Source organism: Amblyomma americanum, chromosome 1, assembly GCF_052857255.1.
Source record: "Amblyomma americanum isolate KBUSLIRL-KWMA chromosome 1, ASM5285725v1, whole genome shotgun sequence".
Lineage (NCBI taxonomy): Eukaryota > Metazoa > Arthropoda > Arachnida > Ixodida > Ixodidae > Amblyomma > Amblyomma americanum.
In genome coordinates, this window is record NC_135497.1 from 381,320,238 (window position 1) to 381,392,122 (window position 71,885).

General features: G+C 46.6%; 2 protein-coding genes and 2 long non-coding RNA genes across 4 annotated transcripts in view; 3 read left to right on the plus strand and 1 right to left on the minus strand.

Annotated features, from left to right (window-relative positions):
• Positions 1–4,568: 4,568 nt before the first annotated feature.
• LOC144101568 (uncharacterized) lies at positions 4,569–13,290 on the plus strand. Its single transcript, XR_013308016.1, has 2 exons — positions 4,569–4,853; positions 12,873–13,290. It is a non-coding gene; the product is annotated as an uncharacterized LOC144101568 (long non-coding RNA).
• Positions 13,291–17,415: 4,125 nt separating this feature from the next.
• Positions 17,416–25,565, minus strand: LOC144101573 (uncharacterized). The gene is made up of 4 exons (XM_077634725.1): positions 25,369–25,565; positions 24,572–24,839; positions 23,292–23,491; positions 17,416–17,884 (listed from the first exon to the last, which is right to left on the minus strand). The coding sequence occupies exons 2-4, from the start codon at positions 24,812–24,814 to the stop codon at positions 17,617–17,619; spliced, it is 711 nt and encodes a 236-aa protein (XP_077490851.1). The 5' UTR covers positions 24,815–24,839; positions 25,369–25,565; the 3' UTR covers positions 17,416–17,616.
• A 16,585-nt stretch (positions 25,566–42,150) lies between these two features.
• Positions 42,151–50,833, plus strand: LOC144101579 (uncharacterized). Its single transcript, XR_013308017.1, has 2 exons — positions 42,151–42,393; positions 50,415–50,833. It is a non-coding gene; the product is annotated as an uncharacterized LOC144101579 (long non-coding RNA).
• Positions 50,834–64,593: 13,760 nt separating this feature from the next.
• LOC144122607 (uncharacterized) overlaps positions 64,594–71,885 on the plus strand; it is a 14,572-nt gene continuing 7,280 nt past the window's right edge. The window contains exon 1 of the mRNA XM_077655808.1: positions 64,594–64,873. Within this exon, the coding sequence (XP_077511934.1) occupies positions 64,594–64,873 (280 nt within the window). The remainder of the gene's footprint in view (positions 64,874–71,885) is intronic.

Sequence of the window (71,885 nt, forward strand, 5' to 3'; positions counted from 1 at the left end):
ATTAGTGTGACACAGTTAATCAAGTCCATTCGCGCGTACCACTCGGTTTGACTACGAACGCCTTTTTGGGCTAGGTGGTAAGTGTTTATCTTTAGGTAATGGCGTAAAATACACAGACACAAGGAGGGCGCTCAGTACCGTGTACCTTCCTTCTTACAATGTGTGTTTAACACCTTTGAGCAAAGATGTAAGTTTAAACCCTAGCATTTAAAAAAAAACTTATTTTCCTGAAATTTATTTTAAAACATCGAGCGAATTCTTGGTGTCGTTTGTGTGATTGAATTTTACAGCAAGGTTGGCATCATTGCGTAAACGCAATATTAGAAAAATATTAATTACCAGGCGATTAATTTTCGAAATTAAGTAACGAATTTTTAAAGTCTGGTTTTAAGGAGCAAGATTATATTATAATAAACGCCGTGAATGGAAGGCCGTCTACATCGAAGGCGATTACCGTTTTAAATTTCCTGAAATGGCATTCTTGGTCGAAAATACTCTTAAAGTGGAATTGAGCTGGCTTTGCCGCTTCCCCCTTTTATTAAGATGGCGATGCTCGCATCTTTAAATCAGCAAATACCTTTGTAATATGTATTTTCTAGGTGTTGAAGAAGTTGACGTGATTTCGGGAACCATACCACGCGCAGCGACGCCACTGTATGTGAGCAACACGAGGAAGGAACTGAGCGAGCTTGAAAAACCGTATTTTTGACGGTTAATACTTGGAACCACAATGCCGATTCGTAGGATTTTAATTAGGGTTCACCTTCAATGCTGGTGGCTTTCTGTTTTGCCATAATGGTTTTTGGCGTAGAGGAAAAAATAAAAAGTGATTAGTTAATTAAGTAATCGTCTCATTATATAGCACAGTCCTGTAGACAATGCGCTTTTTGTTTTATAGTAATCTCATGCTAAAGCCCCGCCGACGTATCGGTCGCATTTTTAAATAAATATCTAAAAAGCACAAAAAATCGCTCGGTGTAGCAAAAGTTTTAGTGAATATAAAACGAAATGTGAGACTTTTTCTCTTACTCGGGACTAGGAAATAAAATCAATAGGTTGTTATAAAAGAAATTCAGGATGTCCCTGGGCTACCTGCATGCTTTGTTTCTTGAATACACTTCGCCACTTACCTTGTGTTGCATTCAATCCCCTTGGTTCAATCCCCTAGGTAGATTATTTACGCCGTTCGACTGTTTTACTTTGCAGCCTACATGAGGCCCTTCCACTTTGGCCCATATATAATCGCACGCGCTTTGACTACCTTGTGGCAAAATGAACGGTGGCGGGAGAGCTCGCACCCATGACTACGAAGAAGTAGCGCGTGCTGAACGCTGGCACGACCAGCTCGCATTACGTCTTCAGCCTGCTGCGTGCACCTGCGCTTTTGCTGGCTCCGTCGCCACAGCACTACCCTCATCATCCAAACGCAGCATTGCCGTTTGCGCTTCACAGTCTCGCCCTATTCCGCAGTGCATACCGTACCCCTGGCTCTTCTTGGACGTGGTGAGCATCATCCTGCTTTCGACTCTTCCTGCGTAGCACCATCGCACCAGCGCTAAGCCTACCGGGGCTGAGAACCACGAGCAGGGTGGCCCTAGCGTTCGCTGCTCTCCCTAATCGCCTGCCGCCGGCGTTCTCCTCGACCTGCCATCGCCAGCAGCCGTATAAGGCAGGGGCCCACACCGAGCCTGGTTTTTGGTCTTCTGGCAATAACACAGGCCTCATGCTGCGTCCTCTTTGCAGGCCGTGATTGCAAGTCATGGTCATGGTGTTTGGGATTCGGATCTTATCCTGCCATCCGCGGCGGGAAGAGGAGTTGCGTCCAGGCGGGCTTGAGCCGCAGGCCCCTGACGTGGCTCGGCGTGATCCTGACGGGATAGTTTCGGCAGTCGGCCCTTTCGTGGACCAGCAGCAGCTGCACGGTGTTCTTGCTGCCGCTGTCAGGCGTGGAACGCAACGTCTCGCGCTAAGAGGTGACCACATGGTTAACAGCCAAATGGAAGACCAAGGAGGGCGCGGCTTGGGTGGAAGGGACACAGGTAAGCAATCTTTGGGCGCATGCTCAGAGACAGTCAACATCACCAGAAAGCACTGCTCCTGTCTTTGAAAGAATATTTTTTGGCACACAAAAGAGACCAAGTGCAGCATTCTTTTACAAAATTTCCAATAGTTGAAGATAGTAAGGTGCTGTTATGGAAATATTGAAGGTAATGGTCCATTCTTTCAATGCGTAGTAATATGTTTCTATTGACGTTTTTTCATCGCGAGTAATGCGCAATTGAGACTGCCATGAAAAAAATAATCGGGAACGTTTTTGGCGGTAGCAAAAACAAAGATGGCAAAAAAATGCACGTCTGGCGCTCGGACTTCTGCGGATATTTTGATTATTTCAGTGATATCTTAAAAAATATGAAAACTGTGTTCATAAACTATTTCCCGTAGAAATATGCCTTTGTCCATTATTGCTGGATGTGGATGCGTTATTTTTCCTTTCTGGGATGAGGCGCAACACAGCAGTGCCTTCCGTAATGGAGCGTAAAAGTGTACGGGATTTTAATCCGGAATGCTCGCAAACAATTATTTACGCTCTTAGATAAAAAAAGGTTATCCATTATTATCTATAAATATGCGAAAACGAATTATGCGCTTTTCCATATAAAAAAAAAAACCTGGATGGCATGACCTCTAACCAATGTTGTATCTTGAGAAAAAAAGTCGCCAATCAAATGAAACGTCACCGCAATGACTGGTTGGGCAAAGGGGAAAAGAAAAATATACATGATTGAGGTTAACTCACGCATCGTAGAGTTTTTCCACCTTAACGGGGCTTTAGAGAAAGCATTAAACCGAGCTGGAGTGCCTCTTTCGCCTGAAGACGGGTGCCAGAATATAATCCCGAAGTAGGGAATATAAACTGACATGTTCTAAGCTAATGTAATGAGGTAGAGGGCACATCTACTTGGTGCGCTGGCTGATGACCATGAATATGACAATCATCTTGGATACAATTGGGAGCCGTATTTTAGGTTTTCATTTTTACTTTTATTCATTAAATTTTTTAGCGAATATTATTTCTCTTAAAAGAAATACCAGATTAATTTTTGGTTACATAGGGCACCCCTGCGCGCTCAAAAGGGACGCATAGCCTTCCTTGCCTTGTTTTTAAGGAAGGGGAGTCTATGTACAAGTCATTAATACAAAAACTGTCGTACTGGAGTAGAGTTGGTAGTATGAAATACAACATTCGTATAAAAAAAGTGACAGCATAAAAGGTAGGGGGCCGGGAAGTATGACAAAAACTTAAAAAGAAGTTTATTCCTAAAAACGGTGTTGCTCAAAAACAGAAACTAGCAAAAAGCAAAAGTTGAGCAGCGCAAAAAGAGACATGCCTGGCATTGCCGTGTGGAGCCACTCTACGGGCTTTCATGTCGAAATAGCTTTTCCAAATTTTTATAAATGCAAGTGCATTTGCTGGTTTCCCAGGCAATTTATTCATCGTAGTAATATCTCCTTCAAGGTTTACGTAGCTGACGATCACTTAGAAACTACAAAGTCTGCAGATAACCAAGTGGTTGTCTTCAGCGACAAACTAATGCGCCATTATGATTCGGTTCCAGAGCATTTCAAGTTTTTAATCGACAACGGCTAATCATGTCCTAGTGACCGTGCTTTTCGTTGCTGAACTTCCATCAATCTGGAGGCGATTTACGATGCTGCCTGGTTTCACGAGGTCCTCTGACGCTTTCGCGGCAACACGTATGCAATTCCGTATAACTGCTTGCTTGGTCTTGTCTCAGCACTTACTGCAAGTCCTCTTCTTTAGCACCTGATGCACCGCAGGCCGGAGAAGCATTCTTTTTACCTTCACACTTAATGGGCTGCACAAAAAGGAACTCTCGAAAACACTACAGAGGATTTGATAAAATTCTTGAACTTAAAAAAAACAGTGATAGCATGACGTAGATAAAACTAATTAGGCAGCCTCGCATAAAGCATCCCTTGATGGGGTGTCAAGCAGATGGACTAATAATCAAAATGCCCTGGCTGCAAATCATTTATTGGGCTGGCTATTTATGCCCTCTAGCGAAAATAAATTGAGCTCTGGGAGGCAATAAGGACGGGCAGTGGGCAGTCGGCGTTTGTGTGTCTATTTCGTCCCCGTTTTTTTCGTGCAGCTACGATTATTTCAAGATGAATCTATACCAACTAGCCCAACTTCAGTTCTTTTGCATTGTATACTGGATGCTTCAGAGTGTTATGCTGCTGATGGGTGAAACCACCGACATATTGTTCGCCGCTCTATGGCTCAACCTAGAGTATTTATTTTAACTTTGCTAAGCATAAATCATGTTCCTTTCAGCAAGTTCTATTTATTCTGGAAACAGACCACCTGCGGGGTCCTTTTGTAGCCATAGCGACATGACGGTAACATTTCGAGCCTTCAGCGTGCCAGCGCCGTGGCGGTGGCGGCGCTAAAGCCCCACAATGAAGCAAAATTAAAGCGAAGCTTTGAACTTTCCGTCTAACCTCCTCTCCTTGCTCCGCCGGATAAGCGAGCCTCCAATTGGCCGAGGTGCCGTTGTCATGTGTTAGCGCGCGCTTTCTTGCTCCACAGGAGACGCCGTCGCCATTGTCAGGGGAGGAATTGTGCTTCGTTTTCTTTTTGTGCAACGTTTTTTGTGGGAAGTGTTTTTCCATCTTTAACTGCGTCTACGCGTTGCGGCGACGTCGAGATTCTTTTGCGCGTATGCATGCAAGAACCGAAGAAAAAGCAATGCTCTCGCCGAAAGGTTTGACTTCGTAAGATCGGCCAGGAACGCATTGACAATGTGCTGGATCCACGACCTTGTGGGGTGAGTGGCCCTTCTTCAGTTGTCAGTCGTTTTTTTTTTTTTTGGTGATTTGGTGCGAAGCGCGAGCGACTGCAGTCTCTCTTCGCAGTAAATGCTGTTTGGCATAGTTGTAGATGGACTTGCTCGCTCGTAGGCTACGAAGGTTGTGCTTCTTGCTGTCTTATGCCCACCGTGCCAGCTCTGCTAGATTCTGCAGGTGCAGCTTTGATGATGTGCGTATATCGTGGCGTGTCGACGTGGTTGCAGTCAGACTCGTTCGGAGGCTCGACTCGATAGTTACGCTTCATATTGTTGTAGCCCCCATGTTTACGTTGCTCGCGTTGGAGGTCTAGCTTCCATTGCTGCAGGGATTTTTCTCGCAGTTAGACTCCTTCGCTTACGAGCCACAAACCAAAGAGGCGCTTGTCACTGTTTGATACCCGCTGAATATGATGCTCGCAATACAGGTCTAGCTTTGATGTTACGCGCATTGCTTGCCGTGCTTGTGTCGTTACAGATGGACTCCGTCGCTTAGGTGTTCAAGAATGAAAGGGCGGTTTTCGCTGTTTGAGGCTATGCTCTTCATGAGACTCGCAGTACAGGTCTATCTTTCATGTTGGGCGCATCACTGGACGTATATGTTTTGTTGCAGTTGGACTCCGTCGCTCATGAACTCGACGCCAAGGGGGTGGTTATCGCGGTTAAAGCCTCCGCTGTTCATGCTGCTCGTGATTCAGGTCTAGCTTTCATGTTGCACGCATTGCTCAGCGTATTTGTCAGGCTGGGTTCATACAAAAACCTTCGTTACTGTGCACAGTAACGCCACTTACGCTTGAACACTCGATATCTGCGAGGATCACAACTGAGAATGCAAACGAGGACCTCCGTTAAACATAGTTGTAGACATTTCCGATTCAAGGCCGTCGTCACTGCCGAGAATTCGCGCAAACGTCACGCTGCGAGGAACTTTGTAACGGGGATAGATGTTGTCAAATGAATCACCAACGCAGGTGTGCGCGCACTGATCCTGACGATTTCCAACGTCCGTCTTTGGCAACGGGCTTTTGTGGGGCCTGCTACTGTGCTAACACTTGTACATGTTTTTCATGTTATCAAAGATCGCGCTGTCTACATATTTTTCGTGCTTTGTATTGTTCCTCGTAAGGTTGTGTGATACAAAATCTTACTTTATTCGTCTTAGGATCACTTCACCGAAGACCAGTTTGAGAGCCATGTCCTTCGGAATTACAGTATAAAGAAATTAAGGCCGGATGCTGAACGCAAGCCTTTTTGTGCATCGAATGTGGCCAACACCCAGGAATGGGAATGCTCGAAACCTAACACCACACGACGTACTACTTTGTAATCACGTGTTTGCTTGTTACCATAACAAACCTTGCAAAAACAATTCTCGTAACTGTCCGAAAGGATAGTTGCTTAAAGCTGGTGAGGTTATAAAGGTTTGATTTCGAGGCATTGACAATATTTCAGCAGAAATACGGGAGACTTACCCCACTTTATTTTCTCCCATTTTCTCCGTGTTTTTTCAATTTTCACTTCAAGCAACTTCCAAAACGAACCAACGTGTTTGCTTTAGGGAAAGCTGAGTAAATTCGAGTTTTGATTTCACTGCATTTTAGTTGTTTTTCTTTTGAACGCTACTTCAACCGAAAGCGATTAATTAACTGCGGCAGTCCAGGCTACTGCGCGTTAGGCGTAGAGGTTACAAGAGGGAAGGCAATGTTCTCTTACAAGCCATTATTGGATATGCTGACCGAAGATGATAATCACGTAAACAAGCAGCATTCGAATGACTCATGCGTTGGTGTAGCTATTCATGATACAGCGTTTAAATGTCTTTTTTGGTTGCTGTTAATCAACCCAAACTATTAACCCTATACAAAAGCTCTGATCCCAACTGTGTTACTGTGCGCAACTATAGGGCATCGTATTCGCCCATTTACAAACAAACATTACGTGGCTACCGTCAGACGGATATATTTAACGGTAGCCTGCGAGGTGTCCGAGGTTTATTAACTCCAAAATAATCTCCAAGCTTTCCTGCACTAATAGAATTAAAATTGAGACGAGTAATCATATCTACACACTGAAAAGCGCAGCCCGTTGCACCAGCGAACACGCCTTTGAGAGAATATGCTATAGGAGCATTAAACCACCGTCGATTCAAATAAAACCTAGGCCGCAAATCTAGTCGCATATCGGTCAAATTCCTCGTTCTTAATAAGATTGGGAAAAACACGCCGGTTGAAAAGTACTACAGCGAGACATTCACTATAGTGCCGCGAGCTCACTCGCTCACTCCGCTTCCACCGTGAGCACCGCGATCAAAGCGATCGCAGTAAGAAATTTCAGATAAAGCAGCGCAACGTGGGTAGGGGCAGTTATTTTGGTAAGGTATTGTTGTATCTCCCATGCCATGCGGCCAAGTCAGGGGAAGAAAATGTAACCAAAATTCGTTTCTGCGCGCGGTCCACTGCGCGCCAAAGCGCGAGCGTTGGGAGCACCAACGCGCTGAGTATATTCGCTATAGTGCCGCGAACTCGCTCGCGCACGCCACTTCCAACGTATGGTCGGCAATGAAAGCGATCGCAGGACAAAAAGCTTCGATAAAGCAACGCAGCGTTGGTCGCGGCAGTTATTTCAGTAATAGATTTTTAGATCTTCCATGTCATCATGTTATTTCGACCGAAGCTAACGCAAAAAACGCTACACAAAATTCATTCGGGCGCGCGGTCTGCTCAAGCCAAAAGGCGACGTTGGGAGCGTCTGCTAGCACCCCTTGCTTAGGTGCCGCCACCGTCGGCGCCCGGGAGGAGCCGAGAGAAGGAGCTCCGGCCTATGAAGAGTAGGGAGCAAACGTAGTTACTTTTTGTCTAGTGAGGGGCTTTAGGCGACGCAGCCACGGCATGGCGGCGCCGCCTCCACCACGTGGTCACGTGGTTCGGGGGAGCTGCCGGCGGCGCGGCGCCGTGGCTGGTCACGTGGTTCGTCTCGTTGTTGGTAACACCTACGACTCTCAGCCGCTCACCGGAGCCTGGAGCAGAGAACCCGCGCTCGAACCACACCTGGTCGCTATCAGCACGGCAGCAAGGTTTCAATCAGGACTGGCCTATCAGCTGGAAACACAGGCGTACCAGCTGCCTCCGGCTGAATGATAACTCGGACAAGCGTCTTGAGAGCGAGCTGGTGCTGCTGCCTAGTTCCTTGTGAGTGTGGGATCCGAAAAAAAAAATTGGCGGTGGTTTAGCTCTCGTTAAACCCAGATTGACGCGATAGCTACAGCTGGCCGAGCGGAACTTGCTTAGCTGAATTGCAAAGTCAGTCTTTCGGCGCTCCGTTTGGCTGGGCGTTCCTTCATCTTCGTCCCACTTCACATGGCCCATGTGCACAGCAGTTGCAGCTTGGTTTTGACGGCGCGCCGCGCCGCCGGCAGCGGCAGCTGCTCCACACCACGTGGCCAGCCGACATGGCTGGTCACGTAACCAACAACCTGCCGAACCACGTGGCCACCCACAGCGCCGCGCCGCCGGCAGCTGCTCCGCACCACGTAACCAACCATGTGACCACGTGGCGGTGGCGGTACCGCCACACTGAAGGCTCGAAAGGTACCGTACTGCAGCTATCGCTAAAAAAGTGCTGATCTTGTTCGCTGTTCTTTCATCGTTCCGCACTACCCTCTTACACCGGATGCTAGTTTCAGGTTTGCGTTGCATCTCTGACAGCACTAAACAGAGTGCCTGCTGTTGTCTAGAAAGCCTAAAAGCAGCGGATCTCATTTCGAAACCAGTGCCACAGCACACCGCGAGTTGTGGCTGCAGTCGCAACTTTCAGGGTTTAAATCATAGAATGAGTTGCCAATCAGTGTCTGAGTCGTACAATGCACCACCTTTCACTAATATGCGGACCACAGGCAGAGTCAATTGGAAGCGGATTTTCAGCACAAGCTCTGCGATGCGTTTTGCCACCGTTACCGCCGCTGCTATGCTCGGAGAGGAAACGTATGAAAAGCGGTAAGGCGTGCATCCTCTCGGTGACCAACGCATTGGCCACAGCTGTTACTTCTTAAGACAGAACGCATAGGGTGTTAAACGTTAGTGCGCAGCAAATGGTCCTGTTGGGTGCAGCCATTAGTTAGCCGATAGCAAAGTACGGATGCAACTGTCCTCCTTAAGAGAGCAATGGCCAAAAAAATATCATGATAGGTTATTGCTTCAAAGAGTAGAGCGCTGCTTCTTCTGTTGCCATAAACGATTTCCTCCGGATCTGTACTTGAAATTTTCTATAAAGGTCTAGTCTGGTTTTTTTTCCATGGAATTATTCCAGTTTTTGTCTATTGCGTCTTTACCTGTCATTTATACCTGTATGTCTCCGACTGGTGTCCTACATGCGTACTGGTTTGCTAACTAGTCCTTTTCCGCAACTCTGATTCCTTAACCCAAACCAGGAGATATTTTTATTCCGCCGACCTGCGTATCTTATAGCCATGTACTATCTGTGGGATCGTCAAATATCCTCAAAACTGCCTCAGTAGCACTAAAAATGAAGCATAAAATTTCTCAGAAGTATTAACCAGAGTCTGTAGGCCCTTCTCGTTATTAGCTAACAGTACAATACAGTCCGCAGACATAACACTCGGGAGCCTCTGCTCTGCGACAGTTCCGCCTAATTTGTGCGAGAGCTTATAGTCTAAATTAATTTCTTGTAACCATCTCTAATTATTTACCACAAAAGTCATGAACAACAGCTGTGGTTATTTTCAGCCTAGCCTTAGTCCTCTGTGTACCTCGACTGTTGTCGCATTTCTGTCATTTCTTCTGCTTTGTCGCTAGCTGTCGGGCTTAAACTATTTAACGTGGCAGCGTGAAGGGTCTTGAGTTGCATTAAAAGCAGGCATTGTTTGCCGTGGCGAAGAATTCCGCTGGAAACAAAGAATTAATAAAATTCACGAATAAACCAAAGCATATTCGAATTGTCGCGAAATTTCTTAGAGAAGTTTCTGTAACCAAAGGAATGTAACTGGGCTGAAAAGAAAAAAAACGGGGTTAGCTTGAGGTTTGGTGGGAATCGAAGCCAAGGCTTTCGGACTGCGACATGCGTGCGGGCTACCTATAGGATACGAAGGCTCATTGGCGCAAGCTGAATAAACGCGGAGCTAGTGAGGGCGTTGTGGACTTTAACTTGGTGAACTGTCTTAGAGGCATGTACTAATGCGTACGTGAGTGGTTATGAGTATGCTAATTGTGATATAAGCATTTATGTGAGTGTTGAGTAGGCGGTGCAAACAGGACCCGATAAGCTATCGTGTTCTACCCTTAAAGGCGAGTCTTAAGGATCCCCTAATATGGCTTTCTCAGGGCGGGAAACAAGCCTCTGTATTTTGTCTTGAGGAAAATAACCTGCATAGTCTGCATTTCATAAATCCAACATTGCTAGGCCTGCCCTACACTCTTCTACAGTTCGTGGTGATATGAGGCCAATACAAACAATCTTAGAGAATGAAAACACGTCTTTTGAGCGGTGGTAGAGACTGTTTACCAGCAATTACCTGGATAACTGACTGGAACTCTTTCCACAGGTGCGTACGAAAGCTAACGAGAGTGGATCCGTGGAATAAGGACCCAACCCATAATCTCAAGAAACTCAAGAAAGTCTTTTATTTACAATGTTTTCCTTCCTCCTCCTTAAATAATTTTCAGCCACGCTTTCTTTCTGCTTAGACGAAGTTCATTAATTTGCTTGATTGGAATCTTGGGTATCCGTGTGGTGGTGTACATAGGAATATTTCCCTCCGTGGTATTTTCAGTTTAGATTGCTCAGTTTTAAAACTCCTTTCCGTCAGGCTGTCCTGTGCTGTGTCTCCACGCAGTGAGATTAACCATTCTCGCTCCTAAAATCATTCAAATATAACTTCAGTAAATATTTCACGGCCGAAAACATGCCAGAGTTTTTTAAGACGGATAGAGGTCCACTTCAACTGGTGAACCGGAAAAAAATCTGTAAATACAACAATGCTTACATTCGATCGAGTGTCGTAGCCCATCTACACGCCGTCTGGCGGAAATACTGCCGGCCCTGGCGGGCCTAAATGTCTGTGTGGCGCGCAACCATGCGGGCCTATACGACATGCTGTGTAGACTCAGGAGCAAGAACGTGCCTTCCTGAGAGTTCAGAGAGACGTCTTCTATTGATTCAGTCTTTCTACAAATGAAATAATCTACAACCGAAACGAGAAATTGTACTTTTTCTGTAGAGTAAAGTAGGAATGAGAGGCGAACATGCATATGCCGTACTTCGCCGCGAGAAGCTCTTTCCAACGGGTGCATGAATGTATACTTTGGTACAACCTTTACCCAGAAATATGAATGACACCCCTTGTAAACAGAAGCCAACTGCAAAAAGGCAAACCATTTTCTTTGCTCATATGTGATATTCGCGTTTGATTGCGGCCAGACAGTACATTTCCTTCGCTTCTCTTTCTTTGATCGATGTATACATAGACAAGTGCAAGGAAACATGGAACACAATATTGACTGTGTATATATATACAAAATCTTTCATCACACTTAAATACACATTAGAAAAAACTAGCACGTAAGGAAGCACAGAATGAAACGACTTACCTTTAAGAATCATATACCACTCCTGGCATGTTGTATAAAGCTGTAACTGGGCCACCGCCACAAGTGATGATGTAGCGCCGAGTACGCGGCCTATTTATGAAGCATGCAAGATGTTCGTGTAGATCACTCGCACGTTATCGCACGTAATACTATTTTCGCGAAAAATATTGCTGATTTAATGCCATGCATCCGTGGCAGGCCATTTGTGAGCTTATGCGTACAAAACATGAATCACGACTGGCCTCGGATATCTACTATAGAATGCAGACCATTTTGTGACACATGGGAGGATTTGCAAGATGTTTACTAAGTACTGCTATGTAGCCATAATTTGAAAACGTCACAGCGAGTTCTAAGGAGAATAAATGGGTGCATTCCATGGGCTGTCTGGATTGGAGGGAAATAATGTAAATTGGAGGAGAAATATGTTATGTTCCTGTGCGGTGCAGCAAACGTAGCGACTGGCAATATCAGGGTCTCGCCAAAAGAGCCGAAGCGCTGAAAAGCTTACACGTATGCCCTATTTTTAATATGCTAGGCTAAAGTTGAGTCTGGAAGTGAGGACGACGCCACTTGCTTTTTGCTACGTTACCCGCAAGGCAGTGCAGAAAATCGGACACGTTGATGTTAACCCAGGGCAGCATTGGATCCCAGAGTATCACTATGGCTGCTAAAGTTCGGAGTGCAAAATGTGCTCTTGAAAATACTTCCTCAATTTCATCAAATATCTTGCAGAAAACAATAAATTGCAACACGAACTGTGCCGACGCAAGGATTCTTGACCACTCAGTTAAAAGCAGGCAGGTTTGATCTGTGAACTTTTGAGACACCTTTTATTATGGCTTTCATTAGCCTCCGCAGATTAAGAAAACTATACATAATATTAACGTTCTGAAATTACAGGGATCTTTTAAGTTTACATAATTACTTTACATTTAAGCCGCGGTATAGCATATCAAATGTGGTAGCAACCGCAATGTGATCTTTACTGTCTTGTGATACACCGTTCGTCGAGATACTCGCAAAGTCATTGTATTTATTTGTTGAGTTCCTTTTGCACGTTAATTCTCCTCTTTATTTTTTGCCTCTGTATTCTGTGCTCGTAACGACCACCGCGCAAAAAAGTGTGATTCTCCACTGAAATTTTCCGGCTGCTAGTACACATTTTTCGTCCCTTTTCTTTGCTACTCTAAGAATATAAGGACTCAGGTGTTGCTTGCCACTTTTAAATAGATAGTAATAGAAATAGACAAAAATAAAAGAATCCTGTCTGAATTGCCACTAATAATGCTACAGAAGTCCTCGGAAAACGTAAACGACTTCGTAAAAGTGGTTTTCTGCTTGGTACCCCAACACTAACGCTTTCTAAACGGCACTGTTGCCTTCTCATTTTTCCAAGCTATCTCGGCCATGGAAACATGCTGTCTTCGGGCGGATCTGCTAATGGGAAGGATGCCATCAACAAACCTGGCGGCACTCCGTACGTGCTTGGGCGCCGGGAGAGGCTGCTGAGAGGACCCCGCATGGTTTTAGCCGTGGACAGCGTGTTGAGCATGCTGCTGGGGGCTGGGTTAATGACAAGGGGCTGCACTTCCTGGGGTGCTCATTACTGCTTGGCAGTGAGGTGGGGCACCTGACAGGGGCGTGTGAAACGTCAGCTGCGTCTAAATACCATCCTTGGCTGCTGCTGGAGCTGGGCACGGCAAGGAACCAGACTGGCATTTTATCCTGTATTAGGATTTTTATTGATTTCGTTATCATCAACATATATAAGACATTGAGTAAAGACAAAATAAAATTCTAAATTATTAAGCGACCATGATGCGAATGGCCTCTTTGATAGTAGAAAAACTGGCGGTGATTTAGCTGTGGTTAAACCTGGAGAGGTACCCGATTACTACAGCTGGCCGAATGAAATTTGCTCAGTTGAATTCGCTGGGCGTTCCTTCTTCATCTTCATCCCACTTGACACGGAGCATGCGCACAGCTGTGCTGCCGACAGCTGCAGATACTCTGCGCCACGTTGCTGGCCACTTGACCAACCAGGTGACGAACCACGTGATCAGCTATGGCGCCGTTCCGCAGGCAGCTGCTTCGCACCACGGAACCAACCAAGTGAGAGCGCGGCGGCGCAACCACGGGATGGCAGTGTAGCCACAGGGTGGCGGTGCAGCCACAGGTCGGCGGCGCCGCTGCGCTGAAGGCTCGAAGTGCTACCGTAGCGTAGCTATCGCTACAAAAGTGATTCGTGAAGCTGGTTTCACTCGATGCCTGTTCTGAGAATACTGTTCAGTAATTTGAAGTTGCGGTCATTTAAACGCGTAACAGTGCATCTCAGGATAAAGACTATTGATGGAGAACAGCAATACGTGTTTTTCTACGGCACATTAAAGATCGTGCCAGACTGCCCTGATTTCCCACTGCCCCCCTTACCATACAAACAGGCCAACAAGCAGAAAATAAAACTTCATATTAAAACTCTAGTGCGGAAACAACTCCTCCGTTTAATGTTATGTTTTACGTTGCGCACGAATATTGAAAGCAGCCTCGGAAATTAAAATGAATGTGACCCTATTCTGAAGGTCGGTAATGATGCCTGCGGCAGGGGTTGTGAACCGGAGTGCTTGTTCTGTGTTGGAACAGAATTGACCGAGATAATGTTCGTAGGCACGAAATGTTTCAGTGTTGTTACATTTTGAAGTTTTTACTTCATTCAAGTGTGTGGTGTGAACTGAAATCAATTACCATGTGCACAAGCCTCCGCTGGTTGAATTATGGTTTTATCAGTGCTTTTATTACTGCACGAGCTTTGCGAATACATGAAGGCATTGAAAAGAGTGTAACTCCGTAATGCCACTGAAACTGTCACCCTCAACTTGTGTATGTATTGAGGTGCACAGCAAGAATTGGTGTAAATGGGATAGGGCTTCCTCCTTTATATAAGCTTGCTGTAGATCACAGAGGTTTGAGGAATATTAATGTTGATACGAAATCATTACACGATGCAGATTGCTCTAGCTGAGCAAATATCTTCTAGTTAAGCATTCTTGTTTTGGGCAAGATCAAGTTGAACGGTTCGTAGATGTCTTAAGTGCAAGCCAAAATTTTAGAGGGCAAATGAAAAGCAAGGAAAAAAGAGCTTCAAACAAGTAACTCTAAAATTTAGGCTACCAAGAATAAGCCATAGAAGAATGCTGAAATTGACAATGGCAGTAAATGCAGCGGTTAAGAATGATGCGTGTGGCATCGTTAAGGTTATTCTCAAACCTGAAAATGTGCCTTCCCTCGAAGCTGGGGCCGAGCAAATTTTGAATACATGAAGCCAAAATACATGCTCTTTCAAGACATTTGCAAGCAAAGCATTCTCTGCAGCGCCCGCAACTCGTCAAAAGCGCCAAAATTTGTCGGCACACAGTGGTGTGGGTAACAGTGTTTTCGAAAAAGAACAGATATGCACATTAATTACGGTGAGCTACAGGTCTCTCAAATATTAAGGAGCCTAACAAAAATAGGCACTAAACTACTAAACATTCGTTAACGTGCCTGCTACTTAGCATGCCATCGCTGTATTGTGATTTACTACATATAATGAAAATGCTATTGTCCAAAAAAGCGCTCTTAAAACTCAAAAATCTTAGTTTCCAAAATTCTGTGAATTCTTAGGTAAAGCACCCTGCATAGCTATACTGCTATGTGGGCCATTTTTCCCGAAGGCAATTTTAGCAAACTTTTCGCTGAAGCGGGCAGCCTAGCAAAGTCACACGCACTCCTCAGAGCCGGCGACTTCAATGCGAAGGACGCTAGCTGGGGCTACTAGAAAGGCGAGAAAAAGGAGCAAGTGATATGCGTTGCAGCAGAAAATACAAACTGCACCCTGATAACGGACGAGACTCAGCCAACGCGACTAGGCAACAGCGTTGGCCCCGACAACTGTCGAGGCTTAACCTTTGTTAGGGGAGCGCGGCAGGCCGAGTGGGAGTACCTGCTGGAAAACCTGGGAAGCGACTACTACGTGCTAAAAGTAACGCTGGAGGCAGAAAACATAAAAAAGAAGATAGGAACAGACCACATCTCTGACTGGGACACCTTCCGAAGCAATAGCAGACAACTACAGGGAGAAATTACCTCAATAGAGGAGTGGAGCACGCAACTCAGACATACAGGAGCAAAATACGCAGGGAATTGACAGAACAGTAGCTAACCGGAAGTGGACCCACGGCTACTCAAGCTATGGGAGGCAAGACGCGCACTCACGAAAAGGTGGACGCGGCAGAAACTAAACAGGAAGCTGCAAAAGAAGATCGCGGAGATTACACAAAAAGCGGAGGAGTACGCGACACAGCTGGCCAGGCAAGGGCGGGAGCAATTCAGCAGCTCGCGGAACGACACGCTCAGCACTGCCAAAACATGGCGCATACTCAAGGCCCTCATGGACCCAACCAAGACAAAAGCAGAAAGCGGCAAAGCCGTACAAAGATTAATTCACCAATTCGATGGTACGGACGAAGAGATCCTCGCGGCGGTCAAAAAGAAGTGCTACGGCACTGAGAAGCCACAGGGATATAAAGAGGAGCGCGTATCGTACGAAAGTGTATCGTACGAAACTGCGCCGGCGTGTTCTGCCGCTATATTTTTGACCACATAACTCTGTCTTGGCGCTTTCCCTTTCGAGCCCGTTTTGCCATGAAGCAGGGTCAATATACGGTTTTTGCCTGTTCTGGTGCTTCTTCTTGGCTTTGCGGAGAAATGTGCTGGAGGTGTCGTTGCAATATCTGGGTATAGGTTTGAGCAGCCCTAAAGCCACATGACTGCGCCGGCGTTCAAAATTTTTATCGGAATCACACACTGCCATGCTAAAGCTTCCTGCAGAAGCCTAGCTCTATCTTTATTGTATTCAGTCCATCCATCCTACTCCAATACGCGGACCTCGTGATGCTCAACCACGCGTGTAATCGTCTACCTTTTCCTTTTGTTTTGTCCTGCGCCTTCTCACAATTATGACTTCCGAATCTTGGCCCATCCCCAAGTATGTTTACGTGCCATTCGCTGCGTGAATCAACGTTTTTTTTGCAAAACAAATCTTTCACGATTGAAATTCCACTACTCCACGTTGCGGATTCATATTCTGCTTTTATGCTTGGGTCATTGTTTCTCTTCGTTGTAATGCTTTGACTAAACGTACCGCATGGCGATATATGGGAAATAAGCACAAAGTGATTTCTTAGATAGACGTACCTCTAAGTGAACTTTGTTTTTACGGGTGCTGTGTATACTGTTTTTACGGGTCAATATGTTTAAAAATGATGGGTGACCATGCGAACCGATGCGATGGAGATGAGACAGCAGGGTGCCTTTTCATTTCACTCTTTGCTTCTTTTCACTCTGTGCATTTTGGCCGCTATAGCAATCCCTGTTTCCACCCAACAGGAAATCACTAGTTCTGATTCTCCACTTCGCTCACTAACGGCCTCCCCTGTACACTCCTTCACTTCTGCTTACTTTTCGAGGTTGAGCCTTTGCAATTATAGCGGACTTTCCCCCTCTTCCATAGAGCAAACTGTTGTGCAATCTCGGAGCGGCGTAACGATGTCAGGTCATTGGTACCTCTACACGTCGCTTGGCGCACTAACCCCCTAAGTGCGCTACCCTTTTCCTCTACTTCACTCCACTCAGTGCGTTCTCGCCTCAACTAACGCTACTTCCAGGCGCATCGGCTGATGGTGTAGTAGCAGCGCAGCTGCAAATTTGTCTTCCGCACTCAAACCTGCTTACGGACAGCGAAGCGCTGGCTTTGTGCGGTATAGATACTCTTACTGCTGGCGCAGTAAAACTGGTTCAAGAAAAACAGTCCAATTCGCTAGTCAGTGTTGCCCCCCCCCCCTCCCCGACTGGCCGAACCGACTGACGACAGCAGAGGTACCATTCACTACGACGTCCCCCTGCCAAATTCTCTTTAATTTCTTCTCTTCCCTTCCCAGTATATATGCTGATGATAACTGAATTGTTTATAAAATGAAATTAGCGACGCAATAGTGCCGGTCACTGTCCAGGCCAAGCCTGGATGGGCGCCGCCGACACCAAGAAGCCACCACAGTGGCTCAGGCTGCCCCCGCAGAAAGCAGCTGCGGATACTGGGCGGGAGGTCAGCGCACGTGGTGACGCCGCCATGCCGGTGCAGAACGCTCAGCGCTGCCTCGGAGCCCTGCTGCATGCCTTGCTGTCGAGCGAAAGGCGGTGCCACGGGCCAGCTCCAATCTCACCAGTGACCGGCTCTGCCGCTCCAAGCGCACCTCCTGGTGCTGCAGGGCTGTCTGGAGGTGCCCTTGCCACACGGCAAAGGACACCATTGCCCCATTGTAGCACTGGCTGATGCGTCCGAAGACGGCACGGTCCTGTGGCTGGGTTTGCACACTGCGAGTGAAAGTGTGAATGCATTCTCCGAATTGCGATAGAAATATTTCTGGGCGTCAAAAACAGCATCATTTAATGTGATTTCCGAACTCTTGTGCAATTTTGTGGCTTCAATGTTTTGTTCAGACTACATACTTTTCCTATTGTACAGTTATGCTTGAGCTGCTTTTTGGGTCAACTTCTTCTGCATGCCCACCTCACATAATGATCCTCTAAGGAGCCCATTATCACTTTAAAAATAAATTACACATAAATAAATAAAACTAAAATGCTGCGCTGCTTCTGGTATTATTCCCTGCGGTTCCTGCGTTTCTGCAGCGATGTTAAGGCTCTAATCGTCGTCACCTCCAAAAAACAGCTTTACCTTTATTGACCTAATTTAAAATTAGATATTCTCTGAAAGAGCTGCGCTGGAAGTGCAAGGGCAGGAAGGAACAAAATTTTATAACCAGCGCATTTAGTGAAGAACAGTTGCGTGAAAATCCAGAGTTTATTGGCATAAATTTCAAGAGCGCGACGATACCTGCCGCAGTGACCTTCAATAAGGCATGTGTTTCTTTTGTGTGTATGCACTCCATGTAATATAACCCCTCTCTCTGGGACTGTCAGCCATTCATGTAGTATGCGCTCTGTAGCGCGTTCCGTTACCCAGATTTCGCCTTTTAAATTTAGACTTCCTAAGCAATGCTTTCGTAAAAGTACGATATTAAACCACCTGCATGAATGTCTTGTTAATTTGCGTATTTTAAAGCGTCGAGATTCACGGATTACTGCTTTGTTACTTAACACGTTGGGACAAACCTCTGAGAAGCTGTGAATTTAAATGCAAAGACTTTTTATGAGAGATGCAGAGCAGGAAAATGGCTCTCACTATTTGTTTGGAAGGATTACGAATGGAAAAAATTGACATCTTTTTTGAAAACACAGCACTATAAACAACAGCCAGCTTTTCTTTCTTCTGAGTATTATAAGCTACACAGGGCAATTTTGACCATCCCTCTTTGTTGTCCGTTTTCTGCGGTGAAAAAGGCGGCACCATCTCTGAGCACTCTTCACGCTTCACACAAAAATACGAGGGCCCGATGGATCGCCTACCATGTAGGTGCAAGGTACTCGCGTGGCTAGACTTCTCGTCTTTCCCGTGTGCGTTAATAAGCGCTAAGATTTACCCAGGCAACGCTTGGGCACGACAGAGCATCTCGCTGGAAAGAGCAAGATGTGAGTACAAACCGGCTGTGTATGCCTTGTGTCTCATTACATGTTCACCAGAGAAACTGACCAACGCGAAAAGGAACGCGCACATCTGCAAATAGCAACATAAAATTGATGGTGGAACACAGCGGATGGTGGAGGTCTTTATTTCAGAAACCCTCCTGCAAAGCTTGACGCACCTGCACACACAGATCCCCAAGAAACACAGAAAAGAGAGAAGAGAATCATTTACGCCACCTTTGCAGAAATACTGGTATCATTAAACGTGATAAGATACCGGAAGTTGCTCAGCCAATTCTTGAAGCTCCTAGCTGCCTGACGATCCAGTCGCTGTTCAGACCTCGATAAGTGTTCTGGACTTCTTATTCAGGACAACTCTGGTGACCAATAATGCCTTAACTCTAGAAATTGATCGCTTGTGCTTCTGGGCTATACGATGGCGTTTTTTTTGTTTTTAGACTGTGAGAGTCATCCGCGGACGCAGAGATGCGGCTTCGTTTCGAAAAGTTAATGCATCCTACTAACTTCTTCTGGGAGTAGAGGAGGAACAACTTTATTATTACAAAAGTACAAAAGGGCCTGAAGGGTAGGCTGGCACCTGTCCAAGAGGTCACGGGTCTGGGCCTCACGAAGCGCTCTGTCCACAACCCAAGTTGGGCCAGCTGGTTGAGCAAACCGTTGTCCCATGAGGACGGGGATGGGTTCGGTACAGGGGGAGCTGCCATGGGTTGGGGGACTCTTACATGCCGTGTATGACGGTGGTCTTTGCTGCCCCACATGTTGAGCAGTGCTGGAGGGTCAAGTACTGACCTGCTACCTGTAGTTGGGCATGGTGGAGTACTCAAGGTTTGTGCAAAAGCAAGGCGTTCCTACTAAGCTGCCGCACCGCACGTTTTTAGCGTAGTATTAGTAAATGTTCCATTAGAGATCAATGTCACTAGTTGTTACGGTGTGATATATGTTGATTGTTGGTCCTTTCATTACAAACTTAGAATTTCAATGCTAATTCAGCTGTGAATCACAATTAATCTAATTCAAAAACATTTTTCCGACTTAAGCCTTTCTGACCTAGTGCGGCAGGATGGACACATTACGTCCGTACAATTGCGTTTAACGTTTACCGAAAAAGAGAATCTTTGCTGTCAGTATGAAAAAACCTAGTAGTTCCAGCATACGGCTCGTAAGCAGGAGGCGCCTTGTGTAGAGCGAGTGTTTTCCAATGAGTGGTACACGCTTTCCTGCGGCCAAATGTTTGCCTCTACTGAGGTGAAATGCCTGGCGAAAGGGCATATGCACAACCCTATACTCCTTCGACGATTCGTACATCCTGGAAGGCCCTAATTCGGTATAGTGCGGAAAAGCCCGATTGTTTCCTCAGTTATGCTGATAATGCAAAATCTCCAGCCTTACACGTCTTCGACACTCAAGAAAAGAGATACACCGAAACCTTCTCCCCGGCAATGCCTTACAAGAAAACTATCTCTACTAAATGCACAGCAGTTCTCAGAAACAGGTTGGTCACCTCAGGTTGGCAGGTTTCTTTAAGTAGATCCTGTTTTATTTCACTGACTCTCTTCAAAGAAATCTAAAGCTAAAGGAAGTTCTAGAAATGAAAGATGTCGTTGTGAGAGGAAAACCCTTGTAGAGGTTCCTTACACAGACACCAAGCCTAGGATAATCTCAAAAAATGTTACCATGAGGCAAAGTGTAACGGTCTTTTGAGCACCATGGAAGCCTTGCTGTATGCCCCGATTGCCGTTACGAGAAAAGTATATAGATTTAAAAGAAGAACCATAGTAATTTTCGGACTGAGAAGAGTACACTTAAGGGAGGACGCGGCAATTCAAGTCGAGCTTTCCTGGACACCGCACTGAATTGTAGGGGAACTGTGGAATATTGTAACGTATTGTTATAAACATATCGATGGCAATGGTCTAACCTTCCGATGCGCACAAAAATGCTGCTTTGAAAAGTTTGTGGCGCGCACTCCCTGTGCCACAGAAAACCGCTGGGATAAGTTTTTAACAATAACTGAGGCAACTGCAGAGTATTGTAAGATGCTGTTATGAACATATTTAAGGCAATGATCCAAGTCTCCGATACGTAAGAAAATTCTACTTTTAATGTTTGTCCAGCGCTCGCATCGAGTAGTTAATAGTGCTGTAGGAAACCAATGGGTGCGGTTTTGACAGTAAATATGAGACAAGTAAAGGCGTAGCGAGTGGGATCTGCAGGTATTTTAATCGTGATGGTTGAGTCTTACGATATGCGAAAAAGTTTCGTTCACAAACAATTTCCCGTTGAAAAACTCTCATTCAAAATTTCTGAGTATAAGAACTATTTTCTTTGTTTATGCATGAAATGTTACTGTATTCGTTCGAAATAAATAACCTCGATTGAAGACTTCACGGCATCTGATATTAGGCTAGATGTTATAGTTTCCAAGTGATGACAACTAATGCACTCCTTATGTCAAGGCGGGATTATTATATCGTTAAAAAGAAAGCGTACTAGCATTTCTTGTAAGCATGTTAAGCACTGTTCTATGCATTGAAGGTAGATGAAAATTGAGCTTTAGCGGTGATATTTACAACAAAGCATTTTTTATAAAAATTCTTTCACACATTTGTTCACAAACTCTCACTCGCATACACGCACCCAAGGAAACATACACGGACGCATATAAAGTAAGAGCTTTTTTGCACTCTTCAGCATGCCAGGAGTCAAGCACAAAAATCATAATTAAGGTGTCGTTTTTTATCAAATGACGAAGAGATCTGTAATATCGACTGCAGAAAAAGTGAAAGCTGAAAAAATCAAGATTGCAGTTTATCTTGAATTTCTGGGAAAAAAAGTCCCAAATGCTCAAAATCCTTGTGAGCAGCGCGCCTTACTAAAGTGCAGCGCGATAGTACAGTGGCACGGGCCGCCTCGGCCAATATGCAATTGGAGAATAACAAGCGTCTTAAACGCAACAAAACAAAAAGAAGCAGTTGCAGCTGAAATATTGCAGTATTTGCCAATCGCGCACAGTGAAGGCGAGAAACACTTCACCGAAGCAGCCCCGAATAATTCCAAGCTTCATAGGAGACGACGCATGGGCGTGCCGCTGGAACTTGACGCGCGCCATCAAGCTAGCCGCCGATGGGCACGCTCCTCAGCCAACGTAGAGGCGACCCCGTTTCTGAAGGAGCGTACTGCAGCGCTGCTTTTTCTGCGACTTGATCGAGTCGTTAATTTCTGCTTTCGCTGAGTAAAATGCGGCATTGGGCCACCGGCAGCTCTGATTTCTCCTCTTCACGGTGAAACCGACGACGACGACGGTGCTCTGTCGTCGAAACAAGTGGAATCCGCGATGCGGCAGAACAATCCGGAGAACGAGTTGCTCCCAATTTTCGTGACGACCAAACAGAAAAAGGATGTCTTGTTATGTTCGTACTGTATATTTCACCACATTGTTTCGTCACAAAACGTATGATCCGAGGCCACGACAGAAAAATTGAAAGATCGAAAAATTTGGCCAAATTGGTCATTTATATCCTGTGTCTATCATTAAATTAGTTCAAACGGAAAGCATATATGCCTAAATAGTGCTCAAAACGAACACAGCTCAATCGCAAAAACCGGTTTTAGTGACGCCGGCATAAAATCAAGCTAGATGGGGACACGTGTCTTTCACGCTGCTGTGATTAAGCAACTAGGATCCGTGTGGATGTCCGAGGACTGAGTGGCGATTTCATGAAAACCGTCATTTTTGTACAGACTCCTCGGTTAGCACGTAAAATGGTATCGACTTTTCTGAGGCGGATGCAGATTGCTTTCAGTCATTTTTTGTCGTTTGCGCTTGATGGTAATTGATGCGCGGAACATCATCGCATTCCAGGGTGGTAATGTTTCAGAAATTAATACATCATTTGGGCTGGAGTATCATAAATCTATTGTCCTCTTTTCAAATACGCGTTCTTTTTCCCTCTAGTTTTCTTCTAATGCCCATGTTGACGTTAGGTGCTCCTTGAGAATCTTGAGGAGTTGGGCAGCTCGGTTTTACGCTTCCTATTGAATACGTAGCTGATATAAGGGCTGGAGGGCAAACGTGGATTTAGTTCACTCCTAAAAGAGGCAGCTCGAGTTAGGGCGCTAACCTCCGGGCAGCCGGAGTGGAAAAGGAGTCAAAATTAGTAGATTCTTAACTCACGCGAAGCCTGGAACCAGGAGAGCTTTTTTCTGGCGCCTGTCCGGGAAGTGGTACAGCCAAGGCCGGTAGTCGCGGCAGATGTTCCAGGTTGGGCAGCCATGAATGCCACGACTGCGGAGCTGACTAAGATCCGTTGTGAGGATTTTCTTTTCCGGGTGGCAGTGCAGGCGGGTTGCCGAGAGGAGGCACTCCTCGTCCTCCTCGAAGAGCGAGAAAGAAAAAGTTTATCCCTGACCGAAATTGAAAAGAAAGAATGTCGTTCAAGAAAGCACGCAATTCAGAAGCAAGCATTGAAAACCTGGCATTGAAAATTATCGCACTTTTGAATTCTTCATGCAAGGATGTTTATATTTTCATTACACATTCTACAAGACAGGCCATCTTCTTGGAAGCCATGCGGCCGTGTAAGGCCGAGACGCGCCCCTGGAATGTTCGGCACATTAACCTCAGCACAAGGAACGAATTTGAGCCACTATAGGATTGACTGACAGCAGCAACAACTACGGTGTTGAAGTGGACAAAAAAGCGAGGTCGCGTGGTTGCGCTATGATTTTTATTGTCAAGCACAATGGACGGTGACAGTGATAGCGTGGACGGCTGCGCACTCTAAAACCTTACTGCCACAGTTGAAAGTCAAGCCAGCAAGCGTCGTGACGGCAGTAACAAGGCTGCTGAATCAGTAATGTAGAAGCAGCTTATTGCGCTTTACAAATAGCGACTGGAATAGGAAACAGGTGTGCTTGCCGACACGCCTCATTCATTCATTCAGTGTAGGTCGTTCCGTTTCGCACTGCGCTGTTGACGTTGTCATTTATCAAGAAGAAAATACCCTGTTTGTATTGCATGTTCTCTTGAACTACAAGACTTGCTCGAAAATAATGTGTTCGCAATTCCCGAAGCCGCGAGTGTCGCACAGGCATGAACGACCAAGACGATTCAACTCAATGTGCGCATGCATTATACAGACTTTCTTTCCTTTGTATAACTTCCACTAAAAAATACATTTTCAAGAATGTTTTATGCTCGAAAGTCCTCATGCAAGCATGCTATGGAAGCCTCAGCAGTACGAATCGCCATTAATATGCCACTTTTGTTAGTCGTTATGGCCACTCAGCCGTTTCATATAAATGAATTTTTGCAGCGCCTTCTTGTGGCGTCGTACTTCAGAAATCCTCTCGTGAATTCTCGAATTGCGCAGTCCTCTCTTCATGTGGCAAACACCATGAAAGGACGTGAGCTACACTTTCCACCTTTCTAGGTCCCTTCCCACATTTCCTTACTTGTGCTATGGCTGCATCAATAGCCCCCCTGTTGTCCAAGGCTCCTTTGAGATGCATGCCGAGTACACTCCCAGCGGCGAATGCAAAGACAATCAGGTGTTCCTCGATGAGGTAAGAGCCGACCACCGCCACCCCACTGCCTGGGTTATCCTGATCCACCCGACGGGGTTGCGGCTGAAGTCCAGCCAGGCGGTCTTGCCACAGGTTGTGCGCGAAGAGGCGAACTTCGTGTTCCGTAGCCATGGGAGTCTCGGTCGTTTTTTAGGGTCTGCAAAAAATTGGCTTAGGTTCAACTGGGCTGAATCTAGTAGACGAGCGAAAGCTTGATTCTGCATGGCTTCGCATGGTTAGACGAATACACATGGTTCGATTAAAGTGTGCAAAGAGGGGCTTGGCTGGTGTTTTCTGCCAAGGCTTGGCTGTCGTGCTCAAAGGTAAATTGAGCACTTGAGGTTACATGTCGTCACATCAAGCGATCCGAATCTTAGCTTTAAAGGTCAAAGTCAAAGGTCAAGTGACCATTGTTCATTGGTCGCGTGGTTGCTGGTCGTTAGCTATGACCATACAATACGGGCATATCGTGGCTCACAGTTACACATCGTTTGTCCAGGGGGTGTGTACTTGGCTTGACCTTGGCCGGGCTTCAAGGTAAAACGAGCGAAGCGAGGCGAAACTCTTCAGTTACACCTCGAGTAGATAGAGCTTTCGCTCCAAAGAGCACCAATATTTACGCACTTAAAAGAGTTAGGCTTCAGTGCACGGAGCAGACAGAATAAACTCGCAGTGGGCAACCTTACCTTAAATACCGACGACGCTGCCGCGTGGATTCAGTAAATGCCAGAACCGGATCCCGTAGCGGGGTAGTTGCTACGACGCCCGTCGGAGCATTCTTGAACACCGGGACCTTTTCAGCGATCTTGATGGGGTGGAATAGAGCGGGTTGTCGTCGGTGGCGAGCGCTTCGCCAGCCCTGCAGTTGCAGAGTCGCGAAGCAAGGCAGCCTCAATGGCGGTCAGGAAGCGTGTTGTCTTCGTTTTCGTCACGCGTGCACTCGCGCTAGTAATTTCCACGATAGATTGCCGGCGGATGAAAGAGCTAAAAACTAAGAGCTCTTAGGCAGTCGTTAAAATAGTACCAAGAGAATGTGAATGAAGTCCAAGTCGGTCCACGAAAAAACCCGATGGATAGGTGCGTAGCCACACATTTAGAAGTAAAGGAGTACTGTAAACGCCTTCCGATGGAGCATAATCTTGTCCCATATACCGCTTTTTTTCCAGGGCTGCTACCCTGCTGCTGAACCAGAGTTCATCGACTGCCATCTACAGGAGCGGAGCGTATATACTCCCGCTATTAATAATAATAATAATAATAATTGGTTTTTGGGGAAAGGAAATGGCGCAGTACTGTCTCATATATCGTTGGACACCTGAACCGCGCCGTAAGGGAAGGGATAAGGGAGGGAGCGAAAGAAGAAAGGAAGAGAGAGAGAGGTGCCGTAGTGGAGGGCTCCGGAATAATTTCGACCACCTGGGGATCCTTAACGTGCACTGACATCGCACAGCACACGGGCGCCTTAGCGTTTTTCCTCCATAAAGACGCAGCCGCCTCGGTCGGGTTCGAACCCGGGAACTCCGGATCAGTAGCCGAGCGCCCTAACCACTGAGCCACCGCGGCGGGGTACTCCCGCTATTTTTTTTTCTACTCCCGCTATTAGAAAACCTTGGGGGAAAAAACATCTGCATATGAGCGGGGCGTCCATCCGCAGAACTTTCCGTCGTGAGCCGGGCGGGCTACTTCCAGAGCACCGTTGGGCCGGCTGCTGCTGCTTCGATGCAATGGTCGAGAACCTTCCCGGAGCAGACACCCAGCGCCGTAAGCGCTGTATCGAAACATCCTGATTGGCTGGGAGTAGTGACGTCATCAGATACGTCACCAGAGCTAAGAAATTCAATTGTCTGTAGCCTTATCTAACAATAAGACACCTATCAACGGCGGGAAAGGCGCAGCGAGGGAAACTAGTGAGGAAGAGAGCGACCGTGCGTCAGTGCGCCGAGGAAAGTGGATTGGTCGGCGCGCATTGTTCGCAACCGAAACCTTCTGAACGCAGGAGACGGTTAACACGCCTTGAGTAACCTCCTGAATAAGCCGGGTCGCGCAAATGGGGTTTCTGAGGCCTAGCGCCAAATCCCGGAGCGGAAATGATGCGTCAAGCGCGGCAAGATCCCGCTCTCCGTGCCGTCGAGACGAGCTGGAACCTCAATACTGGCAGCACACGGCTCACCGTAACCTGTAACCCATGACCACATGCTGCATCAGAATAATGCTACACTCTGTGGAAGGTAATCAGTAGAAGTGGTGGCCAACCTCATGAGGTTTCGACTTTCTGAGGTCGACCAGAACCTAAAGGTGACCTCAACCTCACGCCGCGAGGTGAAGATGACGTGAGGCCGGCGACGGCTCGAACTTTTGTATGTGAGGTCAAGAAATCAGACCTCAGCCTCACGCGTGATTTTAAGGTTGAGTAAGGACTTCATTCGGTGAGGTCGAAATTTTTTGCAGTTGCCGTGACTAACTTCGAGCAGTACCGCTTCTGAAATGGAGTTGGAACGCACCACTGCAGTGTTGATGCGATGAGGCTTGGTGTTCGGTTTCCCCTGTTTGGACAACCGGATGCCACAGTCCCCTCTTATTTCGTATTTCAAGGGCGGACGGGAGAAGAGGCATCGAGCAGGGAGGAGCAGTGCAGTAGCACGCTGATTGGAGTACTTGTCCCGCCACTGGAACAGCCACTGCGCTTCAAGAGCAGTAAGCCAGGTTACCGCGTCTGTTTTACCAGCATTCCCCGCGTGCTGGACGACGAACTAGATCATGAATCTGAGGTCATACTTCTGCTGCGACTGCTATCGTCGCCGTCGTCGAATAAATACAGCACCTCGGCAAGGCGATGCCACTCTTTCTTCGCTCCCGCAGACTCATCTGGCTCAAACTCATCAGATTCTCCGCAGCCAGCCGAGCGTTGACGCTTTGCAGCTGCTATGTTCGACGCCACCGATGACGAAAAAGACAAGCAAAACAGCAAAGATATGAGGTTTTCTTCATGTAACTCCTCCACTCTCGCGTTTGCAGAGGGAACAGCCCGGTCTGCAGTCGACTGCTATCGGCTAAGCGAAACCACGAAAGGTCTACCATTGGAACTAAGTGCTTCTGCTCTTGTTCTCCCACTGGAAGGCGCCGCTCCTGTGAGGGCACTTGTGAGACTGCTCTTGAGTGCCCCTGCTCTCCCTCTGTAATGAGATTTTAGCTTTTGGTGCTGCGCCGTAATGTCCGTTCCGCCTGAGCCTACAGGAGTGCGCACCCCTCTGGTCTTCCTCGAAGGAGTGCTGCTTTCATGGCACGCCAATCTCCCTTCCTCTCTTCCCCCGGTGGCGTTGCAGTCCCAGCTGGCTGGCGGTCGCCTCAAATTCCCGGCAGCGCGCAGAGCACAGTTAGCTTTATCTGATGCCGCAAACAAATAAGTTCAAATAAATTGCTCACCTGCTCTCTAGAGCTCAATAAACGTTTTCCTTCCTTCCTTTCTTCCTTCAGTCCAACAAGCACGCAATAAATTGGTAGCAGCACGGATGGCCAAAGCAAGACTGCTTCGTGTTCATGCTCGTTACCGGCGCTCACGTCAGGGCTCTTGCGTTAGAAGCTAGTAAAGAGGATACTGCTGTACATTACAAGGTGAAAAAAAAAACGGTTTTCGGGGAAAGGAAATGGCGCTGTATCTGTCTCACATATAGGCGGACACAAGAGCCGCACGCTAAGATTGTAAGAGAAAGGATTAAGGAGCAAGTGAACGAAGAAAGGGAGAGAGGAATGCCGTAGTGGGGGGCTCCGGAATAAGTTCGACCAACTCGGGATTATTGACATGCACTGATATCGCACAGCACACGGACGCCTTAGCGTTTCGCCTCCATTGAAAAACGCAGCTGCCGTAGTCGGGTTCGAACCGGGTAGCTCTTGATCAGTAGCCGGGCGCCCTAACCACTGAGCCACCGCGGCGGGTAACTTAACAGAAACTGGAGCAGTCGGAACATGCGAGCGAAAGTTATTTAGGCGGTTCATAACAGTAACACCAGTTGATATGATGAAAAATGCATGAAGCCATAAAAGCCTGTACAATATCGTCGAAGGTTTTGATCGGTGTCTTCCCCTTCCGAATCTCACACCACTTCTGTATATTGTCTTTCGGTAATGCAAGCAGATTTAACTATAATTTCACTTTTATATCTTTCCGAATAACATCTCTATGGTGTCGTATGCCCTGCTCCTTCTCGGAATTTGGCATATGACGAAAAATAACAGCACGGGGCGAACGTTCCAGCACACCGGTGTTATAGCGGTAAAAATATCCAACACTGTAATAATTGCATGATGATGTAGTTGATTCCTTTTGCTTTTTTTTATGAAGATATGTGAATAGAACTGTTGACGTGCTGACGCTGGTCTACTGAGTGGCTGCTTCAAACTTTCCAATATGAACTGTATGGGGCACACTGTTGTACACTTCTGTTTTTAGTGTGTGATGTTTACTTCCAAGTTTGTAATCATTCTGTGTTTCTTTTTCTTTTCTCATATGGGATCAGTTGGGTTGACGGCCTGCCTTGCAGACGACCAGGCACTACCCACACCGTAATCTTTCCTTTAACTATTTTGCAGAGGCCGAGAGTTCGCCTTAAACAGCTTAGCGGAATCCTCACGCTGTGCTCGCGGGAAACACGTCGAGTATGGGGGCGTACCATTGCTCAGTTCAGTTTTGAAGGAAAACAAGGGATTGACTTAAAGAAGATTGCCTCAGACTGCTTCCTGAATTTTACCCAAAATTCTAATTAGTCGTGTCAGTATTTTTACGGTGTTTTTTTTTATCGCTGGGGTGGGGCGGAAAGAGATTTCGCGTCGGCGAAATTTGAGCGGAGAGCCGTGGTACTTTTGGCAGAGAGAGCGGTTCAGGCTGCCTACTTTGGGCCAGTTGTTTTGACCCGTGTGATTTCAGTAGTCGGCAGAGTCTTCGAAAACATAATGTAGCCTGTTTCCGCAAAGTGCCCCGGGATCAGCGAGTCATCGGGGAATTCCCACGAATTCGAAACCATTTCCATCGCCCTATTGAGGGAAGTGGCGGAATCGTGGGAAGGTCTTGACCACCCAAAGATCATCAACATCATCGTGCCTATTATTAGCTGGAAATATTCGTATTTTCCCGCAGAATTATTGTCTTCGGTTGCTGGGTAATGTACAATATTTTATCGATATTCTGGCAATGTTTAATTTGGTAGCCTAGTATCAAACTTCCGGGGCTCATAAAAATACACTATCATCATCACCATCGCCATCATCTCGAGGGTTAACGGCATATGTCGCTGCATGTGCGTTGTAGTATGTCGTTCATGAGAACTGTCACGTTTACCTTCTGGACAATGCGAATGTCAGTAATGTGGACCGGATGGCGGGCACTCTTTGTAATGCGTCATGTGCGCATGTGTACCAATGTGGGATCCATATGAACCCTGAAATTGTGTTGAGGACCTGGTATGACGTGACATAACATCGTTGTCGCGTGACTTAGTTTGATGTCACATAGGTGAAAGTCACGTGACCTGGCATGACTTCACATTCACATGATATCATCACTAATACTAATTATTCTGACCGTTATATTATCACATTATATATTATAATCGCGTACTCTGGTTTGTGTACGTTAATTATAATTATTATTTATCTGACGTCATAATCTTCATAGGGTAACTCGTCGGCTCGTGACATCAGATGACAACGTTTCTTGCGAACACTTTTTGGCGCATATGGCCTTTAAACCCAGCCATCTAATGGTTTCACATTAATAAAAGATGCCGCTGACTTCCACACAGGCATAAATACAACGCGCCTCTGTTGGCGTAATACAGGTGTAGCATGTTAAGTGTTTTCGAAGGCAGCCTACAGAGGACTGAAAAGAGCGCTTGCTGTGTGGCAAACTTTTCATCTCCGCTAAGTCCCCCCCCTATGCCATATAGAGCTAGAAAATCAAATTATCCTGATATGCGCCTGCGTAGCCGCCACATTGGAAAGTACATCGGCGACCATTTTTTTACATTCGCTAACTATTAAAAAGTCTAAGAAGAGTATCGTGAATACCTCCCCACCCCCTCCCAATTTCTGGTTGATGGTGTAGAAGGTCTGCGTTTGTTAATTTCCAGTTCTTGCGTGAATGAGTGAGACGCTTCAAATACAACAAGAGCAAACGATGCTGTTTGACGAATATTAAAACTGATAAGCCTACAAATCGTTAGAGAAGCAAACTTAATGAAAAAGGTCCCTCCGACGTACTGGTAACAACCGTGTAAGGGACGCTCTTGACCGGAGCAAATAAATTCTTCGATGGTTCATCCGAGATTATAAGCTCCTCCTATTGCGTGCACATGAAGAGTTTCTGTACACACTTTATAAAATAATTACAGACCGCTTAGTGCTGCCATTATTATAGCTAGTAATCACAATGATACCATCATGATTTTGGCTTTTTTGTCTACCAGGATTCTCACAATTGTTTTTAACTGGAAAACTTCTTAATCGCTGTTTTTTTATTCTGCGCTCGAGAAAGAGGCCTGAGCTATAAAATTTGAGGTTGAGTGAGGTCACCAGTGGCGTCAGCAAAGTGCGTTGAGGGTGTCTCAGGGGACCTCAACCTCAACTGATGAGGATGAGGTTTAGTGAGGTCGGCAAGTCTTTTTTTTTTTTAAGTTCAGGTGTGGTCGAAACTATTGACGTCAAATGCACACCTCTAGTCAGCAGAGCGTTTATCCTGTGCACTAGTGGGAGTGCAGCAGCATAAACGCAACAACCCACACTCTTTGTCAGAAAGCAGTCAGACTGTCGAAAGTATTCATATTTCCACACGCATAACCATCTGACAGATTTCTTTAATCTCTGCAGGTTGTTTGCATTTTTATATAAAAGAAATTTGGAGGCATTTGTATTTCCGTACGAACGCTGTACACAACACTGTAATTGTTAATTAGTTATATAGCGTACTGATGTGCTTGTTTGCATCCAACAGTAAGTAAAACTGTAATTTTGACCCGAGTGCGCCATCGACTTGGTCTCCCTTTTTTTCTCCCAAAATAACTCTTTCAGAAAAACTTTAGTTCTAAGGGTACATCTACAAAGACTTTTTGTAACATCTTAAACCTGTTATCGGCGCCGCTCAACTTTCTGAAGCTCATGTTATATCTACCAATGTCGCGCAACAGGCAGTTTTCTCTGCACTAGCAATGACTGTCTTATATGAATTTCCCTTATTCGACGATGTAGTGCATCATAAGAGCTCCTCTGCGGACCGAAAAATTTCGAATGGCCAGCGTTGACGACCGATGGACAGGATGAGATGAGGTTGGAACAGTGCAGAAGGGCTGGCTTCCCGAAAAGCCATCCAAACTCGAACATCCAACGAAGGAAGGCGTCAGTGGATTGTTCCCCGCGACAGGGCACTTCCCTTAAAAGCAAACCATCGGAATTCGACAAAGATTCACCAGGCTTTTATGCAATACCAATGCGTTGTAATGACAAAATTTGAACTGAAAATTTTCCAGTTGACAGCTATAGTCGCGGCAGTAAAGCTAGGCTACATTCAACCCAAACACCGGCCGCCCAGGACATACCACCACGTTGCACGATTAAGGAGTGGTTGTGCCTGTGCTTGCGTTTCTCTCGTGTACAGTCTAGCGCTATTTGAAGGTTACCGCGCGAGCACTGACAGCCCTAGCGTTCTAGGCTGCCTAGCGGCCTGTTTTGGAACAATGAAAGTCATGATTTCGCATTCTTCTTTCTCTCGTTCGCTGTGGCATGCTACAACCATCACCTCCGTGACGACATTATCGCCCTTTCACTTTATTCTAAGCTTTGAATTCTTTGCAATCGAATGTGGATTTTGTTACCTCTTATCTTCGCGGACGATAACAAAATTGGTGGCAACGATTTAGTAAGGCGGAGCCTCAGCACTGCTTCATTTGAACGACTTTCCGAGTTGCAAAAATACACCATCACAACATCGCCTCGTCATACTGTCTGTGTCCGCCGATGAAATTTCGAAAAAGATTTTTACATAAGGGTATAACTGCTGTTACACTCACCAGATTCACCTTCGTGGCGTCCAATTCCAGATAATACCGAACAGTACGTCGCGCGCAATACCATCACTGCCTGTTCGATGCAACAAAAAAGAAAATGAAAAAGCTGCTTGCCTAGCAGGGAGTAGCGGCTGCTTAAGGAACAGCAAAGAGAGTGAGGGAAGCTGGCCTGATACTTCCCTCGCCACAGTAGAGGATTCTGGGCCATGGTGCTGTTCCAGTTCTCGGTCGACGTTCGGGCGATAACCTTCAAATCACGCTAGACTGTACGTGGACTGTCTAATATTTTGCGCACATCGATCTTCCGTGGTATTATCATGCACCAACTGGGCCCAAAAGAGGTTTTTTGAAGTTTACCTTAAAACAGTGCACATCATCTTGCACATTTTGATGCAAAGAATGTTGCCCAGCTGTTATTATTCTGGACGCAGGTATAAGCGGCCGTTGTGTATTTTGCTTCCTGGAATTTCTTAGGTGACCTTCTATAGTAATCGCCAACGTTCCAGTGCCGTGAAAGCATCTGAAAGCGTGCTGCAGCACGCGGAGCTTCCGCTCCCCCTGCCCCGCAGTCTCGTGATAGCAGCGATAGGTGGCGCAAGGCTGGTCACAAAATTTGACTGTACGGAGCCTATCTGCACGCGTCTCATGATCAGAATCTACTCTCTGACAAGCAATGCGATTCTTTTCTTTATGCTTTGAAACAACCCGACCTTTCTTTACCTCAGTTAAAGTTAGCACAATTAACTGAAGCTTGGAACCTTTCATTTCTTTATGCTCCAGCATGGCGCTCTCTTCTCTTAGCTGCGAGCCTCCCGCGTGCAACAAGGAATCAACAAACCAACTGCGTTAAGTTTCCCATCCACACTAATGGTACACTACTCTCCGGGTTGACGAAGAATCTCGTTCGCATTGCAGCTGCGCACTAACTACACGCAATCGACCGGTGGATGTTTCACTGCCTCTGTGTTAAGCGACTCATACCTCTTAAACTATCCTGTCGCGTTTGCGCATCTTCCTCCCCTGCCTTTGAGCTCGCCTGGCTCATATTTGTAATACATAATGCGGTTGAACTGTTCTGCACTGTATAGTGCTCACGTTTCAAGGCTAACCTCAATTTCAGCTCAGCAACCTATAGATTGGGGCACCTTTACCTTTTTCTTTTCAAGCCCGTGCCGCTTGGACTGCCGAACAAACTTCTTTTTCGAGGCGTCGCGCTTATTCAACTCGGCCACTATCTGGCGTGCCATTTCCTATAATAAGGCTTTCGGGTCGGCTGTTTTCCTTTTTCGGCTTCACCTGTTTGCTGGTCGCTCTTTTCCGTTGATTTCTGTTTCATGTCAACGCGCTGCGCAGGCTTGGCAACGGTCTGTCAAGCCTCTTCGAAACCTCTGACTAGAGTTTTCGAGTTTTGTTTCCATCCGTGCCGATTACGCGCCTGTTTCGCATTCCATGCTTTGCGAGATCTTTACGCTCCGCGACAGTGTGATTCCTAGCGGTTTTGTTTTCTGGACAGGATCCGAGTCGCACCTAAATGGCTCCCCCGCTCTACCATTAAAGAGCATCCGGCCGCTTGGACACTCAGCTTTCTCACTCTCGGCTTTTGTCGACTTTCCGCATTGTCCATTCTGGACTGCGCCTCGTAGCACCTCAAGTTGAAGGTCCAATTGCTTTAGTTCCTTTTCTGCTTGTTCCTTCTGTTTTCCCACTCCCGATCAGCTTCCTCCCTATCCCTACGTGCTTTTTCCTCTTGGTCGGCTTTATGTTTAGCCTTCCGTACCGCTTACTGTACCGAGTTCTACATATCTACATGCTGATCGTTATTTTCCACGTATTTATTAATGGTTTTACATTGTTCAATTACTGTTATTTTACTCTGCACCTCCACTGACAGTTCTTCGTATATAAAGAGCACGACCGACGTCCGACCATGACCACGCTTTCTTAGCTTTGGCTCTGCTGTCTCAAATATGTCGTGAGAGTAACCCCTCTCTTATGACCATCATATGAGCCGTAGTGAAGGGCCCTAGAAATTTCGACAACCTGGGGTGAGTGCACATTAAAGAACCCCAAATGGTCGAAATTTCCGGAGCCCTTCACTACGGCGTCTGTCATAACCTGAGTGCTTTGGGACACTAAACCCCCATAAACCTAAGCCTTTCTTAGCTTTGGCTCTCCTGTCTCAAAAATGTCGTGAGAGTAGCCCTTTTCATATAAGAAACACTCAATTCGTAGTGGTGCAAGATTATTCTCTAATTATCGGAGGCCTGGCGAACCCCATAGTGAAAGCCTAAATGCTCACCCGTAGAGAAGGCGATGCCGCAGGGTAAATCCCAGGTGCTGCCAACCATTGTTGTGGATTACACTTCATTCTAACCGCTTCCACCACTGTTGGAGACTCAGGTGCCCTTAGGTTGTCTGACTCGTTCAGCACCGCATGTCACGGCTCCGAAGAATGGTGTCGGACTCCGTTAAGAAAGAAACTGTACAGTAGGTTCAATTTTAACATATTTACAGTCGAGATAAGTGTGTCCATAGCAAACAGCAACTCGCTAAATACCCTTCGTATTGTACAGATCCCAGAGAGGGGAATAAGTTTTGGAGAACGATTTCTAACCAAGTGAGCAGATGACGACACTCGTGGTGCCACCGAAGGCAGGTCGCGGTGCTGATGCTCTTGTAGCAGCAGCAGCGGTCTCATAAAACAGACAATAAATCAATCCTTACCTTCATCACGCCGGCCTCTTACTGATTGCTGCGACAATCTCTCCCAGCTCTGTCGATGGAAAGGGAAGAAGACAGTGCTCGAACACTGTAGCACTGTTGCGTCGATGACTCCACGGCGACCAGGCCGATGCCGTCGTGGGAGAGGAAGGCACGCCAGTTCCCACGAGGTGGACAGGGATACAGACGCATCGAAAACTGGCGTGTCGTCTTCCCCACGTTGGCGGGTTCTAGGCCACAGTGGCAAATGTATGCCCATCCATCTCCCAGCAGGTGGTTGAATAACCTTGTACTCCCCAGCCTGTTGCCCGAAACGCGGGAACTCTTTGAAGGTCGCAGCCGTCTTTCAATTAACATCCCAGGCTTGGCCGTTGAATAGCAAAACTCCCTCCAGCGACCCGAGGGCAGACTCCCCCATCTGGCGCCGCCGCCATTGTTGCCGCTGCAAGACCAGTCATTGCAGCTGCGTGTCTTCCCAATGAGTCATCCGCCATCATGTTGGTTTTCTATTAATCCTTCTCAGCTCCGAATTCGCCGACCTTAACAGCACGTCCGTCGGCATACGCTGGGCATTCAAGCAGAATATGTTGTACATATCCTATTGAGCTGCAGTTGTCGCATTGTGGAGCGTTGATGTGTTCTAACGGTACAGCGAGTTGTTTGTATATGCGGCGTTCAGACGGAGACGATGTTAACCACTTTCCAGAAGGCGTTGAAGACAGTGCGGTAGTCTACATTTGAGATGTGGGTCAGCTGCGCAAAGGAATGGGTGAGGGTGTGACAGCGAGTTCCGGGGCGGCTTATTTTCTTCATATGCCTATCTTTTGGCCTGTTGGGACGCCTCTGATTTTGTGAACAGAATACTCTTGTACTATTGATGCTGTAGACCCTTCCCGGCCACTTCATATGGTTTTTCGTTAGCTGGAGTGTCACAGAAAGCTCGTATCCATGAAATTCTATGTGTAGTAGCCAAAGAATATAGATAAGCAATGCTGCGAGAAACTGGCTGGGTCTTCAAAAGGTTCGACAGTGTTTGTAGCGACGTTTTGGAGTCCGTGAAAATCACCTATCGGCTAGGCGTTTGGTGCAGTATATAATAGACAGGTTCTTTAACTTCGTGAAGCCCTGCTCCCGTGGCCTTGTGAGCAGCCGCGATATCCTTCTACCACGCTTCCCCGCTTAAGTTTCCACTCCTCCCATGTGGCTGCCTACCCCCTTCCCCGCGCGCTCACAACGCGACTGCACAGCAGCCACCACTGCTGTGGGGAGAGTGGGGAGACTCGCGTTGGTGCCTCTTGCCACATGTTCCCTCTCTAGGTCTGCCCGCTGTTGTTGTTGCAGGAAATGGACTCCGCCTTGCGTCGCCGGCGCGCTCCGCCATTCCCGCTTCAGACGCCCAAGAGCCATCGGCGCCGGAATCACGCCGCGTCCTCTTGACAGATGGGCCTTCGGCACCGTGCTCAGAGGAGACGCAGATGTAGCAAGGAACAGAAAAAAAATTGGCGATGGTTTAGTCTAGTTAAACCTGGAGTGACGCGATAGCTACAGCTGGCCGAGTGGAACCTGCTCAGTTGAATTGCAAAGTCTATCTTTCGCTGCTCCGTTTCGCTGAGCGTTCCTTCTTCATCTTCGTCCCACTTGACACGGCACATGAGCACAGTTGTGGCAGTTCAGATTCGCCGGCGCGCTGCGCCGCTGGCAGGAGCAGCTGCTCCGCACCACGTGGCTGGCGACGTGCGAACCACGTGACAAACTACGTGACCAGCCACGGCGCCGCGTTGCGGGCAGCTGCTCCACACAATGTGACCAACCACGTGACAGCGTGGCAGCACAGCCACAGGCTCGCGCGCCGCCACAGGGTTACGCGTCGCCACTGCATGGCATCGCCTCCACGCTGAAGGCTCGAAATGCTACCGTAATTTAGCTATTGCTGCAAAACAGAAAGAAAGGAAGATATCCGAGGGAAAGGACAGTGTTTGTGAACAGTGCGGAAAAGTAGTGTGAAATTTGTGTGCGTACTAAGTTCGATTATCTGACAATTTGCTTCTTATAATTGCTTAAGTAAGATAACTACACTTAAATAGTGTGACACAGTTAATCAAGTCCATTCGCGCGTACCACTCGGTTTAACTACGAACGCCTTTTTGGGCTAGGTGGTGTTTATTTTTAGGTAATGGCGTGAAATACACAGACACAAGGAGGGCGCTCAGTACCGTGTACCTTCCTTCTTACTATGTGTGTTTAACACCTTTGATCAAAGATGTAAGTTTAAACCCTAGCATTTAAAAAAAATCTTAGTTTCCTGAAATTTATTTTAAAACATCGAGCGATTTCTTGGTGTGGTTTTATGTGATTGGATTTTACAGCAAGGTTGGCATCACTGCGTAAACGCAATATTAGAAAAATATTAATTACCAGACGATTAATTTTCGAAGTTAAGTAACGAATTTTTAAAAGTCTGGTTTTAAGTAGCAAGATTAAATTATAATAAACGCCGTGAATGGAAGGCCGTCTACATCGAAGGCGATTACCTTTTTAAATTTTCTGAAATGGCATTCTGGGTCGAAAATACTCTTAAAGTGGAATTGAGCTGGCTTTGCCGCTTCCAACTTTTATTAAGATGGCGTTGCTCGCATCTTTAAATCAGCAAATACCTGTGTAATATGTATTTTCTAGGGGTTGAAGAAGTTGACGTGATTTCGGGAACCAAAGCACGCGCAGCGACGCCACTGTATCTGAGCAACACGAGGAAGGAACTGAGCGAGCTTGAAAAACCGTATTTTTGACGGTTAATACTTGGAACCACAATGCCGATTCGCAGGATTTTAATTGGGGTTCACTTTCAATGCTGGCGGCTTTCTGTTTTGCCATAACATTTTTTTGGCTTAGAGGAAAAAATAAAAAGTGATTAGTTAATTAATAATCGTCTCATTATATAGCACAATCCTGTGGACAATGCGCTTTTTGTTTTATAGAAATGTCATGCTAAAGCCCCGCTTACGTATCGGTCGCATTTTTAAATAAATATCTAAAAAGCACAAAAAATCGCTCGGGGTAGCAAAAGTTTTAGTGAAAATAAAACGAAATGTGAGACTTTTTCTCTCACTCGAGACTAGGAAAGAAAATCAATAGGTTGTTTTAAAAGAAATTCAGGATGTCCCTGGGCTACCTGCATGCTTTGTTTCTTGAGAACACTTCGCCACTTACCTTGTGTTGCATTCAATCCCTTTGGTTTTTTCTTATACCCGAGATTGGTAGATTATTTACGCCGTTCGACTGTTTTACTTTGCAGCCTACATGAGGCCCTTCCACTTTGGCCCATATATAATCGCACGCGCTTTGACTACCTTGTGGCAAAATGAACGGTGGCGGGAGAGCTCGCACCCATGACTACGAAGAAGTAGCGCGTGCTGAACGCTGGCACGACCAGCTCGCCCTACGTCTTCAGCCTGCTGCGTGCACCTGCGCTTTTGCTGGCTCCGTCGCCACAGAACTACCCTCATCATCCAAACGCAGCATTGCCGTTTGCGCTTCACAGTCTCGCCCTATTCCGCAGTGCATACCGTACCCCTGGCTCTTCTTGGACGTGGTGAGCATCATCCTGCTTTCGACTCTTCCTGCGTAGCACCATCGCACCAGCGCTAAGCCTACCGGGGCTGAGAACCACGAGCAGGGTGGCCCTAGCGTTCGCTGCTCTCCCTAATCGCCTGCCGCCGGCGTTCTCCTCGACCTGCCATCGCCAGCAGCCGTATAAGGCAGGGGCCCACACCGAGCCTGGTTTTTGGTCTTCTGGCAATAACACAGGCCTCATGCTGCGTCCTCTTTGCAGGCCGTGACTGCAAGACATGGTCATGGTGCTCGGGATTCGGATCTTATCCTGCCATCCGCGGCGGGAAGAGGAGTTGCGTCCAGGCGGGCTTGAGCCGCAGGCACCTGACGTGGCTTGGCGTGATCCTGACGGGATAGTTTCGGCAGTCGGCCCTTTCGTGGACCAGCAGCAGCTGCACGGTGTTCTTGCTGCCGCTGTCAGGCGTGGAACGCAACGTCTCACGCTAAGAGGTGACCACATGGTTAACAGCCAAATGGAAGACCAAGGAGGGCGCGGCTTGGGTGGAAGGGACACAGGTAAGCAATCTTTGGGCGCCTGCTCAGAGACAGTCAACATCACCAGAAAGCACTGCTCCAGTGTTTGAAAGAATATTTTTTGGCACAAAAAAGAGACCAAGTGCAGCATTCTTTTCAAAATTTCGAATAGTTGAAGATAGTATGGTACTGTTATGGAAATATTGAAGGTATTGGTCCATTCTTTCAATGCGTAGTAATATGTTTCTATTGACGTTTTTTCATCGCGAGTAATGCGCAGTTGAGACTGCCATAAAAAAATAATCGGGAACGTTTTTGGCGGTAGCAAAAACAAAGATAGCAAAAAAAATGCACATCTGGCGCTCGGACTTCTGCGGATATTTTGATTATTATAGTGATATCTTACAAGTTATGAAAACTGCGTTCATAAACTGTTTCCCGTAGAAATATGCCTTTGTCCAGTATTGCTGGATGTGGATGCGTTATTTTTCCTTCCTGGGATAAGGCGCAACATAGCAGTGCCTTCCGTAATGAAGGGTAAAAGTGTACGGGATTTTAATCCGGAATGCTCGCAAACAATTATTTACGCTCTTAGATAAAAAAAGGTTATCCATTATTATCTATAAATATGCGAAAACGAGGTATGCGCTTTTCCATATAAAAAAAAAACATGGATGGCATGACCTCTAGCCAACATTGTATCTTGAGAAAAAAAGTCGCCAATCAAATGAAACGTCACCGCAATGACTGGTTGGGCAAAGAGGAAAAGAAAAATATACATGATTGAGGTTAACTCACCCATCGTACAGTTTTTCCATCTTAACGGGGCTTTAGAGAAAGCATTAAACCGAGCTGGAGTGCCTCTTTCGCCTGAAGACGGGTGCGAGAATATAATCCCGAAGTAGGGAATATAAACTGACATGTTCTAAGCTAATGTAATGAGGTAGAGGGCACATCTATTTGGTGCGCTGGCTGATGACCATGAATATGACAATCATCTTGGATACAATAGGGAACCGTATTTTAGGTTTTCATTTTTACTTTTATTCATTTAATTTTTTAGCGAATATTGTTTCTCTTAAAAGAAACACCAGATTATTTTTTAGTTATATAGGGCACCCCTGCGCGCTCAAAAGTGACGCATAGCTTACCTTGCCTTGTTTTTAAGGAAGGGGAGTCTATGTACAAGTCATTAATACAAAAACTGTCGTACTGGAGTAGAGTTGGTAGTATGAAATACTACATTCATATAAAAAAAGTGACAGCATAAAAGGTAGGGGGCCGGGAAGTATGACAAAAACTTAAAAAGAAGTTTATTCCTAAAAACGGTGTTGCTCAAAAACAGAAACTAGCAAAAAGCAAAAGTTGAGCAGCGCAAAAAGAGACATGCCTGGCATTGCCGTGTGGAGCCACTCTACGGGCTTTCATGTCGAAATAGCTTTTCCAAATTTTTATAAATGCAAGTGCATTTGCTGGTTTCCCAGGCAATTTATTCATCGTAGTAATATCTCCTTCAAGGTTTACGTAGCTGACGATCACTTAGAAACTACAAAGTCTGCAGATAACCAAGTGGTTGTCTTCAGCGACAAACTAGTGCGCCATTATGATTCGGTTCCAGAGCATTTCAAGTTTTTAATCGACAACGGCTAATCATGTCCTAGTGACCGTGCTTTTCGTTGCTGAACTTCCATCAATCTGGAGGCGATTTACGATGCTGCCTGGTTTCACGAGGTCCTCTGACGCTTTCGCGGCAACACGTATGCAATTCCGTATAACTGCTTGCTTGGTCTTGTCTCAGCACTTACTGCAAGTCCTCTTCTTTAGCACCTGATGCACCGCAGGCCGGAGAAGCATTCTATTTACCTTCAAACTTAATGGGCTGCACAAAAATGAACTCTCGAAAACACTACAGAGGATTTGATAAAATTCTTGAACTTAAAAAAAACAGTGATAGCATGACGTAGATAAAACTAATTAGGCAGCCTCGCATAAAGCATCCCTTGATGGGGTGTCAAGCAGATGGACTAATAATCAAAATGCCCTGGCTGCAAATCATTTATTGGGCTGGCTATTTATGCCCTCTAGCGAAAATAAATTGAGCTCTGGGAGGCAATAAGGACGGGCAGTGGGCAGTCGGCGTTTGTGTGTCTATTTCGTCCCCGTTTTTTTCGTGCAGCTACGATTATTTCAAGATGAATCTATACCAACTAGCCCAACTTCAGTTCTTTTGCATTGTATACTGGATGCTTCAGAGTGTTATGCTGCTGATGGGTGAAACCACCGACATATTGTTCGCCGCTCTATGGCTCAACCTAGAGTATTTATTTTAACTTTGCTAAGCATAAATCATGTTCCTTTCAGCAAGTTCTATTTATTCTGGAAACAGACCACCTGCGGGGTCCTTTTGTAGCCATAGCGACATGACGGTAACATTTCGAGCCTTCAGCGTGCCAGCGCCGTGGCGGTGGCGGCGCTAAAGCCCCACAATGAAGCAAAATTAAAGCGAAGCTTTGAACTTTCCGTCTAACCTCCTCTCCTTGCTCCGCCGGATAATCGAGCCTCCCATTGGCCGAGGTGCCCGTGTCATGTGTTAGCGCGCGCTTTCTTGCTCCACAGCGCAACCGTCGCCATTGTCACGGGAGGAATTGTGCTTCGTTTTCTTTCTGTGCAACGTTTTTTGTGGGAAGTGTTTTTTCATCTTTAACTGCGTCTACGCGTTGCGGCGACGTCGAGATTCTTTTGCGCGTATGCATGCAAGAACCGAAGAAAAAGCAATGCTCTCGCCGAAAGGTTTGACTTCGTAAGATCGGCCAGGAACGCATTGACAATGTGCTGGATCCACGACCTTGTGGGGTGAGTGGCCCTTCTTCAGTTGTCAGTCGTTTTTTTTTTTTGGTGATTTGGTGCGAAGCGCGAGCGACTGCAGTCTCTCTTCGCAGTAAATGCTGTTTGGCATAGTTGTAGATGGACTTGCTCGCTCGTAGGCTACGAAGGTTGTGCTTCTTGCTGTCTTATGCCCACCGTGCCAGCTCTGCTAGATTCTGCAGGTGCAGCTTTGATGATGTGCGTATATCGTGGCGTGTCGACGTGGTTGCAGTCAGACTCGTTCGGAGGCTCGACTCGATAGTTACGCTTCATATTGTTGTAGCCCCCATGTTTACGTTGCTCGCGTTGGAGGTCTAGCTTCCATTGCTGCAGGGATTTTTCTCGCAGTTAGACTCCTTCGCTTACGAGCCACAAACCAAAGAGGCGCTTGTCACTGTTTGATACCCGCTGAATATGATGCTCGCAATACAGGTCTAGCTTTGATGTTACGCGCATTGCTTGCCGTGCTTGTGTCGTTACAGATGGACTCCGTCGCTTAGGTGTTCAAGAATGAAAGGGCGGTTTTCGCTGTTTGAGGCTATGCTCTTCATGAGACTCGCAGTACAGGTCTATCTTTCATGTTGGGCGCATCACTGGACGTATATGTTTTGTTGCAGTTGGACTCCGTCGCTCATGAACTCGACGCCAAGGGGGTGGTTATCGCGGTTAAAGCCTCCGCTGTTCATGCTGCTCGTGATTCAGGTCTAGCTTTCATGTTGCACGCATTGCTCAGCGTATTTGTCAGGCTGGGTTCATACAAAAACCTTCGTTACTGTGCACAGTAACGCAACTTACGCTTGAACACTCGATATCTGCGAGGATCACAACTGAGAATGCAAACGAGGACCTCCGTTAAACATAGTTGTAGATATTTCCGATTCAAGGCCGTCGTCACTGCCGAGAATTCGCGCAAACGTCACGCTGCGAGGAACTTTGTAACGGGGATAGATGTTGTCAAATGAATCACCAACGCAGGTGTGCGCGCACTGATCCTGACGATTTCCAACGTCCGTCTTTGGCAACGGGCTTTTGTGGGGCCTGCTACTGTGCTAACACTTGTACATGTTTTTCATGTTATCAAAGATCGCGCTGTCTACATATTTTTCGTGCTTTGTATTGTTCCTCGTAAGGTTGTGTGATACAAAATCTTACTTTATTCGTCTTAGGATCACTTCACCGAAGACCAATTTGAGAGCCATGTCCTTCGGAATTACAGTATAAAGAAATTAAGGCCGGATGCTGAACGCAAGCCTTTTTGTGCATCGAATGTGTCCAACACCCAGGAATGGGAATGCTCGAAACCTAACACCACACGACGTACTACTTTGTAATCACGTGTTTGCTTGTTACCATAACAAACCTTTCAAAAACAATTCTCGTAACTGTCCGAAAGGATAGTTGCTTAAAGCTGGTGAGGTTATAAAGGTTTGATTTCGAGGCATTGACAATATTTCAGCAGAAATACGGGAGACTTACCCCACTTTATTTTCTCCCATTTTCTCCGTGTTTTTTCAATTTTCACTTCAAGCAACTTTAAAACGAACCAACGTGTTTGCTTTAGGGAAAGCTGAGTAAATTCGAGTTTTGATTTCACAGCATTTTAGTTGTTTTTCTTTTGAACGCTACTTCAACCGAAAGCGATTAATTAACTGCGGCAGTCCAGGCTACTGCGCGTTAGGCGTAGAGGTTACAAGAGGGATGGCAATGTTCTCTTACAAGCCATTATTGGATATGCTGACCGAAGATGATAATCACGTAAACAAGCAGCATTCGAATGACTCATGCGTTGGTGTAGCTATTCATGATACAGCGTTTAAATGTCTTTTTTGGTTGCTGTTAATCAACCCAAACTATTAACCCTATACAAAAGCTCTGATCCCAACTGTGTTACTGTGCGCAACTATAGGGCATCGTATTCGCCCATTTACAAACAAACATTACGTGGCTACCGTCAGACGGATATATTTAACGGTAGCCTGCGAGGTGTCCGAGGTTTATTAACTCCAAAATAATCTCCAAGCTTTCCTGCACTAATAGAATTAAAATTGAGACGAGTAATCATATCTACACACTGAAAAGCGCAGCCCGTTGCACCAGCGAACACGCCTTTGAGAGAATATGCTATAGGAGCATTAAACCACCGTCGATTCAAATAAAACCTAGGCCGCAAATCTAGTCGCATGTCGGTCAAATTCCTCGTTCTTAATAAGATTGGGAAAAACACGCCGGTTGAAAAGCACTACAGCGAGACATTCACTATAGTGCCGCGAGCTCACTCGCTCACTCCGCTTCCACCGTGAGCACCGCGATCAAAGCGATCGCAGTAAGAAATTTCAGATAAAGCAGCGCAACGTGGGTAGGGGCAGTTATTTTGGTAAGGTATTGTTGTATCTCCCATGCCATGCGGCCAAGTCAGGGGAAGAAAATGTAACCAAAATTCGTTTCTGCGCGCGGTCCACTGCGCGCCAAAGCGCGAGCGTTGGGAGCACCAACGCGCTGAGTATATTCGCTATAGTGCCGCGAACTCGCTCGCGCACGCCACTTCCAACGTATGGTCGGCAATGAAAGCGATCGCAGGACAAAAAGCTTCGATAAAGCAACGCAGCGTTGGTCGCGGCAGTTATTTCAGTAATAGATTTTTAGATCTTCCATGTCATCATGTTATTTCGACCGAAGCTAACGCAAAAAACGCTACACAAAATTCATTCGGGCGCGCGGTCTGCTCAAGCCAAAAGGCGACGTTGGGAGCGTCTGCTAGCACCCCTTGCTTAGGTGCCGCCACCGTCGGCGCCCGGGAGGAGCCGAGAGAAGGAGCTCCGGCCTATGAAGAGTAGGGAGCAAACGTAGTTACTTTTTGTCTAGTGAGGGGCTTTAGGCGACGCAGCCACGGCATGGCGGCGCCGCCTCCACCACGTGGTCACGTGGTTCGGGGGAGCTGCCGGCGGCGCGGCGCCGTGGCTGGTCACGTGGTTCGTCTCGTTGTTGGTAACACCTACGACTCTCAGCCGCTCACCGGAGCCTGGAGCAGAGAACCCGCGCTCGAACCACACCTGGTCGCTATCAGCACGGCAGCAAGGTTTCAATCAGGACTGGCCTATCAGCTGGAAACACAGGCGTACCAGCTGCCTCCGGCTGAATGATAACTCGGACAAGCGTCTTGAGAGCGAGCTGGTGCTGCTGCCTAGTTCCTTGTGAGTGTGGGATCCGAAAAAAAAAATTGGCGGTGGTTTAGCTCTCGTTAAACCCAGATTGACGCGATAGCTACAGCTGGCCGAGCGGAACTTGCTTAGCTGAATTGCAAAGTCAGTCTTTCGGCGCTCCGTTTGGCTGGGCGTTCCTTCATCTTCGTCCCACTTCACATGGCCCATGTGCACAGCAGTTGCAGCTTGGTTTTGACGGCGCGCCGCGCCGCCGGCAGCGGCAGCTGCTCCACACCACGTGGCCAGCCGACATGGCTGGTCACGTAACCAACAACCTGCCGAACCACGTGGCCACCCACAGCGCCGCGCCGCCGGCAGCTGCTCCGCACCACGTAACCAACCATGTGACCACGTGGCGGTGGCGGTACCGCCACACTGAAGGCTCGAAAGGTACCGTACTGCAGCTATCGCTAAAAAAGTGCTGATCTTGTTCGCTGTTCTTTCATCGTTCCGCACTACCCTCTTACACCGGATGCTAGTTTCAGGTTTGCGTTGCATCTCTGACAGCACTAAACAGAGTGCCTGCTGTTGTCTAGAAAGCCTAAAAGCAGCGGATCTCATTTCGAAACCAGTGCCACAGCACACCGCGAGTTGTGGCTGCAGTCGCAACTTTCAGGGTTTAAATCATAGAATGAGTTGCCAATCAGTGTCTGAGTCGTACAATGCACCACCTTTCACTAATATGCGGACCACAGGCAGAGTCAATTGGAAGCGGATTTTCAGCACAAGCTCTGCGATGCGTTTTGCCACCGTTACCGCCGCTGCTATGCTCGGAGAGGAAACGTATGAAAAGCGGTAAGGCGTGCATCCTCTCGGTGACCAACGCATTGGCCACAGCTGTTACTTCTTAAGACAGAACGCATAGGGTGTTAAACGTTAGTGCGCAGCAAATGGTCCCGTTGGGTGCAGCCATTAGTTAGCCGATAGCAAAGTACGGATGCAACTGTCCTCCTTAAGAGAGCAATGGCCAAAAAAATATCATGATATGTTATTGCTTCAAAGAGTAGAGCGCTGCTTCTTCTGTTGCCATAAACGATTTCCTCCGGATCTGTACTTGAAATTTTCTATAAAGGTCTAGTCTGGTTTTTTTTTCCATGGAATTATTCCAGTTTTTGTCTATTGCGTCTTTACCTGTCATTTATACCTGTATGTCTCCGACTGGTGTCCTACATGCGTACTGGTTTGCTAACTAGTCCTTTTCCGCAACTCTGATTCCTTAACCCAAACCAGGAGATAATTTTATTCCGCCGACCTGCGTATCTTATAGCCATGTACTATCTGTGGGATCGTCAAATATCCTCAAAACTGCCTCAGTAGCACTAAAAATGAAGCATAAAATTTCTCAGAAGTATTAACCAGAGTCTGTAGGCCCTTCTCGTTATTAGCTAACAGTACAATACAGTCCGCAGACATAACACTCGGGAGCCTCTGCTCTGCGACAGTTCCGCCTAATTTGTGCGAGAGCTTATAGTCTAAATTAATTTCTTGTAACCATCTCTAATTATTTACCACAAAAGTCATGAACAACAGCTGTGGTTATTTTCAGCCTAGCCTTAGTCCTCTGTGTACCTCGACTGTTGTCGCATTTCTGTCATTTCTTCTGCTTTGTCGCTAGCTGTCGGGCTTAAACTATTTAACGTGGCAGCGTGAAGGGTCTTGAGTTGCATTAAAAGCAGGCATTGTTTGCCGTGGCGAAGAATTCCGCTGGAAACAAAGAATTAATAAAATTCACGAATAAACCAAAGCATATTCGAATTGACGCGAAATTTCTTAGAGAAGTTTCTGTAACCAAAGGAATGTAACTGGGCTGAAAGAAAAAAAACGGGGTAAGCTTGGGTTTTCGTGGGTATCGAAGCCAAGGCTTTCGGACTGCGATATGCGTGCGGGCTGCCCATAGGCTACGAAGGCTCGTTGGCTCAAAATGAATATGCGCGGAGCGAGTGAGTGCGTTGTGGTCTTTAACTTGGTGAACTGTCTTAGAGGCATGTACTAATGCATACGTGAGTGGTTATGAGTATGCTAATAGTGATATAAGAATTTATGTGAGTGTTGAGTAGGCGGTGCGAACAGGACCCGATAAGCTATTGCGTTCTACCCTTAAAGGCGAGTCTTAAGGATGCCCTAATGTGGATTTTTTTCAGGGCGGCAAACAAGCCTCTGTATTTTGTCTTCCTGAAAATAACCTGCATAGTCTGCATTTCATAAATCCAACATTGCTAGGCCTGCCCTACACTCTTCCACAGTTCGTGGTGATATGGGGCCAATACAAACAATCTTAGACAATGAAAACACGTCTTTTGAGCGGTGGTAGAGACTGTTTACCAGAAATTACCTGGATAACTGCCTGGAACTCATTCGACAGGTGCGTACGAAAGCTAACGAGAGTGGATCCGTGGAATAAGGACCCAACCCATAATCTCAAGAAACTCAAGAAAGTCTTTTATTTACAATGTTTTCCTTCCTCCTCCTTAAATAATTTTCAGCCACGCTTTCTTTCTGCTTAGACGAAGTTCATTAATTTGCTTGATTGGAATCTTGGGTATCCGTGTGGTGGTGTACATAGGAATATTTCCCTCCGTGGTATTTTCAGTTTAGATTGCTCAGTTTTAAAACTCCTTTCCGTCAGGCTGTCCTGTGCTGTGTCTCCACGCAGTGAGATTAACCATTCTCGCTCCTAAAATCATTCAAATATAACTTCAGTAAATATTTCACGGCCGAAAACATGCCAGAATTTTTTAAGACGGATAGAGGTCCACTTCAACTGGTGAACCGGAAAAAAATCTGTAAATACAACAATGGTTACATTCGATCGAGTGTCGTAGCCCATCTACACGCCTTCTGGCGGAAATACTGCCGGCCCTGGCGGGCCTAAATGTCTGTGTGGCGCGCAACCATGCGGGCCTATACGACATGCTGTGTAGACTCAGGAGCAAGAACGTGCCTTCCTGAGAGTTCAGAGAGACGTCTTCTATTGATTCAGTCTTTCTACAAATGAAATAATCTACAACCGAAATTAGAAATTGTACTTTTTCTGTAGAGAAAAGTAGGAATGAGAGGCGAACATGCATATGCCGTACTTCGCCGCGAGAAGCTCTTTCCAACGGGTGCATGAATGTATACTTTGGTACAACCTTTACCCAGAAATATGAATGACACCCCTTGTAAACAGCAGCCAAATGCAAAAAGGCAAACCATTTTCTTTGCTCATATTTGATATTCGCGTTTGATTGCGGCCAGACAGTACATTTCCTTCGCTTCTCTTTCTTTGATCGATGTATACATAGACAAGTGCAAGGAAACATGGAACACAATATTGACTGTGTATATATACAAAATCTTTCATCACACTTAAATACTCATTAGAAAAACTAGCACGTAAGGAAGCACAGAATGCAACGACCTACCTTAAAGAATCATACAACACTCCAGGCATGTTGTATAAAGCTGTAACTGGGCCACCGGCAGAAGTGATGATGTAGCGCCGAGTACGTGGCCTATTTATGAAGCATGCAAGATGTTCGTGTAGATCACTCGCGGGTTATCGCACGTAATACTATTTTCGCGAAAAATATTGCTGATTTAATGTCATGCATACGTGGCAGGCCATCTGTGAGCTTATGCGTACAAAACATGAATCACAACTGGCCTCGGATATCTACTATAGAAAGAAGACGATTTTGTGACACCTGGGAGGTCTTGCAAGATGTTTACTAAGTACTGCTATGTGGCCATAATTTGAAAACGTCACAGCGAGTTCTAAGGAGAATAAATAGGTGCATCCCATGGGCTGTCTGGATTGCAGGGAAATAATGTAAATTGGAGGGGAAATATGTTATGATCCTGTGCGGTGCAGCAATCATAGCGACTGGCAATATCAGGCCCTCGCCAAAAGTGTCGAAGCGCTGAAAAGCTTACACGTATGCCCTTTTTTTAATATGCTAGGCTAAACTTGAGTCTGGAAGCGAGGACGGCGCCACTTACTTTTTGCTACGTTACCCGCAAGGCAGGGCAGAAAATCGGACACGTTGATGTTAACCTTGGGCAGCATTGGATCCCAGAGTATCACTATGTCTGCTAAAGTTCCGAGTGCAAAGTGTGCTCTTGAAAATACTTCCTCAATTTCATCAAATATCTTGCAGAAAACAATAAATTGCAACACGAAGTGTACCACCGCAAGGATTCTTGACCACTCAGTTAAAAACAGGCAGGTTTGATCTCGGAATTTTTGAGACACCTATTCTTATGGCTTTCATTAGCCTCCGCAGATTAAGAAAACTATACATAATATTAACGTTCTGAAATTACAGGGATCTTTTAAGTTTACATCATTTCTTTACATTTAAGCCGCGGTATAGCATATCAAATGTGATAGCAACCGCAATGTGATCTTTACTGTGTTGTGATAAACCGTTCGTCGAGATACTCGCAGAGTCATTGTATTTATTTGTTGAGTTCCTTTTGCACGTTAATTCTATTGTTTATTTTTCGCCTCTGCATTCTGTGCTCGTAACGACCACAGCGGCGCACTAAAGTGTGATTCTCCACTGAAATTTTTCGGCTGCTAGTACACATTTTTCGTCCCTTTTCTTTGCTACTCTAACAGTATAAGGACTCAGGTGTTGCTTACCACTTTTAAATTGATAGTAAAGAGAAATGGAAAAAAATAAAAGAATCCTGTCTGAATTGCCAATAATAATGCTACAGAAGCCCTCGAAAAACTTAAAAGACTTCGTAAAGAAGTGGTTTTCTGCTTGGTACCCCAAAACTAACGCTTTCTAAACGGCACTGTTGCCAACTCATTTTTCCCAGCTATCTCGGCCATGGGAACATGCTGTCTTCGGGCGGATCTGCCAATAGGAAGGATGCCATCAGGCAACCTGGCGGCACTTCGTACGTGCTTTGGCGCCGGGAGAGGCTGCTGAGAGGACCCCGCGTGGTTTTAGCCGTGGACAGCGTGTTGAGCATGCTGCTGGGAGCTGGGTTAAGGACAAGGAGCTGCACTTCCTGGGGTGCTCATTACTCCTTGGCAGTGACGGTGGGGCACCTGACAGGGGCGTGTGAAACGTCAGCTACGTCTTAATACCATCCTTGGCTGCTGCTAGAGCTGGGCACGGCAAGGAGCTAGCCTGGCATTTTATCCTGTATTACGATTTTTATTTATTTCGTTATCATCGACATATATAAGACACTGTGTAAAGACAAAATAAAATTCTAAATTATTAAACGACCATGATGCGAATGGCCTCTTTGATAGTAGAAAAATTGACGGTGATTTAGCTCTGGTTAAACCTGGAGAGGTACACGATAGCTACAGCTGGCCGAATGAAACTTGCTCAGTTGAATTCACTGGGCGCTCCTTCATCATCTTCGTCCCACTTCACGCGGAGCTTGCGCACAGCTGTGCCGCCGACAGCAGCAGCTACTCTGCGCCACGTTACTGGCCATTTGACCAACCAGGTGACGAACCACGTGATCAGCCATGGCGCCGCGCCGCAGGCAGCTGCTTCGCACCACGGGACTAACCAAGTGAGAGCGCGGCGGCGCAACCACGGGGTGGCAGAGTAGCCTCAGGGTGGCGGTGCAGCCACAGGTCGGCGGCGCCGCTGCGCTGAAGGCTCAAAGTGCTACCGTAGCGTAGCTATCGCTACAAAAGTGATTCGTGAAACTGGTTTCACTGGATGCCTGTTCTGAGGATGCTGGGCCGTAATTTGAAGTTGCGGTCATTTAAACGCGTAACAGTGCATCTCAGGATAAAGACTATTGATGGAGAACAGCAATACGTGTTTGTTTACGGCACATTAAAGATCCTGCCAGCCTGTCCTGATTTCCCACTTCCTCCCCTGACCATGCAAACAGTTCAACAAGCAGAAAATAAAACTTCATATTAAAACTCTAGTGCGGACACAACTCCTCCGTTTAATGTTATGTTTTACGTTGCACACGAATAACGAAAGCAGCCTCGGAAATTAAAATGAATGTGACCCTATTCTGAAGGTCGGTAATGATGCCTGCGCCAGGGGCCGTTAACCGGAGTTCTTGTTCTGTGTTGGAAGAGAGAATTTACCGAGATAATATTCGTAGGCACGAAATGTTTCAGTGGTGTTACATTGTGACGTTTTTACTCCATTTAAGCGTGTGGTGTGAACTGAAATCAATTGGCATGTGCAGAAGACTTCGCAGGTTGAATTATCGTTTTATCAGTGCTTTTATTACTGCACGAGATTTGCGTATACATGAAGGCATTGAAAAGAGTAACTCCGTAATGCCACTGAGACTGTCACCCTCAACCTGTGTATGTGTTGAGGTGTACAGCAAGAATTGGTGTAAATGGGATAGGGCTTCCTCCTTTATATAAGCTTGCTGTAGATCACAGAGGTTTGAGGAATAGGAATAGTTGATGCAAAATCATTACACGATGCAGATTGCTCTAGCTGAGCAAATATCTTCTAGTTAAGCATTCTTGTTTTGGGCAAGATCAAGTTGATCGGTTCGTAGATGTCTTAAGTGCAAGCCAAAATATTAGAGGGCAAATGAAACCCAAGGAAAAAAGAGCTTCAAACAAGTAACTCTAAAAATTAGGCAGCCAAGAATAAGCCATAGAAGAATGCTGAAATTGACAATGGCTGTAAATGCATCGGTTAAGAATGATGCGTGTGGCACCGTTAAGGTTATTCTCAAACCTGAAAATGTGGCTTCCCTCGAAGCTAGGGCCGTGCAAATTTTGAGTACATGAAGACAAAATACATGCTCTTTCATGACGTTTGCAAGCAAAGCATTCTCTGCAGTGCCCGCAACTCGTCAAAAGCGCCAAAATTTGTCGGCACACAGTGCTGTGGGTAACAGTGTTTTCGAAATATAACAGATATGAAAATTACGGTGAGCTACAGGTCTCTCAATAATTAAGGAGCCTAACAAAAATAGGCGCTAAACTACTAAACATTAGTTAACTCGCCTGCTACTTAGCATGTCTTCGCTGTATTCTGATTTACTACATTAATGAAAATGCTATTGCCCAAAAAAGCGCTCTTCAAACTCATAAATCCTATTTTCCAAAATTCTGTGAATTCTTAGGTCAAGCACCCTGCATAGCTATACTGCTATGTGGGCCATTTTTCCCGAAGGCAATTTTAGCAAACTTTTCGCTGAAGCGGGCAGCCTAGCAAAGTCACACGCACTCCTCAGAGCCGGCGACTTCAATGCGAAGGACCCTAGCTGGGGCTACCAGAAAGGCAAAGAAAAAGGAGCAAGTGATATGCGTTGCAGCAGAAAATACAAACTGCACCCTGATAATGGACGAGACTCAGCCAATGCGACTAGGCAACAGCGTTGGCCCCGACAACTGTCGAGGCTTAACCTTTGTTAGGGGAGCGCGGCAGGCCGAGTGGGAGAACCTGCTGGAAAACCTAGGAAGCGACTACTACGTGCTAAAAGTAACGCTGGAGGCAGAAAACAAAGAAGATAGGAACAGACCACATCACTGACTGGGACACCTTCCGAAGCAATAGCAGACAGCTACAGGGAGAAATTACCTCAATAGAGGAGTGGAGCACGCAACTCAGACATACAGGAGCAAAATACGCAGGGAATTGACAGAACAGTAGCTAACCGGAAGTGGACCCACGGCTACTCAAGCTATGGGAGGCAAGACGCGCACTCACGAAAAGGTGGACGCGGCAGAAACTAAACAGGACGCTGCAAAAGAAGATCGCGGAGATTACATAAAAAGCGGAGGAGTACGAGGCACAGCTGGCCAGGCAAGGGGGGAGCAATTCAGCAGCTCGCTGAACGGCACGCTCAGCACTGCCAAAACATGGCGCGTACTCAAGGCCCTCATGGACCCAACCAAGACAAAAACAGAAAGCGGCAAAGCCGTAAAAAGATTAATTCACCAATTCGATAGAACGGACGAAGAGATCCTCGCAGCGCTCAAAAAGAAGTGCTACGGTACGGAGAAGCCACAGGGATATAAAGAATAGTATAAAGGGGAGCAAAACCCGCACCTCGACCGACCAATAACGAAGGAAGAAGTATACGCCGCGATCAGGACCGTGACTAAAAACACGGCAGCCGGAGCAGAGAAGATTAAATACTCCCTAATTCGCAACCTCCGCGACGAAGCGGTTGTCCAACTCAAGGACTACCTCAACGCGCAGTGGCTAGCGGGAACGGTGCCCAAAGCATGAAAACACCCGGAGGTGGTAATGATACCCAAACCCGGCAGGAAGCTACAAATAGAGTACCTGCGGCCCATCTCACTAACGTCGTGCCTGGGCAAGCTCTACGAAAGGGTAACCACCAGTAGAATACAACAGTACCTCGAAGACGAAGACCTGTACCCGCACAGCATGTTCGGCTTCAGAACGAACCTGTCAACACAGGATATCCTCCTGCAAATCAAGGAGGAGGTAATCGACACCATCCCCAAGACAGGAGAGAACATCATAATGGCGCTAGACATCAAGGGCGCATTTGGTAACGTAAGCCACAGCGCCATCATGGAGGGACTAACCATTACCCACTGCGGCAAAGAGTACACGACTACGTGAGGGCATTCCTGTCGAACCGCACAGCAACGGTGGGACTGGGAGACCTCCGGAGCGATGTCTTTGGAACACCAAACAAAGGCACCCCGCAGGGATCCGTAATCTCACCGGTCCTCTTCAACATAGCCATGATCGGACCAGCCCAGGAGCTGAGCCAAATCGATTGAATCCAGCATGCTATGTATGCGGGTGATATCACGATTTGGATCAACCACGGATCGCTAGGCCAGAAAGAACTAATCCAGCAAGCGGCGACATGCGTCGAACGATATGTCAGAGAGAGGACTCGCATGCTCTACCGCGAAATTGGAGGTCCTGCGCGTCGGCAAAAAGCCATCCAAGGAGAAGATCGAAATACGGATAGAAGAGCAAGTTCTCCCAGAACGCAGCATGATAAGGGTCCTAGGAATGTGGATCCAATGCGGCAGAAGGTGCAGCCACACCCTACGCCTCCTCTAACAATCAACGCAGCAAGTCAGCAGAATGATTACCAGTGTATCGCAGAGAAGGCAGAAATGAAGGAAAGCGACACAATCAAGCTGGTCAGCCGCATCACATACTCGCTTTCCTACCACAACATGACACGACATGAAAAAGAACAAGGAGACACACTCATCAGAAAGGCATTCAAGACGGCGCTGAACCTGCCAAGGAATACGTCGAACGAAAAACTGGTAAACTGGGAATCGACAACACTTTCGAAGAACTGAAAGAAGTGCAACTCGGTGCACAGCTATATAGGCTCCAGCAGTCGACCACCGGCCGAGCGCTCCTCCTAAGGTTGGGATACATCAGCAACGAAACAGAGGATAGGGAAGCGAGCATCCCCGATTACGTTCGCCAAATCATCAGGGTGTGCCCCCTACCAAAGAACATGGACCCAAACTTGCACGCGGCAAGGCGAGCCGCAAGGGCAGAATATGTAGAAAAGCACCTCGCGAATGACAAAAACATAGTACATACGGATGCGGCCCTACATCCTTGGAACAGAAACTCTAAAGAACACAGAGTTGCGTCAGTGGTGGTGAACCACAAAGGTGACATGATCGCCTGCGCAACACTGAGAGGATGTAGTGTATCCGAGGGGGAAGAAGCCGCCGTAGCTCTAGCGGTAGCGGGAGGGTACCGTAGGAACGAGTCGCTAACAATTCTCACGGACTCAAACGGCATGCAGACACTACACCGCACGTAGAATCAGCAAAGGGGCGCTGCACATAATCCTCCAAGCAGGGCCCCCGAGCCCCCAAATACAACATAAGAATTTCTGGGTACCGGGACAGGCCGGAGTGAAGGGGAACCACAGGGCCGATGATCTAGCTCGCGAGCTTACTGACCGAGCGGATACATCAACGGTCTCGGAACCCACCACGATGGTGCAGCCAACGTTCGCGGAGATACTGAATTATCACAGAGGCAGGACAATAACGTATACCCCGCCACACCCACTCAACACAACACGAAGCAGTCGGCTGGCGAAGACTGCAGACAGGAACCTTCCACAACTTACACACACTCCACAAAATGTATCCGAACCAATACGCGGACACATGCACGTGATGCGGGGCAACCCCCAAGTTATACCACATCACATGGGAATGCAAGAACAACTTCTCCTTCCATAAGTTAAAAGAGCCCAATGCGGAACAGTGGGAGGGCCTACACACCAGCAGCGAGCTGTCGGTCAGAAGACTAGTGCTGCACGCATGCGAAGTGGCACGGCTCAGTGGGGCCCTGGAACAAAAGAACCAACCACCGGATCAACCGGGACTTCAGCCCAAGGAATGAAGACATCTGGAAGCCGTTAACACCTCTGCCTAAAATAGCAATAAAGGTTTTTTCGTCCTCTCGAAAGTATTTTTTTGACGTGAGTATTTTTTTTGACGTGAGGATGAGATGAGGTTGGAACAGTGCAGAAGGGCCGGCTTCCAGAATGGCCACCCAAACTCGAACATCCAACGAAGGAAGGTGACAGTGGATTGTTCCCAGCGACAGGGCACTGTCCCACAAGCAAACCGCCGGAATTCGACAGATTATTCAGGTTTTTATGCAATACCAATGCGTTGTAATGACAAAATTTGAACTCAAAATTTTCCAGCTGACAGCAATAGTCGGGGCTGTAAAGCTAGGCTACATTCAACCCAAAAACCGGCTGCCCAAGACATACCACCACGTTGCACGATTAAGGAGTGGTTGTGCCTGTGCTTGCGTTTCTCTCGTGTACAGTATACAGCTATTTGAAGGTTATCGCGCGCGCATCGACCGGCATATCGTTACAGGCTGCCTAGCGGCCGGTTTTGGAACAATGAAAGTCATGATTTCGTATTCTTCTCTCTCTCGTTCGCTGTTGCATGCTACAACCATCACCTCCGTGACGACATTATCGCCCTTTCATTTTATTCTAAGCATTCCATTCTTTGCAATCGAATGTGGATTTTGTTACCTCTTATCTTCGCGGACGATAACAAAATTGGTGGCAACGATTTAGTAAGGCGAATCCTCAGCACTGCTTCATTTGAACGACTTTCCGAGTTGCAAAAAATACACAATCACAACATCGCCTCGTCATAATGTCTGTGTCCGCCGGTGAAATTTCGAAAAAGATTTTTACATAAGGTTATAACTGCTGTTACACTCACCAGATTCACCTCCGTGGCGTCCAATTCCAGATAATACCTAACAGTACGTCGCGCGCAATACCATCACTGCCTGTTCGATGCAGCAAAAAAAAAAAAAGAAAAGCTGCTTGCCTAGCAGGGAGTGGCGGCTGCTTAAGGAACAGCAAAGAGAGTGAGGGAAGCTGGCCTGATACTTTCCTCGCCACAGCAGAGGATTCTGGGCCATGGCGCTGTTCTTGGTCTCGGTCGACGCTCGCGCGATAACCTTCAAGTCACGCTACACTGTACGTGAACTGTCTAATGTATTGCGCACATCGATCATCCGTGGTATTAGGCACCAACTGGGCCCAACAGAAGTTTTATTGAAGTTTAGACGAAAACTTGAACATTTTCATGCAAAGAATGTTGCCCAGATGTTATAATTCTGAAGGCAGGTATAACCCGGCCGTTGTGTATTTTGCTTCCTGGAATTTCTTAGGTGATGGTTTATGGTTTATGGTCTATAGGGGGTTTAACGTCCCAAAGCGACTCAGGCTATGAGAGACGACGTAGTGAAGGGCTCCGGGAATTTCGACCACCTGGGGTTCTTTAACGTGCACTGACATCGCACAGGACACGGGCCTCTAGAATTTCGCCTCCATCGAAATTCGACCGCCGCGGCCGGGATCAAACCCGCGTCTTTCGGGCCAGCAGCCGAGCGCCATAACCACTCAGGCACCACGGCGGCTAATTTCTTAGGTGACTTTCTCCAGTAATCACCAACGTTCCAGTGCCGTGAAACCATCTGAAAGTGTGCTGCAGCACGCGGAGCTTCCGCTCCCCCCGCCCCACAGTCTCGTGATAGCAGCGATAGGTGGCGCAAGGCTGGTGACAAAACTTTACTGTACAGAGCCTATCTGCACGCGTCTCATGATCAGAATCTACGCTCTGGCAAGCAATGCGGTTCTTTTCTTTATGCTTTGAAACAACCCGATCTTTCTTTGCCTAAGTTAGTTAGCACAGCTAACCCAAGCTAGGAACGTTTCATTTCTTTATGCTCCGGCATGGCGCGCTCTTCTCTTTGCTTCGAGCCTCCCGCGTGCAACACGGAATCAACAACCGACTGTCTTGACTTTGCCATTTACACTAATGGTACACTTCTCCTCGGGTTGACGAAGAATCTCGTTCGCATCGCAGCTGCGCACTAACTACACGCAATCGACCGGCGGACGTTTCACTGCCTCTGTGTTAAGCGACTCATACCTCTTAAACTATCCTGTCGCGTTTGCGCATCTTCCTCCCTGCCTTTGAGCTCGCCTGGCTCATATTTGTAATACATAATGCGGTGGAACTGTTCTGCACTGTATAGTGCTCACGTTTCAAGGCTAACCTCAATTTCAGATCAGCAACCTATAGATTGGGGCACCTTTACCTTTTTCTTTTCAAGCCCGTGCCGCTTGGACTGCCGAACAAACTTCTTTTTCGAGGCGTCGCGCTTATCCAACTCGGCCACTATCTGGCGTGCCATTTCCTGTAATAAGGCTTTCGGGTCGGCTGTTTTCCTTTTTCGGCTTCACCTGTTTGCTGGTCGCTCTTTTCCGTTGATTTCTGTTTCATGTCAACGCGCTGCGCAGGCTTGGCAACGGTCTGTCAAGCCTCTTCCAAACCTCTGACTAGAGTTTTCGAGTTTTGTTTCCATCCGTGCCGATTACGCGCCTGTTTCGCATTCCATGATTTGCGAGATCTTTACGCTCCGCGACAGTGTGATTCCTAGCGGTTTTGTTTTCTGAACAGGATCCGAGTCGCACCTAAATGGCTCCCCCGCTCTACCAGTAAAGAGCATCCGGCCGCTTGGACACTCAGCTTTCTCACTCTCGGCTTTTGTCGAATTTCCGCATTGTCCATTCTGGACTGCGCCTCGTAGCACCTCAAGTTGAAGGTCCAATTGCTTTAGTTCCTTTTCTGCTTGTTCCTTCTGTTTTCCCACTCCCGATCAGCTTCCTCCCTATCCCTACGTGCTTTTCCCTCTTGTTCGGCTTTATGTTTAGCCTTCCGTACAGCTTACTGTACCGAGTTCTACATATCTACATGCTGATCGTTATTTTCCACGTATTTATTAATGGTTTTACATTGTTCAATTACTGTTATTTTAATCTGCACCTCCACTGACAGTTCTTCGTATATAAAGACCACGTCCGACTTCTAGAATTTCATTGGGTCCATGACCACGCTTTCTTAGCTTTGGCTCTGCTGTCACAAATATGTCTTGACAGTAACCCAATTTTTTATGACTGTCATATGAGCCGTAGTGAAGGGACCTAGAAATTTCGACCACCTGGGCTTAGTGCACGTTAAAGAACCCTAGGAGGTCGAAATTTCCGGAGACCTTAACTACGGCGTCTGTCATAGCGTGAGTGGTTTGGGACGCTAAACCCCATAAACCTAATCCTTTCTTAGGTTATGCTCTGCTGTCTCAAAATGACGTGAGAGTACCCCTCTCATATGAGAAACACTCAATTCGTAGTGGTACAAGATTATTCTCTCATTATCTGAAGCATGGCGGACCAAATAGGAAAAGCCTAATTGCTCACCCGTAGAAAAAGGGCGATGTCGCAGGGTCCATCCCAGGTGCTGCGAACCATTGTTGTGGATTGCATTTCAATTCAACCGCTTCCACCACTGTTGGAGACGGAGGGGCCCTTAGGTTGTCTGAATCGTTCAGCACCGCCAGTCACGGCGCCGAAGGAATGTGGCGGACTTCGTTAAGACGGAAACTGTACAGTAGGTTCAATTTTAACATATTTACAGTCGAGATAAGAGTGTCCATAACAAACAGCAACCCGGTAAATACCCTTCGTATTGTCCAGATCTCTGACAGCGCAATAAGTTTTGGAGAACGATTTCTAACCAAGTGAGGAGATGAAGACACTCCTGGTGCCGCCGAGGGCAGGTGGCGGGGTTGTTGCTCTAGTAGCAGCAGCAGCAGCCTTTTAAAACAGCCAATAAATCAATCATTACTTTCATCGTGCCGGCCTCGTACTGATTGCTGCGACAATCTCTCGCAGCTCGGTCGACGGAAAGGGAAAAAGACAGTGCTCGAACGCTCTAGCACTGTTGTGTCGATGACTCCACGGCGACCAGGCGTATGCCGTCGTGGGAGAGGAAGGCACGCCGGTTCCCACGAGGTGGACAGGGACATAGACACATCGAAAACTGGCGTGTCGTCTTCCCCGCTGTGGCTGATTCGAGGCCACAGTGGCAAATGTGTGCCCTTCCATCTCCCAGCAGGTGGTTGAACGACCTTGTACTCCCCAGCCTGTTGTCCAAAACGGGGGAACTCTTTGCAGGTCGCAGCCGTCTTTCAATTAACATCCCCAGCATGGCTGTTGAATAGCCTAAATCCTTCCGGCAACCCGAGGGCAGACTCCGCCACCTTGCGCCGCCGCCACAGTTACCGCTAAGGCCAGTCATCGCAGCTGCGTGTCTTCCCAATGAGTCATCCGCCTTCATGTTGGTTTTCCAGTAATCCTTCCCAGCTCCGAATTCGCAGACCTTAACAGCACGTTCGTCGGCATACGCTGGGCATTCAAGCAGAATATGTTGTACATATCCTATTGAGCTGCAGTTGTCGCATTGTGGAGCGTTGATGTGTTATCTGTACAGCGAGTTTGTATATGCGGCGTTCAGACGGAGACGATGTTAACCACTCTCCAGATGGCGTTGTAGACAGTGTGGTAGTCTAGATTTGAGATGTTGGTCAGCTGCGTGAAGGAATGGGTGATGGTGTTACGGCGAGTTCCGGAGCTGCTTATTTTCTTCATAGGCCTATCTTTTGGCCTGTTGGGATGCATCTGATTTTGTGAACAGAATACTCTTGTCCTATTGATGCCATAGACCTTTCCCGGCCCTGTTGTGTGGATGACTCCATGGCGACTAGGCGTATGCCGTCGTGGGAGAGGAAGGCACGCCGGTTCCCACGAGGTGGACAGGGACATAGACACATCGAAAACTGGCGTGTCGTCTTCCCCGCTGTGGCTGATTCGAGGCCACAGTGGCAAATGTGTGCCCTTCCATCTCCCAGCAGGTGGTTGAACGACCTTGTACTCCCCAGCCTGTTGTCCAAAACGGGGGAACTCTTTGCAGGTCGCAGCCGTCTTTCAATTAACATCCCCAGCATGGCTGTTGAATAGCCTAAATCCTTCCGGCAACCCGAGGGCAGACTCCGCCACCTTGCGCCGCCGCAACAGTTACCGCTAAGGCCAGTCATCGGAGCTGCGTGTCTTCCCAATGAGTCATCCGCCTTCATGTTGGTTTTCCAGGAATCCTTCCCAGCTCCGAATTCGCAGACCTTAACAGCACGTTCGTCGGCATACGCTGGGCATTCAAGCAGAATATGTTGTACATATCCTATTGAGCTGCAGTTGTCGCATTGTGGAGCGTTGATGTGTTATCTGTACAGCGAGTTTGTATATGCGGCGTTCAGACGGAGACGATGTTAACCACTCTCCAGATGGCGTTGTAGACAGTGTGGTAGTCTAGATTTGAGATGTTGGTCAGCTGCGTGAAGGAATGGGTGATGGTGTTACGGCGAGTTCCGGAGCTGCTTATTTTCTTCATAGGCCTATCTTTTGGCCTGTTGGGATGCATCTGATTTTGTGAACAGAATACTCTTGTCCTATTGATGCTATAGACCTTTCCCGGCCACTTCAAATACTTTTTCGTTAGCTGGAATGCCACAGTATGCTCGTATCTATGAAATTCTATGTGTAGTAGCCAAGGGATGAAGATAACCAATGCCGCGAGAAACTGGCTGGGTCTTCAAAAGGTTCGACAGTATTTGTAGCGATGCTTTGGAGTGTGTGAAAATCACGTATCGGCTATGCGTTTGGTGCAGAATATTGGAGACAGCTTCTTTACCTTCGTGAAGCTCTGCTCTAGAGGCCTTGTGAGCAGCCGCGACATCCTTCTACCGCCCTTCCCCGCTTCATTCTCCACTCATCGCATGTGGCTGCCTAACCCCTTCCCCGCGCGCTCACAACGCGACTGCACAGCAGCCACAACTGCTGTGGGGATAGTGGGGAGGCTCGCTTTGGTGCCTCTTGCCACATGTTAACTCTCCAGGTCTGCCCGGTGTTGTTGTTGCAGGAAACAGACTACGCCTTGCGTCGCCGGCGCGCTCCGCCATTCCCGCTTCCGACGCCGTAGAGCCATCGGCGCCGGAATCACGCCGCGTCCTCTTGACAGATGGGCCTTCGGCACCGTGCGCAAAGGAGACGCAGATGTAGGAAGGAACAGAAAAAAAAATTGATGGTGGTTTAGCTCTGGTTAAACCTGGAGTGACGCGATAGCTACAGCTGGCCGACTGGAACCTGCTCAGTTGAATTGCAAAGTCTATCTTTCGCTGCTCCGTTTCGCTGAGCGTTCCTTCTTCATCTTCGTCCCACTTGACACGGCGCATGCGCACAGTTGTGGTTGCTCGGATTCGCCGGCGCGGCGCGCCGCTGGCAGGAGCAGCTGCTCCGCCCCACGTGGCTGGTGACGTGCGAACCACGTGACAAACCACGTGATCAGCCACGGCGCCGCGTTGCCGGAAGCTGCTCCACAGCATGTGACCAACCACGTGACAGCATGGCAGCACAGCCACAGGCTCGCGCGCAGCCACAGGGTTACGCGTCGCCATAGGTTGGCGTCGCCTCCACGCTGAAGGCGGCTCGAAATGCTACCGTAATTTAGCTATCGCTACAAAACAGACAAAAAAGGAAGTTACCTGAGGGAAAGGGCTGTGTTTGTGGTGCCGGAAAATTAGTGTGAAATTTGTGTGTGTACTAAGTTCGATTATCTGACAATTTGCTTCGTGTCATTGCATAACTAAGATAAATACACTTAATTAGTGGGACACAGTTAATCAAGTCTTTTCGCGCACCCCACTCGGTTTAACTACGAACGCCTTTTTGGGCTATGTGGTAAGTGTTTATCTTTAGGTAATGGCGTGAAATACACAGACACAAGGAGGGCGCTCAGTACCGTGTATCTTCCTTCCTACTATGTGTGTTTGGCATGTTTGAGCAAAGATGTAATCTTAAACCCTAGCATTTTTAAAAAAATCTTTTCTGAAATTTATTTTAAAACATCGAGCGAATGGTTGGTACGGTTTTCGTGATTGGATTTTACAGCAAGGTTGGCACCACTACGTAAGCGCAAAATTAGAAATATTAATTACTAGACGAATAATTTCCGAAATTAAGTACCGAATTTCTAAAAGTCTGGTTTTAAGGAGCAAGATCATATTATAATCAAGGCCGTGATTTGGAGGCCTTCTACAGCGAAGGCGATTAGCGTTTTAAATTTTCTGAAATAGCATTCTGGGTCGAAAATACCAAAGTGGAATTGAGCTGGCTTTGCCGCGTCCCCCTTTTTTTAAGCTGGCTTTGCTAGGATCTATAAATCCACAAATACCTGTGTTATATGTATTTTCTAGGTGTTGAAGAAGTTGACGTGATCTGCGCAGCGACGCCAACGTATGTGAGCAACAGAGGAAGCAACTGAGCGAGCTTGAAAAACCGTATTTTTGATTGTCAATAGCCCCGCCGCGGTGGCTCAGTGGTTAGGGCGCTCGACTACTGATCCGGAGTTCCCGGGTTCGAACCCGACCGCGGCGGCTGCGTTTTTATGGAGGAAAAACGCTAATGCGCCCGTGTGCTGTGCGATGTCAGTGCACGTTAAAGATCCCCAGGTGGTCGAAATTATTCCAGAGCCCTCCACTACGGCACCTCTTCCTTTCTTCTTTCACTCCCTGCTTTATCCCTTCCCTTACGGCGCGGTTCAGGTGTCCAACGATATGAGACAGATACTGCGCCATTTCCTTTCCCCCAAAAAACCAATTAATATTATTATTATTGATTGTCAATACTTCGAACCACAATGCCGATTCGCAGGATTTTATTTGAGGGTTCACCTTCAATGCTGGCGGCTTTCTGTTTTGCCATATAATTTTTCGCCCTAGAGGAAAAAAATAAGAAGTGATTAGTTAATTAAGTAATCGTCTCCTTATATAGCACAATCTTGTAGACAATGCGCTTTTTTATACGAATCTGATGCTAAAGCCACGCCAACGTAACTGTCGCATTTTTTAAAGAAGATCTAGAAAGCATAAAAAATCGCGCGGTATAGCAAAAGTTTTAGTGAAAAGAAAACGCAGTGACTTTGTCGAGCACCTTATGCTGCATTCAATCCCTTTAGTTTTTTCTTTTACCCGAGATTGATAGATTATTTACGCCCTGCGACTGTTTTACTTGGCAGCCTACAGGAGGCCCTTCCACTTTAGCCCATATCTAATCGCCACGCTTTGACTACCTTGTGGCAAAATGAGCGGTGGCGGGATAAATCGCACCCATGACTACGAAGAAGTAGCGCGTGCTGAACGCTGGCACGACCAGCTCGCGCTACGTCTTCAGCCTGCTGCGTGCACCTGCGCTTTTGCTGGCTCCGTCGCCACAGAACGACCCTCATCATCCAAACGAAGCATTGCCTTTTGCGCATCACAGTCTCGCCCTACCCCGCAGTGCATACCGTACGTCTGGCTAGCCCTGGACGTGGTGAGAACCATCCTGCCTTCGACCTTTCCTGCGCGACGCCATCTCTCGAGCGCTAAGCCTACCGGGGCAGAGGAGCACGAACACAGTGGCCCAAGCGTTCGCTGCTGTCCCTAATTGCCTGGCGCCGGCGTTCTCTTTCTGCCGCCATCACCAGCAGCCGTATAAGGCAGGGGCCCACACCGAGCCTGGTTTTTGGTCTTCTGGCAATAACACAGGCCTCATGCTGCGTCCTCTTTGCAGGCCGTGACTGCAAGACATGGTCATGGTGCTCGGGATTCGGATCTTATCCTGCCATCCGCGGCGGGAAGAGGAGTTGCGTCCAGGCGGGCTTGAGCCGCAGGCACCTGACGTGTCTCGGCGTGATCCTGACGGGATAGTTTCGGCGGTCGGCCCTTTCGTGGACCAGCAGCAGCTGCACGGTGTTCTTGCTGCCGCTGTCAGGGGTGGCACGCAACGTCTCGCGCTACGCAGTGACCACATGGTTAACATCCAAATGGAAGACCAAGGAGTGCGCGGCTTGTGTGGAAGGAACACGGGTAAGCAATCTATGGGCGCCTGCTCTAAGATAGTCAACATCACTAGAAAGCACTGCTCCAGTCTTTCAATTAATATTTTTTGGCACACAAATGAGACCAAGTGCAGCTTTCTTTTACAAAATTTCGAATAGTTGAAGATAGTAAGGTATTGTTATGGAAGTATATAAGGCAATGGTCCTTTCTTTCAGTGCGTAGTAATATGTTTCTATTGACGTTTTTTCCTCGCCAGTAATGTGCAATTGAGACTGCCATAAAAAAATAATCGGGAACGATTTTGGCGATACCAAAAACGTTGATAGCAAACAAAAAAATGCACGTCTGGCGCTCGGACTTCTGCGGATATTTTGATTATTATAGTGATATCTTACACATATGAAAAACTGCGTTCATAAACTGTTTGCCGTTGAAATATGCCTTTGTCCAGTATTGCTGGATGTGGGTGGGCTATTTTTTTCTTTCTGGGAAGAGGCGCAACATAGCAGCGCCTTCCGTAATGGAGCGTAAATGTTTACGGGTTCTTTAATGCGGAATGCTCGCAAACAATTATTTACGCACTTAGATAAAAAAAAGGTTATCCATTATTATCTATAAATATGCGAAAACGAGGTATGCGCTTTGCCATATAAAAAAAACTTGGATGGGATGACCTCTAGCCAACGTTGTATCTTGAGAAAGAAAGTCTCCAATCAAAGGAAACATCGCCGCGCTGACTGGTTGGGCAAAGGGGAAAAGATAAATATACATGATTGAGCTTAACTCACGCATCGTACAGTTTTTCCATCTTAACGGGGCTTTAGAGAAAGCATTAAACCGAGCTGGAGTGCCTCTTTCGCCTGAAGACGGGTACCAGAATATAATCGCGAAGTAGGGAATATAAGCTGACATGCTCTAAGCTTATGTTATGTGGTAGAGGGCATATCTATTTGGCGCGCTGGCTGATGATCATGATTATGACAATAATCTCAGTTACAATTGGGAGCTGTAGTTTAGGTTTTAATTTTTACTTTTATTCATTAAATTTTATAGCGAATATTGTTTCTCATAAAAGAAATACCGGATTGGTTTTAGTTATATAAGGCACCCCTGCGCACTCAAAAGGGACGCATAGCTTCCCTAGTCTTGTTTCTAGGCAAAGGAAGTTGATGTACGAGTAATTAATATAAAAACTGACGTACTGGAGTAGAGGTTGTAGAATGAGATACTACATTGGTATCAAAAAAGTGGCAGCATAAAAGGTTGGTGGCCGGGTATTATGACAAAAGCTAAAAAAGAAGTTTATTTCTAAAATCGGTGTTGATCAAAAAGAAACGAGCAAATAATCAAAAGTTGAGAAGCGCAAATAGAGACATGCCTGGCTTTGCCGTGTGGAGCGACTCTACTGGCTGTCATGTAAATATAGCTTGTTCTCATTTTTATAAATGCAAGTGCATTGGCTGCTTTTCCAGGCAATTTATTCATCATAATACATCCTTCATGGTTTACGTAGCTGACGATCACTTAGAAACTACAGTCTACAGATAACCAAGTGGTTGTCTTCAGCGACAAACTAGTGCGCCATTATGATTCCGTCCCAGACCATCTCAAGTTTTTAATCTACAACGGCTTATCATGTCCTGGTGACTGCTTTTCGTTGCTGAACTTTAATCACTCTGGAGGCGATTTGCGATGCTGCCTGGTTTCATGAGGTCCTCTGACGCTTTCGCGGCGACACGTACGCGATTACGTATAACTGCTTGCTTGGTCTTGTCTCAGGGTTTACTGCAAGCCCTCTTCTGTGGCACCTGATGCACCGCAGGCCGGGGAAGCATTGTATTTACCTTCAAACTTAATGGGCCTCACAAAAATGAAGTCTAGAAAACACTACAGAGAATTTGATAAAATTTTTGCACTTAAATAAGAAGTGATAGCATGACGGAGATTTTACATACGGTAAAATTGCATGTAATAGTCCTTACTGAGACATGGTTGACGAACGCCGATGTGCCGCCACAAATTCAGGGTTATAAGAGGGTAACCATTAGTAGAGAAAATAAGAGAGGCGGCGGCATAGCGATATACCTAAAAGTTGTTATCCAGATGTAATTTTTGATCATCTAACGAAGATGAACGAAAACATCGAAAGCCTTTTGTTAAGATATCTAATGTGGTGATCGGTGCAGTGTACAGGCTGCCATCCGGCATTAGCCGAATTTATAAATTTTTTCGAATACGCCCTGGAATCACTTGTGAATCTAGGTGCCTCTTTTGTTATTCTCGGGGATGTGAACATTGATACACTATCTGATGAGCAATGCGGAAAGAAATTTCTAGATATTGTTCATGAGCATGCATGCAAAAATATGATAACGCTACCAACACGAATTACTTCAAATACAGTCAGGTGGATTTCTGCGTCACGAACATTGAAGTCGATAATCTGTCTGCTGGTGTGATAACAAGCAATATCAGTGACCACATGCCAATGTTTTGCTTGGTCTCTGTCGCGGAGAAAAACTATGGCAAAGGGAAGCGTAACAGGTTACTTGTTCGTACAATGAACCAAAACACGTTGCAAGACTTCCGTTCTCTTCTAGAGCAAGCAGACTGGGGTCCCATATTTAAAGACACCAACCCAAAATGAGCGTATAAAAAGGTTCTTCTTCAGTATCTTTTGCGCTATAACGCAGCTTTTCATCTGCCAGAAAGTAAGACATAAACAGAATAATAATAAAACCTTGGGTAACAAAAGATCTATATAAAATAATAAAAGAAAGGGATAAAATGTACTATGCTTTCATAAAGAATCCTGATTCTACTCTGCTTGTTGAGTATAAAAAGTTCAGGAATAGACTGAATTTGGACTTGAAAAACGCAAAACCCGGTTTCTATCAGCAAAAGTTTACTCAGATGAATGGAGACCAGAAAAAAAAATGTGGGACGTGGTTAACCACCTTATGAGCAGAAAGAAGACACGAGATGGTGTGCAAGAAATACTGAGCGGCAACAAGCATGTCGATGGACAGGAACTGGCAGATAAAATGAATCGTCACTTTTTTAATATTGGCCACTATGATGGGCAAAACACGTGCGCAGATAACCTGGAAGGACATAGCCTGCCAGAATCGATCATGCTTTTGCCATCTACTCCTGCTGAAATTGAGAGAAAAATCATGCAGCTAAGGAAATGTGCCGAAGCTGATGACGACGGAATAAAAGCCTTGCCGCTGAAATGCATCGCATCCATTATTAGTCTAATACTGGCACATATTTTAATACAATGCTTGAGACTAGAGAGTATCCTGAAGAACTGAAAATTGCTAGTCACACCCGTATATAAAGGTGGTAAAGTACTAGACATTAATAACTATCGCCAGATTTCAGTCCTGCCGGTTTTTTAAAAAATATATGAAGGTGTTATAAGTGACCGACTCGTGTCTTTTTTTGAAAAGCATGAGATTATGACCTCTGCTCAGTATGGGTTTCAAAAGAAAAAAATCAACAGAAATGGCATTTATTCATATTAAAGAAAAGATTGTAGAAAATATTGAAAACAAAATTTTGACCCTAGGATTCTTTTTTGACTTAAGAAAAGCTTTCGATACGGTACAGCACGAAATTCTGTTTAAAAAGCTTCAGATGTACGGCGCACAAGGAGTACCATTGAATTTATTAAGAAATTATCTAAGTGAACGCTTCCACTATGTTGACGTGAATGGCGTATCATCCACTAAAATGCGAATTCTATACGGTGTGCCCCAGGGATCCATCTTGGGTCCGCTTTTATTCTTAGTATACATAAATGATATTACTTCAATAAATGGCTTTTCTGATATAGTTTTATATGCGGATGATACGAATGTCGTTTTCGCAGGAGCAAGCAAAGAAAGCTTGGAAAAGGCTGCTAATGAATACCTAGGTAAATTATCACATTGGCTATCAAACAACCAATTGAGGTTAAGCACAAGTAAAACAAAGTACATAGTTTTCTAGCCCATAAATAGGCGAGACTACGCAACAATAAATGTAACCTATGACGGAAATTTGATAGAGCAGGTATAAGAACAAAAATTTTTGGGCATATGGTTCAGTGAAGAGCTTTCATGGACCACGCGCGTTAATAAATTAACAACTGAACTGGCGCAAATAACTGGCAGCATCTACAAAATCCGGAACCTATACCTACACCCTTAAAACAGATTCTATATTACTCCCTTTTTTACTCCAGATTGAGTAATGGATTATTAGTTTGGGGGACCGCCACAATCTATAACTATATTAAGTTAATTGTTGCTCAAAAAAAGATATTACGCTTGTGTGAGGCATTAGACGTAACCTGCGAACCAGGCCTCTTTTCATTAAATACAGCATGATAAAAGCAAACCAGATCTATTACTTCAAATTGCTGCAATGGATCTACCGAAATAAACTGCACGTCCCTCCGATAGAACATATGAGCACATACCCGATCCGTGATCTTAAAAAGAGAGCGCCAAAGATACGAACCAAATACGGTAGGCAAACGATAACTTATCAGTCCACTAAACTGTTGAACCGCTATGAAATAGACGTCAACTTTAACAAATCCTTTGCTATTTTTAAAAGTGAATGTAGAAGCTTCTTGGTTAACTCCGGAATTTCATACACGGCTAAATGACTTGCTTTAACGATTGAATAACCATAGTCTAGATTTCTTTGAAGTGGGTACATGAGTTATATTGCCACTGCACATGTAATGCGCTTTACATTGTTCCGAAACCACAATATTTTGAGATTCTGTTTTTTTCCCCTTTCATGGTGTATATGGTTCTGACGTTTTATTGCGGGTTTCGCATTTGATGCATAATGTTGCCTTTGCTTTTTGGGCCGACTTGCGAGCGTAACCAGAAGTCTTGTTTTGTACTGCATGATTGAATTGTTTCGGACTGATGTACAGGGTGGTACATTATTTTTTTTCTGCCTTTAGAAAACTTGTATTTTTTTATCGCGATCGTTGTACTGACCCAAGTGTATTTGCGAGATTTGTTCATCGATGCAATCGCATTTACAAGGGGCCAAGGCCTCGTCAGGCTCTTAGACTTTAGCCTTGGCCTCCTCTTAAGCACTGTGAGAAAAATAAAGAAAAAAATAGATTAGGCAGCCTCACATATATCATCCCGTGGTGGGGTGTCAAGCAGATGGACAAATAATCGAATGCCCTGGCTGCAAATCATTTATTGGGCTGGCTACTTGTGCCCTCTAGCGAAAATAAATTGAGCTCTGGGAGGCAATAAGGACGGGCAGTGGGCTGTCGGCGTTTGTGGTTTTATTTCGTCCCCGTTTTTTTCGTGCTCCTACGATTTTTTCAAGATGGATCTATACCAACTAGCGCAACTTCAGTTCTCGTGCATTGTATACTGGATGCTTCAAAGTGTTAGGCCCCAGATGGGTGAAACCACCGACATATTGTTCACCGCTCTATGGCTCAACATAGAGTATTTATTTTAACTTTGCTAAGCATAAAGCATGTTCCTTTCAGCAATTTAAATTTATTCTGGAAACATACCACCTGCGGGGTCCTTTTGTAGCGAGAGCTACATTACGGTAACATTTCGAGCCTTCAGCGTGGCAGCGCCGTGGCGGTGGCGGTGCTAAAGCCCCACAATGAAGCAAAAGTAAATCAAAGCTTTGCACTCGCCGGCTTCCTTCCTCTTCTAGCTCTCCGCAGGATAATTGAGCCTCCCATTCGCCGAGATGCCGTGGTCACGTCGCCATTGTCGGGGGATGCCGTCGCCATTGTCGGGGGAGGAGTTGTGCTTCGTTTTCCTTCCGTGCAACAGTTTTTGTGGAAGTGTTTTTCCATCTTTAACGTCGTCTACGCGTTGCGGCGATGTCGAGCTTCTTTAGTGTGTTTGAATGCAACAAGCGAGGAGGCAGTGGGAAAAGATGTTTGTAATTCCGTCCGGAAAAAGCAATGCTCTCGACGAAAGGATTGACTTCGTAAGATCGGCCTGGAAAACATTGACAATGTGTTGGATCCAGGACGTTGTGAGGTGAGTGGCCGTTCTTCAGTTATAAATCGTGTTTTTTTTTCCCGTGGATTTGGTGCGAAGCGCGAGCGACTGCAGTCTCTCTTCGCAGTAAATGCAGTTTGGCATGGTTGTAGATGGACGTGTTCGCTCGTAGGCTACGAAGGTGGTGCTTCTTGTTGTCTTATGCCCACCAAGCTACCTCTGCAGGTACAGCTTTGATGATGTGCGTATTTCGTGGCATGTCGGCGTAGTTGCAGTCAGACTCGTTCACAGGCTCTACTCAAAAGTTACGCTTAATATTGTTTTAGCCCCCATGTATACGTTGCTCGCGTTGGAGGTCTAGCTTCCATTGCTGCAGGAATTTCTGTCGCAGTTATACTGCTTCGTTTACGAGTCCCAAACAAAAGAGGCGCTTGTCGCTGTTTGATACTCGCTGTATATGATGCTCGCAATATAGGTCTAGCTTTGATGTTGCGCGCATTGCTTGCCGTACTTGTGTCGTTACTGATGGAGTCCTTCGCTTAGGTGTTCGAGAATGAACGGAAGGTTTTCGCTGTTTGAGGCTATGCTCTTCATGAGACTCGCAGTACAGGTCTATCTTTCATGTTGGGCGCATCACTGGACGTATATGTTTTGTTGCAGTTGGACTCCGTCGCTCATGAACTCGACGCCAAGGGGGTGGTTATCGCGGTTAAAGCCTCCGCTGTTCATGCTGCTCGTGATTCAGGTCTAGCTTTCATGTTGCACGCATTGCTCAGCGTATTTGTCAGGCTGGGTTCATACAAAAATCGGCCGTTACTTTGCACAGTAGCGCAACTATCGCTTGAATACTCGATATCCACGAGGATCATGATTGAGAATGCAATCGGGGACCTCCGTTAAACATAGTTGTAGACATTTTCGATTCAAGGCCGTCGTCACTGCCGAGAATTCGCGCAAAAGTCACGCTGCGTGGAACTTTGTAACGGGGATAGATGTTGTCAAATGAATCACCAACGCAGGTGTGCGCGCATTGATCCTGAGGA

Excerpts from the sequence above, each read along its gene's own strand:
- LOC144101573 (XM_077634725.1), bottom strand. The coding sequence starts at position 24,814 with ATGGCTACGGAACACGAAGTTCGCCTCTTCGCGCACAACCTGTGGCAA. Across the intron at positions 23,492-24,571 it reads TTGATGCAGCCATAGCACAA|GAGGACGAGGAGTGCCTCCT; the intron begins GTAAGGAAATGT and ends TCGCTCTTCGAG. Across the intron at positions 17,885-23,291 it reads CTCCTGGTTCCAGGCTTCGC|TGTGCAAACCCAGCCACAGG; the intron begins GTGAGTTAAGAA and ends TTTCACTCGCAG.